Source organism: Trichechus manatus, unplaced genomic scaffold (genome assembly GCF_000243295.1).
Source record: "Trichechus manatus latirostris isolate Lorelei unplaced genomic scaffold, TriManLat1.0 scaffold00027, whole genome shotgun sequence".
In the NCBI taxonomy this organism is placed as follows: domain Eukaryota; kingdom Metazoa; phylum Chordata; class Mammalia; order Sirenia; family Trichechidae; genus Trichechus; species Trichechus manatus.
In genome coordinates, this window is record NW_004443963.1 from 14,913,604 (window position 1) to 14,980,434 (window position 66,831).

The window sequence follows — 66,831 nt, forward strand, 5'->3', positions numbered from 1 at the left end:
GCTAAACAAAAGGTCAGCAGTTCAAACCCACCAGCCACTCCATGGGAAGAAGATGTGGCAGTCTGCTTCCATAAAGATTTATAGCCTTGGAAACCCTATGGGGCAGTTCTACCCTGTCCTATAGGATCACTCTGAGTCGGAATCAACTCCATAGCAATGGGTTGGGTTTGGTATCTTTGTTGAGTTTCTTTCTAGTTGTTTTGTCCATCATTGAAAGTAGTGTGTTAAAGTCTCCTACTATTATTATGGAACTGTCTATTTCTCTTTTCAATTCTGCTAGAGCTTGGTTTATGTATTTTGGAGCTCTGTCATTGTGTGCATAAATATTTACTATGGTTATGTCCTCTTGGTGGATTGATACTTTAATCATTATATAATGCCCTTCCTTGTCTCTAATAATGGATTTTGACTTAAAGTCTATTTTATCAGAAATTATTATTGCTACTCCTGCTGTCTTTCGATTACTGTTTGTGTGATATATTGTTTTCTATCCTTTGATTTTTAACCTATTTTTGTCTTTGTGTCTAAGGTGTGTCTCTTGCAGGCAACATATTTATGGGTCATTTTTAAAAATTCATTCTGCCACTCTGTGTCTCTTGACTGCTGCATTTAAACCATTTACATTCAGTGTGATTAACAATAGGTATGAATTTACCGCTGCCATTTCGTTATGCTTTTTATTGTGGTGTTAACAGTTTCATTGTTCCACTTAATTTTCTATGCTGAGTTCTTTTTGTTTATGAATTTTCTTTTGTTTCCTTCATTGTTGTTGATTGTATGTTTGCTGAGTTTTTTTGATTTGTTTCTTCTTTATTTTGGTCAGTAGATTTATTCATTTTCTTTCTGGTTACTTTGAAATCTTTCTCTTTCTAAGTTTAAAACAGTCTGCTATATCTTGATATAGCCTTGACTTCCTCTCCATATGGAAGTTCTATAACTACACCACTTGTTTCCCTTTTGGTTTTGAAGTTGTCATTGTTTCCAGATTGACATCTTATTGTCCCTGTTTTCAGTTTTGCAGCATTATTTTGCTTTTGCGAATTCTTTATCTGGGTTGGTATCTGGGTGATGCTGTTATGTGTCTTCATCTCAGGTTGTTGTCTGATGTCACTGGTTCTCCGTCTGAAGGACTCCCTTTAATATTCCTTGTAAGATTGGTCTGGTTTTTACAAATTCCCTTAATTTCTGTTTATCTTGGAATGTCTTAGTTTTGCCATCATATCTGAAAGACAGTTTTGCTGTATATATGATTCTTGGCTGGCAATTCTTTTCTTTCAGGGATTTATATAGGTCATCCCATTGCCTTCTTGCCTGCATGGTTTCTGCCAAGACATCAGAGCTTAGTCTTATTGGTGCCCCTTCATAGGTGATATTTCATTTTTCATGAGCTGTTCTCAGAATACTTTGTCTTTGGAAAGTTTGAGTATGATATATCTTGGTGACTTTCTTTTGGGGGTCTATCCTGTATGGGGTTCATTGAGCTTCTTGGACGGAAACCTTTTTGTCTTTCATGATATTAGGGCAATTTTCTGTCAATAAATATTCAACAATTCTCTCCATAGTTTTTCCCCCTCCTCCTGTTCCAATTATGTGTAAATTATTCCTCTCGATACTGTCCCACGTAACTCCTAGGCTTTCTTCATTTTTCTTCATTCTTTTCTCTGATTGTTCCTCAAACAAATTAGTATCAAGGGATTTGTCCTCTATTTTGCTGAGTCTTTCTTCCATTGACTCAGTTCTACTTCTGTATTCTTCTGCTGAGTTATCTATTTCTGCTATTTTATTGTTAATCTTCTGGATTTCTAGTTGTTGTTTTTGTGTGGTTTTGTTTATTTTGTCATTTTGTTCTTGTATTGTTTTCCAGAATTCTTCTAGGATTTTGTCTGTGTTTTCCTTGATCTCTTTGAGGATTTTATATATAACTCTTTTGAATTGCTTGTCAAGTAGTTCTATTACCATTTCTTCCTTAGGAAAGTTTTATGCCACTTTATTTTGCTCACTTGTTTGAGCCATAGTATCTTATTTCTTCATGTTGTTGTTAGGTTCCTTCAAGTCGGTTCCAACTCATAGTGACCATGGGTACAACAGAACAAAACACTGCCCGGTCCTGTGCCATCCTCACAATCATTGTTGTGCTTGAGCCCATTGTTACAGCCACTGTGTCAATCCATTTCATTGAGGGTCTTCCTCTTTTTCCCAAGCATGATTTCCTTCTCCAGGGACTGATTCCTCCTGATAACATATCCAAAGTGTGTGAGACATAGTCTCACCATGCTTGCTTCTAAGGAGCATTCTGGCTGTACTTCTTCCAAGACAGATTTGTTTGTTCTTTTGGCAGTCCATGGTATATTCAATATTCTTTGCCAACACCATAATTCAAAAGCATCAATTCTTCTTCTGTCTTCCTTATTCATTGTCCAGCTTTCACGTGCATATGAGGCAATTGAAAACACTATGGCTTGGGTCAGGTGAACCTTAGTCCTCAAGGTGACATCTTTGCTTTTTAACGCTTTAAAGAGATCTTTTGCAAAGATTTGCCCAATGCAATGTGTCATTTGATTTCTCAACTGGTGCTTCCATGGGTGTTAATTGTGGATCCAAGTAAAATGAAATCCTTGACAACTTCAGTCTTTTCTCAGTTTATCATGATGTTGCTTATTAAGGATTTTTGTTTTCTTTATGTTGAGGTATAACCCATACTGAAGGCTGTGTTTCTTCATATGATTTGCTAAATAGTCTGCCGTCTCTGAGGCATTAAGTTTGATTATAGCAGTTAGTGTGTTATCTGAAAGTCAGGGCAGGATGTCTCTGTATCTGCTGTGAGGGAGTGCTACCCAAATGGACAGGGTATGCCTACTGTGTATGCACGAATTGGTGGCTCAGTAGGTGGTGAGGTTTCAATGCAAGTGCAGGTGGCCTGTGGGAATTGATTGGGGTGGGATGTGTGCTGTTGCAGCCAGGTGGACGTTTATATGGGACACTAAGATCTCCTGCTAGTTGTCTGGCAGAGGTGTAGCTGGCACCTGTCAGGATGTGATTGGCTTTGCTAGTAAGATGATGTGTCTGTCCAGCCAGTCACCTGGGTGTGGGTGCGGGGAGCATTCTTGCTGGTCCCTGGGTTGGGTGCCATGTGTGCACACTGTTGGTTGCTGGGTGATCAGGGTGAGGGTGCACAGGTCACTGATCACTGGATGGGTGGCACGGGAACTTGAACCACTGGTTGTTGGATGGGCAGAGTGGCACAGGAATGGTCAGAGTGAATGAGCATTAGCCTCTGATTGCAGGTCCGACAGCATGTGAGCACATGCTGCAGATTGCCCGTGGACGTGGCTATGCAGGGATGGGCAGGGGTGGTCCTGGGCCTCTGGTTGCAGGTCTGCCAACCCAGGAGTGCACACACCACGAATCACTGGGTGGGGGAGAGGGGGACTAACTGCTGGTAACCAGGAGGAGGGGAGCATGTTCCCTTAGTCTCTGGTGTGAGAGCCAGCTATCAGGACCCAGCCCCAATCAAATGCAAGGAGGGAGGCTGTCCAGAGTCCAATCAAGTGAGGGATCTCTAGCCACTACTCCAAGGATCCTCCACTCCACCAGTGCCACCCACCCAAATGATCAGGGACTGCCACTGGTGAGTAGTTCTGTCCCTATTTTCTGGCTCACTCCATGTTCTATGGTCACCTGGATTTCCAGGACTCTAGCCCACTTTCCTGCATTTTCCCTCCTTAGATCCAGTTCATATTCTGCTCACCTTGCTTCACTCTGGGTTTGTCTACACAGTACCTATGTCTCCTAGTGGGGCCTCCATGAAGTTGTCTTACTGTACTCCTCACCTGGGAACACTGCTTGCTTGTCTCAAGATGGCCATGCTGTGCTGGTTCAACTCATAGGGCACCTAGATTCCATAAGTCTCCTCGTTTGCTGTTTTCATTCAGTTTCTGCTTCCCTTTGGTGTTCGATATAATTCTTCATCTTTCTGTTTGCTGTTCTGGGTGTCCAGATTGTCATCTGTATCTGTTTCACTTGGTTTCTTAGTTCTTTGCTGCAGGAGTCTTAGTCATCTAGTGCTGCTATAACAGAAATACCACAAGTGGGTGGCTTTAAAAAACAGAAGTTTATTCCCTCACAGTCTAGTAGGCTAGAAGTTCAAATTCAGGGCATCAGCTCCAGGGGAAGGTTTTCTCTATTAGCTCTGAAGGACGGTCCTTGTCATCAATCTTCCCCTGGACTAGGAGCTTCTCTGCCAGGAATCCTGGGTCCAAAGGATGTGCTCTGCTCCCAGTGCTGCTTTCTTGGTGGTATGAGGTCCCCATGTCTCTCTGCTTGCTTCTCTCTTTTATATTCCAAAAGAGATTGGCTCAAGACACGGTCCAATCTTCTAGATTGAATCCTGCCTCATTAACATAACTTCTGCCTCTCCCACCTCATTAACATCATAGGGGTAGGATTTACAACACATAGGAAAATCACATCAGATGCCAAAATCGTAGACAATCACACAATACTGGGAATCATGGCCTTGCCAAATTGATATACATATTTTTGGGGGACACAATTCAATCCATGACAAGAGGGATGGCGAGGTAAGTGTGACTAAGCTGCCATCTTGGGCCATCTCTTCCTCCCTTCCCTTTTGACCTTATTCTCTTATTCATCGCAGGTGTATTGGTTATCTACGCTGTGTTACAAACCACTCCAAACTTAATGAGGGTAAAACAACAACAATTATTATTATTATAGTTATCTCTCATAGTTCTGGGGTTGATAGCTCAGTTTTGTAGTTCTCACCCAGGGTCTCTCCTGCGATTGCAGTTAGATGGTAGCTGGGGCTGGAGTCATTTTTGGAGCTTTCTCACTTACTTGTCAGGTGGCTGGGACCTTCGCTGCAGCTGACAACAGAAACACCTACACTTGGCCTCCCCATGTGGTTGGGGCTTCCTTACAGCATGGTGATGGGTTCCAAGAAGGTGTTTCACCTTTTATGAATGAGTTTCAGAAGTTACGTGTCACTTCTGCTATACTCTATTGGTCAGGGCAGTCACACAATTCCAACCAGATTAAGGAGAGGAGACATAGTCTCCGCCTCTTTATGAGGGAGTGGCAAGGTCACACTGTACAAAAAAAGGATCTGGGAGCATCTTTTTGAAGTACAATCTGCCACCGTTTGTCCTCTGGCCACAGTGCTTCATGATTCACATCCCCTACACATGCAGAATATGTTCATTCTCCTCTCCCAAGGCCTTTCTTTACGGCATCAGCTCAAAGTCTAGGATCTTGCTATCTAAATCAGTTGCAGGCATGGGTTATATCCCTTAGGTGGAGTTCCTTGAATACAGCTTCTTGAGTGCTGTTCCTCTCAATAGGAAGATCTGTGAACTAAAGAAATAAGTTATCTGCCCCTCCCCCATAACACTGTAGTAGGATAGGCATAGGATAACCACCATAGACACTCCCATACTAAAAGGGAGGAAATGGCAGTCACTGTTCCATAGCAGTTCTGAAATACATCTTGGTACGTGTTGCCAGTTTCTTGATTGGTACTTACTCCTACTGCTCAAGAGTGATTGTCCATGGCTCTTGGCTCTCCCCTCTGAGTCATTCTTGTATTTCCCTAAGAAATAACCGGTATTTGAAGCTGAGTAGTTTTTCTTAGCCAGCTTCTTGCCAGTAGTGATTTGAAGGTCCAAAGGCCTCTCTTTTCATTTGGTGCTTTCTGTGTTTCTTTCATTCAAAGTGAAACTTCCTTTAAAAATTTTGTGGGTTTATTATGAATAAATTTATAATCCATTTCATTAGACAAAAGTCACACCCACTGTGATCATTAAGGTTGTGTGTCAACTTGGCTGGGCCATGATTATCAGTGGTTTGGCAGTTATGATGTAGTTTGGCAGTCATATGATGATGTGATCACTTCCATGATAAAATTCGATATAATGTGATCACCTCCATGATGGGATCTGCTGTGAGGAGCCAATCAGTTGAAAGGGAGTTTCCTTGGGGGTGTGTTGTTGTTGTTGTTGTTAGGTGCCATCGAGTGAGTTCCAACTCATAGCGACCCTGTGTACCACAGAATGAAACACTGCCTGGTCCTGTGCCATGCTCACAATCCTTGTTATGCTTGAGCCCATTGTTGCAGCCACTGTGTCAATCCATCTCATTGAGGGTCTTCCTTTTTTTCGCTGACCCTGTACTTTACCAAGCATTATGTCCTTCTCCAGGGACTAATCCCTCCTGACAACATGTCCAAAGTATGTAAGACGGAGTCTCGCCTTCCTCGCTTCTAAGGAACATTCTGGTCATACTTCTTCCAAGACAGATTTGTTAGTTCTTTTCACAGTCCATGTATATTCAATATTCTTCACCAACTCCATAATTCAAAGGTGTCAGTTTTTCTTCTGTCTTCCTTGTTCATTGTCCAGCTTTCACATGTATATGAGGCGATAGAAAATACAATGGCTTGGGTCAGGTGCACATTAGTCTTCAGGGTGACATCTTTGCTTTTCAAAACTTTACAGAGGTCTTTTGTAACAAATTTGCCCAATGCAATGCGTCTTTTGATTTCTTGACTGCTGCTTCCATGGCTGTTGATTGTGGATCCAAGTAAAATGAAATCGTTGACAACTTCAATCTTTTCTCCGTTTATCGTGATGTTGTTTGTTGGTCCAGTTGTGAGAATTTTTGTTTTCTTTATGTTGAGGTATAATCTGTACTGAAGGCTGTGGTCTTTGATCATCATTAGTGAGTACTTCAAGTCCTCTTCACTTTCAGCAAGCAAGGTTGTGTCATCTGCATAATGCAGATTGTTAATGCATCTTCCTCCAATCCTGATGCTGTGTGCTTCTTCATGTAGTCCAGCTTCTTGGATTACTTTCTCAGCACACAGATTGAATAAGTGTGGTGAAAAGATACAACCTTGACACACACCTTTCCTGACTTTAAACCACACAGTATCCCCTTGTTTTCCCCAAATGACTGCCTCTTGCTCTATGTACAGGTTCCTAATGAGCACAATTAAGTGTGCTGGAATTCCCATTTTTTGCAATGTTATCCATAATTTGTTATGATCCACACAGTCAAATGCCTTTGCATAGTCAATAAAAAACACAGGTAAACATCTTTCTGGTATTCTCCACTTTCAGCCAGGATCCATCTGACATCAGCAATGATATCCCTGGTTCCATGTCCTCTTCTGAATCTGGCCTGAATTTCTGGCAGTTCCCTGTCAATATATTGCTGCAGCCACTTTTGAATGATCGTCAGCAAAATTTTACTTGCGTGTGATATTAATGATATTGTTCGATAATTTCCTCATTCGACTGGATTACCTTTATTGTGAATAGGCATAAATATGGATCTCTTTCAGTTGGTTTGCCAGGAAGCTGTCCTCCAAATTTCCTGGCATAGACTAGTGAGCACTTCTAGTGCTGCATCTGTTCATTGAAATATCTCAATTGATATTCTGTTAATTCCTGGAGCCTTGTTTTTCGCCAATGCCTTCAGTGCAGTTTGGACTTCTTCTGTCAGTACCATACGTTCCTGATCATATGCTACCTCTTGAAATGGCTGAAGGTTGACCAATTCTTTTTGGTATAATGACTTCTTGTATTCCTTCCATCTTCTTTTGATGCTTCCTGTGTCGTTTAATATTTTCCCCATTGAATCCTTCACTATTGCAACTCAAGGCTTGGATTTTTTCTTCAGTTCTTTCAGCTTGAGAAATGCCGAACGCGTTCTTCCCTTTTGGTTTTCTATCTCCAGCTCTTTGCAAATGTCCTTATAATACTTTCCTTTGTCTTCTTGAGCTGCCCTTTGAAATCTTCTGTTCGGTTCTTTTACTTCATCGTTTCTTCCTTTTGCTTTAGCTACTCTATATTCAAGAATGAGTTTCAGAGTCTCTTCTGACATCATTTTGGTCTTTCTTTCCTGTCTTTTTAATGACATCTTGCTTTCTTCGTGTATGATGCCCTTGATGTCATTCCATAACTCATCTGGTCATTAGTGTTCAATGAGTCAGATCTATTCTTGAGATGGTCTCTAAATTCAGGTGGGGCATACTCAAGGTTATACTTTGGCTCTCGTCGACTTGTTCTAATTTTCTTCAGTTTCAACTTGAACTTGCATATGAGCAATTGATGGTCTGTTCCACAGTCGGCCCCTGGCCTTGTTCTGACTGATTATATTGAGCTTTTCCATTGTCTCTTTCCACAGATGTAGTCAATTTGATTCCTGTGTATTCCATCTGGTGAGGTCTGTGTGTAGAGCCGCCATTTATGTTGGTGAAAAAATGTATTTGCAATGAAGTAGTCATTGATCTTGCAAAATTCTATCATGTGACTTCCAGCATAGTTTCTACCACCACGGCCCTATTTTCCAACTACTGATCCTTCTTTGTTTCCAACTTCCACATTCCAATCACCAGTAATTATCAATGCAACCTGATTGCATGTTCGATCAATTTCAGACTGCAGAAGCTGGTAAAAAATCTTCAATTTCTTCATCTTTGGCCTTAGGGTTGGTGTGTAAATTTGAATAATAATTGTATTAACTTGTCTTCCTTGTAGGCATATGGATGTTATTCTATCACTGACAGTATTGTACTTCAGGATAGATCTTGAAACGTTCTTTTTGACAATGAATGCAACGCCCTTCCTCTTTAAGTTGTCATTCCTGGCATAGTAGACCATATGATTGTCCGATTCAAAATGGCCAATGCCAGTCCATTTCAGTTCACTAACACCTAGGATATCGACGTTCATGCACTCCATTTCATTTTTGATGATTTCCAATTTTCCTAGATTCATACTTCCTACATTCCACATTCTGATTATTAATGGATGTTTGCAGCTGTTTCTTCTCATTTTGAGCTATTCCACATCAGCAGATGAAGGTCCTGAAAGCTTGACTCCATCCACATCATTAAGGTCGACTCTACTTTGAGGAGGCAGCTGTCTTCCAGTTGTCTTTTGAGTGCCTTCCAACTTGGGGAGCCCATCTTCCGGCACTATATCAGACAATGTTCCTCTGCTATTCATAAGGTTTTCACTGGCTAATTCTTTTCAGAAGTAGACTGCCGGGTCCTTCTTCCTAGTCTGTCTTAGTCTGGAAGCTTAGCTGAAACCTGTCTGCCATGGGTGACCCTGCTGGTATCTGAATACCGGTGGCATGGCTTCCAGCATCACAGCAACACGCAAGCCCCCACAGTACGACAAACCGACAGACACATGGGGGTTGGGGGTGTGGCCTGCCTCGAATATAAGTGGACTCTCTAGCAAGGCTCACAGGCTTTTGCTTGCTCTGGATCCTGCAGCTGGCTCCCGTTTATCTGACCTCCGGTTCTTGGGACTTGAGCTAGCAACTTACCTGTGGCTTTGCCTGTTGATCTTGGGATTCCTCGATCTTTGCAGCCTGTGAGCAAGGGCCCTACTGTCTGACCTGCCAATCTTGGGTTCCCTTGTGGCAACGTGAATCAGAAGAAGCCTCCAGCCTGACCTACAGATTTAGGACATTCCAGCCTCTATAACCTCATGAGCCGTTTCCTTGAAAGAAATCTGTTTATATAGATATTTGTATAATTTACTGGTTTTGCTTCTCTGCAGAACCCAGCCTAAGTCACCCACACATCTCTTTTTTACCTTGGGCTCTTGGTAAGGCTGCTGTGGAACAATGTCCTTACAATTCTTAGATGCTCTATTGTTTAACAGAAAGCGTCTTCAAGATAGGCTGTTAATATCCTTAGAAGGCCGTTGTCTGTTTGAGAGGTCTACAAGGCACCACCTTAAATCTTTCTGAAGTCTTAATAAAAAGCTTAACAGTCACACCATTGTATTAATCTATAAACCACTTTCCTGGTAGCACCCCTGGCTTTGATCTTTACTTGGAAGTCATTTCTTAATTTGAGGATTATCTGTCATGTGGATAGACTGGAATATGAAAAGTTTTCAAACCCAGCAAGTCGTGGCTCCTTTTTATTCAATACTTTTTTCTTTAGCTCCTTTTATTAACAGAGGTAGGATTTGAATCCAGGACTATTTATCCTCAAAGTCTGCACTCTTTCTGATAGACCCTATTGCTTCTCTGCACAGTGGAGCAATCCCACCTGAAGAAAGGGTGGGATTTAAGCAGGTGGGAGGATTTAAGCAAGGGAGGCATGCCAGGCAGGGGGCACCACATGGATGAAGGTACAGAAATGGAGGAAAATACAAGGTGTGTTTAGAGGACAGTAAAGCAACTAAGAGCACAGAATATTTCTATTTCTTTCTTCCCTGCTTTATTCTTCATACATCCAGTTCCTACTTTCCAATCCCTTGTGACCTATCCTTATGTCTCTTTTGCAGCACAAGCTCTATTACATCTTCCATGCTAGATTCCACTCTTCAGTTGGTTGGCTCACATAGGTCCCGTCTTCCCTAAAAATGCCCTTCCTCATATTGCCCACCTGGAGAGTGCCTTCCTTATCCGTCAAGGCCAAGACAAATGTCACCTCCTCTGTGAAGCCCTCTGTATGAGTTAAGGAATCCAAACTTCAGTGGATTGACACAACAAGAGCATTTCTCAGAGCACAATCAAATGAAAGTTATCTGGGGGAGGTAGGTGGTCTCTGTTCCACACAGTGGTACAGGGGCTCAGGCCCCTTCTTTCCAGTGGCTCCACCATCCTTTAGAACAAGGATTGGCAAACTATGACCTGCTTTTGTAAATAAAGTTTATTAGAACACAGCCATGCCCATTCAGTTACATATGGTCTATAACTGCTTTAGCGCTCCAAGGGCAGAGTTGGGGAGTTGTGACAAAGACCATATGGCCTGCAAAGCATAAAATATTTACTCTCTGGCCTTCATAGAAAAAGCTTGCTGACCCCAGCTCTCGGGCTCTGTAGACCTAAGAAGAAAGAGTGGAGGACTCATGGGAGGTTTCTATGGGCCAGGCCTGGAAGTGGTGTCTATCACTTCCTCTCACATCCCATTGGTGACAGCTAGTCACATAACCCTGCTGACCTCGAGGAGTCTGGGAAATGTAGTCTCCCTAGTGCTCAGGAGGAAATGAAGCAGTTTGGCCTACACAGAGCCTTGCTTCTCCACACCTTTTGTCCTTGACTTTATTTTTCTTTTCCTAGGTCCTCTTCTCCACCATGCTCCTTCACTAATGCCCCTATGGGATGGAAAGTTCTGTAAAGGCAGAGACTGCTCCCATTTTGTTTATCCTTGCCTGCCCATGCACAGCACAGAATAGGTATTGCAAAAATATTTGCTGAAGAAAGGAATGAATCAGTCTTTCATCTATGCTCCTGGAGTACTTCATAAATACCTCTTACCTGGAATTTTCCTCATTGCGTTACACTCATTTTGTGCCTGCTTCACTCACTAATCCTCAGATTCTTCTCTTTACTCCACCATTTTCTTTTCACGCACCTTCCATGCTCTAACACCATGTTAGGTCTGAAGAACAAAACAGCCTATCCTGTGTCCTCAGGAAGTTTGCAGTCCAGCGAGAGAGACAGGCAATAAGCAGAGAATCACAAACAATAATGCAAATAAATTTAAAGTGACAATGGTGATTAAATGCTCTGAAAGTAAGGGGCAGAGTAGGTGCCATAAGCGTGTATAAGGGAGAGGCCTGATCTAATCCAGTGGTTCAGGGAAGGCTTCCCTGAGAAGGTGTTATTTGGGCTGGGAGCTGAAGCATGAACAGACATTAAGCCCGTGGAGGGAGAATGGGCAGAGAGAGTGTGTCAGGCGTTGGGAACAGCCTTGGTAAAGGCCCTGGGGTGGGAGGGAGCATAAAAAAAAAAAATTCAAAACCAATCCATTGCTGTTGAGTCAATTCCAACTCATGGCTACCTGGTGTGTTGTAGAATAGAACTGCCCCACAGGGTTTTATTGGCTATAATCTTTACAGAAGCTGATCATCAGGCCTTTCTTCCACAGCACCGCTAGGTAGGTTTGAACTGCCAACATTTAGGTTAGTAGTTGAGTGCAAACTCTTTGCGCCACCCAGGGACCTTCAGGAGGAAGCATAACTTCAATCATAATGATGATGATGATGATAAATAAATAAATAATGAAACAACCAAGGCTTACTGAGTACTTACTATGTGCCATAGGCTGTGTTAAGCGCTTTATATGTATTATGCCATTTAATTTGCCCGACACCGTAGGGTCAGTATGAGTTGGAATCAACTTGACAGCACCCAACAATAATGAGAGAGAGACTAACTGTAGCAGAGGCCATCAATGTCCAGCCCATATTCCTTCAGCCCACCCCAGAGGTCACCTGAAGACAATCCTCATCCTTGCTGGCAGCTTCCTGTGTCACCCCGCCGTGCTGGGGAGTTAACCCTCCCAGGAGTGCCCTCGCCAATGACTGATGAGAATTAGAGGATAAATACCCCAGCTCTCTTGCCCCTTGGTGGGCAATTCCAGAGCAAGCCCGCCACTGCCTCTCAGACGACCCTGTGGGATGAGCCCTGTTGCACATAGGGGGTCCTCCCCATCAATGTACACTTCACTAGCTTTTCTCCCTTCCTTGTCTCACTCCCCCACCCCTACGGTGCTTCTGGGGAGCACCTCCAAAGTAAACTAATTGTCCCTGAATGCTCATCTCAGGGTTGGCTTTTGGAGGAATCCAAACTAAGACATTACTAAGTATTTCTATTCAACAGGTGAGGAAACTGAGGCACAAAGAAGTTAAGTAAACACAGAACTGAACAGAGGTCTTTGAAACTGAAGCACCAGAAGTCTGTGTGAGGAGTGGGGTGGGGCAATGGACAAGATGGGCTGGTGAGGTGGGTGCTACAGGCCAGGGCAAGGATTGAGCTAGGGGCGCACGGGGCCTTCAAAGGGCTGCAAGGAGACAGGGGTGATGTGTTCTGACTGATGTTGGAATAGGGTCACTCTGGTGCCCAAGGGAACCTGGATTAAAAGGGCCAGAGCAGATACAAGGGAGTGGTTAGAGGACTTTTGTGGTCATTGGGCACTCTGGGGACCCCCAGGACAGGGGCCACTGAGCTCACACACTGATCTCTGGGGCTCTGGGCGGGCAGCATGGGGCCAGGGAGTGTTCATGGGCATCTCAGAGGCTCAGTTCCCACAGTGTTCCCCTCTCTCAAGAGGACATACACACACCACACATACACACAGACCACACACACCCACCACACACACATACTGCACGCACACACCTCACAAACACCACATGCACACACCACACACACACAAACACGTGTGTGGTACATACACACACACGCCATACATACACACACATCACCCACACACCACACACCACGCACACACACACCACACACTACACACACACCACACAAACTCCACACACACCCAAACATGTGCATGCACACACACACCATACACACACACCACACCCCTCAACACCCCCCCATATACACACCACACATGCCCATACAAACACACACATGCACACACCACACACAAACATGTGCATGCACACACATACACATACTATACACACAAACACATATGCGTATGCACATCACACAAACATACATACACATACATACATATATCACACACACCCCACACATACATACCACACACAAACACCACCTCCCACCCCCACATATATACACCACACACCACACACACATACACATATGCACACACACATACCACACACACAAACATACATACACATACAGACACATACACACACACAGCCTGCCTCTGCTCCTCCCTCCCCACAACCTCTCTCCTGCCCTCCTTGAACACAAAATCCGCCCCTGGACCTCTATCTGGCAGGGGCTTCAGGGCCAGCAGCTGCAGTGGGAAGGCCAGCCGGGCCACCTGAGCTGCGCAGGCCTGGGGGGCAAGCACATGGCCAGCCGGGTGCTGGCTATTTCTGCCCCAGTGCCCCGCGCCCGCCAGCCTTCCTGCTGGAGCAGATGGCCTTGTAAGTGAGTGCCACCGAATGGGGTCAGGAGGGTCTGCTTGGCCCCACCTTCTTCTCCTCTGCCTCGCTGGCCTCCACTACCCTTACCCGCTGGCCTGGAGAGGCCGGTGAGCTCTGCTGATCATGGCACTGCGTGGTGTGGTGTGGTGTGACATGGCACAGGGCTCTGGCAGTGCAGGGCATGGCTGGGACACGGACAGGGGTCTGGCACTGCCAAGGAGGGCCTGGAGGTGGGAGTGTAGCAGGTGAGGGGGAGGGGTACGGTCACCATGCTGTGCCTCTGTTAGCCCCTGATTATGTACAGTGAGCCCCTCCATTGGTGACTCGTGGTGGTGGTGGTGGTGGGGCCTTCAAAGGGTCCTCACAGGAGGAGGGGGAAGGGACTCACACGTGCTGAGGGCCTACCATGTGCCTAGCACTCTGTGTTACCTTGTGTTCTTACCTGCCCCTCCTCACCACATTGTAACCCCTATCTCTACCCCTTGGGGGGTCTTCCTCAGTCCCCCAGCCTGAGGCTCTAGCTCCCCAAAGTCACTATGTTTACTATGCTGTTTTTATTTCATCTCTGAGAAAGGTCTTCCAGGACAGCTGCCTCCCAGCAGGTCTGTCCCCAAATGTCTCCAGGGTCCTTCCTGGGTACCTGCTTGCCTCTCTAGGCTGCTTTTTTGTAACTCAATAAGCATAGGTGCCAGGCAGGTTCTACTCCCTGCATGAACTGGAGTAAACAGCTTCACTCTCTGAGCCTCAGTTTCCTCGTCTGTCAAATGGGCAAAATCAAGCCCACCTGGAAGGGTGTCTTGAGGGTTAAGAGAGATGAAGGGTGTACGATGCCTGGCAGAGGAGCTGATGGAGCTCAACCACGTTCCCTCAGTTAGCTGTATGGCTGGGAAGTCTTTCCACCTTTCTGAGCTTCAGCTCCCTCAGCCCTGCAATGGAGATGGTAAGAACAGTTGCCTGTCACAGGGAGGGGATGGCCAGGGGAGAAGGGAAGGCGATGTGGTGTGTGAGCTGAAGGGCTGTGCATGGGACATGTCGGCCTGGATCTTGTCACCCACACCAGGAGAGGTTTGGGAGATGAAGGCACTGTCCCACCCACTGGCTCTGACAGCCCAGGTCCCTGAGCCACCCCTGCCTGTGTGGTTCTCACCCTCAGTCTCTGCCCTCTGAGGCTGGGGGGAGGCCTCCTTCAGGCCTTTGCTCTGGTTTTGCAGCCCGTGGGCAGGTCTGGGGCTGGGTCAGTTCTGCATGGGGCCCTGGGGTTGCCCAGTCTGGGCGGGCGAGAGCTGGGAACCCCTCCGTAGCTCGAGGCTTAGCCGTGGGGAGCTCCCCACATCGTGGTGTCTGCTACTCTGAGAGGAGTGTGTCCCAATGCCTCCAGGAGAAGGGGTGTGTGCAAACCCAGGAGAGTCAGGGCAGGGGAAGGGGGTCCGCAGAGGTCTCCTGCAGACGCACTAGGGCTTCTGCAGAGCACCGGAATCACAGCCAGAGCCGCCGCACTGGCAGGGTCCCTACTGTGTGCCCACACACTCCACGGCAGCTCTCACCCTCACTCCAGTCCAGCAAGGAGGAACAATCATCTCTTTTATAGGTGAGGAAACTGAGGTTCAGACAGCCTTGGCCAAGGAAACCCCCAAGTGTGTCTGGCTCCTTCCTCCATTCCAGGGGCTGCCTTTGTCCTAGAATCAGTGGTCTTTTCCAGCCCCCCATTTTCCAGAGGAAGTAAACTGAGGCCCGGGCCGGGTGGTGCAGGTGGCAGTGGTGGAGCTGGGCTCAAAGCAGTTTCCTTCCTCCCCTCGCCCCTGCCCCCTTTTTGCCTACAGATGTTTGTGGACCTCTTTGTGCCAGCTCCGACCCCGAGGGTTCTCATGAAGGTCGAGTGAGCGGAAAACACACTTGAGGGACTTGCAAAGAACTGGGCACAAGGTGGGGCTTACGGGGTTCAGTCCCCCTACCACGCCCTCCACTCAACTCCTGGACCCCCAACGCTCTGAGGGAAGAAGCTACTGCTGCAATGTGCAATGAGGTCAAGGGTGGGGACAAAAAGGGCTCCGAGATGCTGAGAGAGCAGCCTGAGGTCACCGAAAGGGCCTGAGTCAGAGGGAACCCGAGTTCAAGTCCGGATTCCTACCAGCTGTGTGACTCACTTCACCTGTGTGGGGGTCAGTTTGCCCTTCTGTGAAATTGGATGCAAAACATCCATTTCAAGGAGATGCAATTCAAAATAGAATTGAGATAAGATGTGTGAGCTGCTGATATGTGCGTGAGTGTGTCTGTGTGTGTATATATGTTGTTAGGTTCTGTTGAGTCAATTCCAACTCATAGCAATCCAGTGTGACAGAATAGAACTGCCTCATAGGGTTTTCTAGGCTGTAATCTTTAAGGGAGCAGATTGCCAGGTCTTTTCTCCCGAAGAGCCACTGGTAGGTTCGAACTGCCAACCCTTCGGTTAGCAGCCAAGCGCTGAACGACTGCACCACCAGGGCTCCTATATATCTATATCTGTATCTATATATCTATACTGTGACCCTATAGGATAGAGTAGAACTGCCCCATAGGGTTTACAAGGAGCAGCTGGTGGATTCAAACTGCTGACCTCTTGGTTAGCAGCGGAGCTCTTAACCATTGCACCACCAGGGCTCCATATATGTATGCATATGTATACACACATATATACGTATTTATTTTATAGTAGGATACAAGGAACAGTTTGTGAAACTGTTTCTTGATCTTTGCTTGAAAACTTCCTATTACACCAGCAAGAATCCACCATGACCTGGGTTCTGCGGGCTCTTAATTAAATATCATCTTACGGGATCTGCACCATGGACTCAGCATGGTCCTCCTGCTAGGATATCGGATGTTCACTGTCGGAACGGCTTTGTCCATGGAAGAGTGGATAACTGTTGTCCTTGGACTTGCTCTTCTTTGGGGACTTGTACTCAAGTGCAGCTGTGACTGTGATAGAACTCTGGAGATGACGAGTCAAAGCCGAGCAAAGCATGTGGTGTCCCAGAACCAGCCTCCCACCTCCCCACGCTGCGTGGCTGAGGGGTGTGTGTGCATAGCTGGGCCTGAAATGTACCTTCGTTTCATTTACTGTTCTCAAACCTGAAATAAATGTTAGTTTTTAAGCCGTAGCAAAAAATAAACAGACAAATAATAGATGTTGTTGTTGTTAGGTGCTGCTGAACCAATTCCAACTCATAGCGACCCTATGTACAACAGAACAAAACACTGCCCAGTCCTGTGCCATAATAAATGTAAACAGTATATAATAAATGTAATATATTATTATATATGACATAATTACATATAATAATCATATATATTATTACATATAATTATTATTAATATGTTGCTATTATTTACCCTGGTGGTGCAACAGTCAATCGCTTGGCTGCTAATCTAAAGCAGTTCTGTGGGAAAAGAGACCTTGTGATCTGTGTCCATAAAGATTACAGCTTGGAAAACCCTATAGGGCAGTGCTACTCTGTCACATGAGGTCGCTATGAGTTGGAATTGACTCAAGGGCACACAACAACAATAATAATCAACAAGGTAGGTTCCTACCATGAGTTGTCCTCCTTCCCTGCCTGCCTCTCACTGTCCTCACTTAACAAGACTCAAGAACATAGAACACCTGGTCTTGGTGGTGGAGATCCAGACCTCAAGTCCAATCCTATAACCCTCAGAACTGGGTCTGCTGGATTGTGGGTGCAGTGGACGGAGCTCTTCCCTGGGATTTTAGAAAAACAAACCTAGCACAGCTGGGCTGCAGCATTTCTTTCCTTTTTTGCCTTCAGCCGTGGCCACCTGCTCCTAATTTCTCTGGAAAGGCAGCTCCTAATTAGAATGGATCGAAGAGTCTCTGCTCCAGCTTTGTTCTTGGTCTCGACTGAATCATTGCTTTAGGACTTAAGTGGGTTGCGGTCATGGGGGGCTGGAGCTCTTGGGGGCTCAGCTCAGGCAGCTGGCACCCTGGGGCATCATTAAGGGCTCCACTGTGCCACCCCGCACCCTCTCACTCCAGGCCTCTCTTCCTGGTCTCTTATTCTCCCCACCTGCTATCTCTCCCTTTAATTTTCTTTCGTTAACAGCCCAAGGCCGTCCCGGGTGCCAGTCCGCTCAGTCCCTGCTGGTGGGAGTGTAAATTGGTACAATTTCTCGGGAGCACAATTTGTCACATGCTATTAAAATCCTTTAAAAACTACATAGGCTTTGACCTGGAAAGTCCCCGTCTAGGAATTTGTCCTCTAGAAATAATGGGACAGGGGTCCACAAATCTGTGCCAAAGACTGCCCTCAGAGCTTTATAAGAGCAACAATCCGAGAACAACCTGGTGTCTATCAACAGGGGATCATTAAAAATGATCATGTACCAAACCAAACAAGAAGGAGCCCTGGTGACGCACTGGTTAAAGTGCTCAGCTGCTAACTGAAAGCTCAGCGGTTTGAACCTACTAGCCTCTCTGTGGGAGAAAGATGTGGCAGTCTTCTTCCATAAAGATTTACAGCCTTGGAAACCCCACCGGGCAGTTCTACTCTGTCCTGTGGGGTCACTATGAGTAGGAATTAACTGGATGGCAGTGGGTTTTCTGGAAGGGGGGTACCAAGACAACCAAAAAAGAACCTTTCAGCCTTAACTGGGGAAATTGGAATGCGGACTGGTATTGCTGTTGTTAGTTGCCGTCAAGTTGATTCTGACTCATGGTGACCCCATGTGTGCAGAGTAGAACTGCTTCCTCGGGTTTTCAAGGCTGTGACCCTTAGGAAGCAGATCACAAAGTCTGTATTCCCAGGTGCCTCTGGGTGGGTTTGAACTACCAACCTTTAGGGTAGTTGTTGAGCACTTAAACGTTTGCGCCACCCAGGGTGCTACTTTATGTATAACTGAACAAAATGTTGCCTGGTCCTGTGCCATCTTCATGATTGTTGGTAAGACTGGACATTAGATACACATAAGGAATTACTGTCAGTTTTATTAGTTATATAATAGTCTTGTGATTACTTTAGAGACATCTGATGTGAGGGTTGGTATTTCATTTACAATATTGCATCATTAGCAATAACAGAAAGGGGGAATCAGATGAAGCAAGTGGGGCAAAATCTTGAAAGTTCTGAATCTGGCTGACAGGTAAATCAGTGTTCATTTTGCTATTCAAATTTTGTGTATGTTTAAAAAAATTGTTTTTTAAATTTATTGTGCTTTAGATGAAAGTTTACAGCTCAAGTTAGTTTCTCATACAAAAATTTATACACACATTGTTATGTGACACTAGTTGCCATCCCTATAATGTGACAGCACACTCCCCCTTTCCACCCTGTGTTTCCTGCATCCATTCAGCCAGCTCTTGTCCCTCTCTGCCTTCTCATCCTGCCTCCGTACAGGAGCTGCCCATTTAGTCTCGTGTATCTACTTGAACTAAGGAGCACACTCTTCATGAGTATTATTTTATGTTTTATAGTCCAGTCTAATCTTTGTCTGAAGAGTTGGCTTGGGAATGGTTTTAGTTCTGGGTTAACAGAGACTAGGGGCCATGTCTTTGGGGGTTCCTCTAGTCTCAGTCAGACCATTATGTCTGGTCTTTTTAATAGAATTTGAGTTCTGCACCACTCTTTTCTCCTGCTCTGTCAGGGACTCTCTGTTGTGCTCCCTGTCAGGGCGGTCATTGGTGGTAGCTGGGCACCATCTATTTTTTCTGGTCTCAGGCTGATGGAGTCTCTGGTTTATGTGGCCCTTTGTCTCTGGGGCTAATATTTTCCTTGTGTCTTTGGTGTTTTTCATTCTCCTTTGCTCCAGGTAGGTTGGGACTGATTGATGCATCTTAGATGGGCTCTTGCAAGCTTTTAAGACCCCAGACGCCACTCACCAAAGTGTGATGCAGAACATTTTCTTAATAAACTTTGTTATGCCAGTTGACCTAGATGTCCCCCAAAACCATGGTCCCCAGACCCCTGCCCCTGCTACTCTGTCCCTTGAAGCATTTGGTTGTGTTCAGGAAACTTCTTAGCCTTTGGTTAAGTCCAGTTGTGCTGACTTCCCCTGTATTGTGTGTTGTCCTTCCTTTCACCTAAGATAATTCTTGTCTACTATCTAGTTAGTGAATTCCCCTCTCCCTCCCTCCCCACCCTTGTAACCATCAAAGAATGTTTTCTTCTGTGTTTAAACCTTTTCTTGAGTTCCTATAATAGTGGTCTCATACAATATTTTTCCTTTTGCAACTAATTTCACTGTTTTAAAATTTTAACAATTTAAAAAGAAATAAAACCATCATGCAGATCTGTATTTTTTTTCACATAATGATCACAAGATACTGTGAAGAGTAAAGTTCCAAAAGGTACATATGGCATGATCACATTTTTGCTTTCAAAATATTTTTATATGCAAAGGAAAAAAGTTGGAAGTACAGACGCCAGAATGTTAATGGTGTTTATCTCCGGGTGGAAGGACTTGTGTAATTTCCTTTTTCTTTCCTATACTTTTCAGTAGTTTCTGATTTATTTTTTTCAATAAGCATATATTACTTTTATGCTCATAAAAAAGCAATAAAGTTACTGCAGAGAAATTGTAAGTCACCTACTATGCATTGAACATTTATTATATACCATGAGGTTTCACATATCTTATTTAGTTCCCCCCCACCCTCAAAAAAAATTGGTAAGTTTGGTGGTATTATTTCCATTTGATAAATGGGGAAGCTGAGGATCCGAGAGGGTAAGTACCCCACCTAATGACACACAGAAGCAATTCTAATCCTGCTCTTCTGACATGAAGCCAGAGCTCTTTCCATTAAACTGCAGCTGCTTCTAGAAGACCTACGAGGAGTATAAGAAGTAGACCCTGCCCTCAAGAAGTCGATGCTGTCCTTGTCTTTGGGATCTCCTGCCACCCAGGGCGATACCTTGTATATACGTTGTTGTTGTGTGCTCTGGGGTCACTCCCCTCCCCTCTAGGACCAGTTACATAATGGCATTGGTGAAAAGGCATTTTCCCCTCATACCACAGCTGAATCTCTGAAACTGCCCATTCAATATTTTCTCCTAATGAGCCTTCTCAGCCTTCTTGCCTTTTTAGGATGGAAGCAAGCTCTCCACTGCCGTCCTGTTCATATTTATCAGCTTTGTTTACTGGCAGAGCGGAAGAGCGAACGGGCATCATATACATAAATATCATAAAATCCACAGAGAGCTGGCAAGCCTGAGTTCTTAATCCTGGCTCCATCACTGGCAATTTGCAGCCCAAAGAAGTCTCTCTTGCTCTGTTTTCTGTCTCTAAAGTAAATAAAGGATAACACATTTAAAAAAAAAAATCAATTGGTGTTCTGAGGAAAAAGCAGGAAGATGACAACCCTAAGTTGGGCTGAAAATACATTTCCCACATATTTTGCTCATGCTGGAGATGGATAAAGCTATAGCCTTGTCTCCACCTCACCCCCATCAGCTCTCAGCTGGAGTATTGCAATAGTCTCCTGCCTGGTCTCCCATCTCCAGGAACTTCCTCTCCACTCCATCCTCCAATTCCCCCAAGTCAGTGTTTCTAAAGCAGAAATCCAGACAAGTCACTTCTGTTAAAACCCACTAATGGCTTCCACTTGGAGAAAGTCCAACACCTCTGCTCTGTGTACCAAAAGCTCCATGTTCTGGCTTCATCCTCTCCAAGTTCTCACCTGCTCCAGCTTCTCTCCCCAAATCCTACACTACAAGTGCAGCTCCCCAAAAGGAACCCCACTTCATGCCTCAGGGCCTTTGCACATGCTGTTCCCATGGTCTGGAATACCCCTTGCCCTGCAAGGTCCCTGGAAGCTGTCCCTGCCCACCAGACAGGGAGCTCCTTGGACCACAGCCTCCATCATCTTCAATCCCCAGTATACAGCAGAGATGACCACAGGAATGGGAAGCAAAGGTGCAAAAAGCAAAGACTTCTCTCCACAGCTCCAGGATGAACAAACATCGTCCAACCGATTTGGGGGTAGTACAGTCTTCAGTTCCCACCCTGGGTTCGATGGAATCTGTGCTTACTGCCTCCCTGGTTTGGGCCAGCAAAATTTTAATTTAGCTCCATTTTTTAAAAACAAAACCTTTTAGCCCCCAAATGAATGCATTTGATTCACAGATGCTGCAGCAGGTTAACCCCGAGCTCCGGGTCTCCTTGTGGAAGATGATCTAGCAAACGCTGCTCTTCCAGATTTCTCTCAGCACAAACAATGTTACAGTGAACCCTCCCCCACCCCTGGTTCCAGAGAAACACCCCAGTGGGGGACTGTCCCCCATACCACCCTCATTTGAACTGGGGACCCTTCCTGTGGCCGAACTCCAACAAAGGACTCAGCAGGGCAAGTGCCTAGGTGCCACTAAGGCATTTTTTTTGAACGAGGGGAACTGTTTTATGTTTTTCAATCAACCAATAACCAGTTACTGTTGAGTAGACTGACTCATGGCAACCCCATGTGTGTCAGAGTAGAACTGTGCTCCATAGGGTTTTCAATGGCTGATTTTTCGTAAGTAGATAGCCAGGTCTTTTATTTGAGGCACCTTCTGGTTAGCAGATGAGTGTATTGACTGCTTGCACCACCCAGAGACTCCTGGGTTTCTGAAGGTCCACTCTAAAATGCAGCTGGCCTGCTGTGTGTTCCTGCCTCCCCCTCACCTGGCCTCCCTGTGCTCATGGTGGGTGAACCCAAGCAATGTCACCAGGGGCAAAGGATGCTGCAGAACTGTCAGCTTCACTGAGCCAGGGAGGAGGACACACACAGAGGCCAGCCCAGCCCCAGACCAGGCTTCACAGGAGGAAGGAAGCCATGGAGGAAATGAAGAGAACCTCCCTCACCACCCCAAAGGAGGCAGGGGGGAAGGGCTTGGTTCCCTGCCTGCCTGCAGCGTTTGGGGCTGGGGTGCTGTTTGGGTTCCGGTGGGTAGAGAAGTCAAGGGTTGGCTCATCTTTCTCCTCCATGGATAACAGGCGATTCGAGGGTCCAAGTCCTGTTCAATGCAGGATCCCCCAAGTGTTCATAGTGCTCCTTTGACTAAGGCTAGGCTCGGGGGAAGGAGAGTGGACAGTGGGCCACAGTCATCAAGCGCCATCTCTGAGGGGACCAATGAGCCATCCATGCCCGGAGGGCACCAGTCACCCCAACCTCTTTCAAACCTTGCTTGAATATCATCTTCTCAGTGAGGTCTTCCCTGACCTCCCTATTGAATATTGCAAATCTCCCCTACCTGCATGCCCTCCGCCCTTCCTTGATCTATTACCACCTGGCAAACTGTATACTTTACCTGTTAAATTGAACATCTCTTCTACCCAACTAGAACGTAAGCTCCCTGTGGACAGGGAGTTTTGTCTGTTTTAGATAGCTAGATGGATAGACAGACAGGCAGACAGATAGATAGCTGCCATTGAGTCAACCCCAATTTGTGGCGACCTTATGTACAACAGAACAAAATGTTGCCTGGTCCTGCGTTATCCTCATGATCGCCAGCAGGTTTGAGTCCATCATTGCAGCTGTTGCACCAATCCATCTTACTGAGTGTCTCCCACGCCCGTGTTGGCCCTCTTCTTCACCAAATTACCACGTCCTTCTCCAGCATTGATCCCTCCTGATGACAGGTCCAAAACAAGTGAGTCAGATATTGTTCTGTTGTAATCCATAAGGTTTTCGTTGCCTAATTTTCAGCAGTATCTTACCAGGCCTATTCTTCCTAGTCTTAGTCTGGAAGCTCCACTGAAACCTGCCCACCACAGGTGACCCTGCTGGTATTTGAAATACCAGTGGCATAGCTTCCAGCATCACAACACACAAGCCACCACAGTACTACAAACTGATGATGGGGTGTGGAGGGTTATCAACTGTTTTACTCACTGATAAATCCCTACTACCTAGAACAGGGACCGGCACATAGTAGGTGCTCAGTAAATGCTGTTGAAGGAATGAAATCTGCAGACGCAGTATGTTATTTTGTAAATGTTTCCCCCTTGAGAACAGGGTCTTAGGCAAGCAGAGTAATTAGTAACCACTTATTGTCATTGTTGTGTGCCTCAAGTTGATTTTCAACTCATTGCGACCCTATGTGACATAGTAGAACTGCCCCATAGGGGTTTCTAGGCTGTAATCTTTACAGAAGCAGATCACCGGGTCTTTCTACTATGGAGCCACTGGCTGGGTTTGAACTGCCAACCTTTGGGTTAGCAGCTGAGTGCTTAACCGTTGTGCTACCAGGGCTCCTAACCACTTATTAGCAGGGCTTCAAGCCCATTTGTTCTGGTTCAAACCCCTGCTGAGAATTTGCATTTCCACCCCAGATATACTGAATCAGAATCTACAGTTTAACAAGATCCCCAGGTGATTCTTATGTGTAACTTCTTGGGAACTTGTTAGAAATGCAAATTCTCAGCAGGAGTTCAAACTGGAATGGGGTTGGAAGCCCTGCTTACTAGGTTCCCAGACTAGTGCCAGGAACTATGAGGATATACAAGCTAGGATGCCTGTCCTCTACTGGCTTCCTGCTGCCTTTGGATAAAACCCAAATTCCTCCCAATGAGGCCCCTGCCTACCTCAACTCCTGCTGCTTTTCCTGGCATACACCCAACTACATCTTTACCAGCCCTAAGTTTCTCAGCATTCTAAGCTTGTTTGTACCTCAGGGCCTTTGCACTGGCTCGTCCCCCAGACGATCACATGACCAGCTCTTTCATAACCTTCAGATCTCAGCTCAAATGCCCCCTTTTCCTCAGAGTCCTTCCTTGCCCACCCTACCCAGTTAGCCCACAAATCACCACCTACCCCAGCTCTGTTTTATTGTCTGCACCGTATTAGCGCTGTCTGAAACAATCTTGATCATTAATTTACTGGTGGAGCCAGTTTACTGGGGAATCTCTACACAGTGGGCTACAAACCTGAACATTTTACTTTACTAATTGCTGCATTCTCTCACACTGTGCCAACTTCCCCTCCTGCTGGGCCTGCATGGCAGGTCCTTAAACAAACACCAGTCCAGCTCAGAACTCCAAATCTTGTTCAAATCTCCTTTCCATAGGGTGGGGAGGGGAGCAAGCCCTTTCTCTTCCTCCATCTGGGTGCCTTGGAATGGAGAGCCGAGGATGGGCCACTCCGTTTCCCCAACAGGCCCGGGCTTGGTCTGGCTCCACCAGATGCAGTGGTGATCTCTGCTGCTTGTTGGGGGCTGAGCCTCCTCTGATGCCCAGGGAGCCACATCTCCCTTCAGCAGCCCTGCCAGCGGGACAGGCCCGGTGCTTTTCCAGGTGGAGGAGGCAGCTGGCTTTGCCCAGTGTCTGGGCAGCCGACTGACCCCTCCCACGCGGAGTCACAGGAATCGGTCCTGAGACAAACCTTCTGAGGGTCACGCAGAACCAAGGTGGGGCACCTGCGTGACACGTTTCCCAGCACACTATGCCACTGCCTCTGCTCTCCCTGCTAGCAGTGCAGGCTCCTCCCCAAGCCTCTCCACCCTGAAGCTTCTGGGCCCTGTGAAGGGAGGCAGGCACCGCTCCAGGGGAGCAGACCAAGCTCCCCCAAGGGCACCCTGGCCACCCCATGCCTGCAGTTGGCACCAGGCTCCAGCAGTTGAGTGAGCATCCCACTGGGGAGTGCAGCCTCAGGAGGACTCTCTTGGGGTCTCCTTTGCTTGATCCTGGGGGATGGAGCCAGGTACGGAGGGGGCCCCCACTTCCCAACACTGCATCCCCTTCTGCCCTCCCCTCCTCTCTTTCCCGTTTTCTTGTATAAACGGAAGAGCGGAGGGGTTGGGCTGGGCAGTGGCAGCGGGCCAGTTCTGCCACCTCCTATTTAGCCCTGGGGAAAGTATCTGGCCCCAACTTTTTGTGATCTCTTTAGGAAGTGGGTTACTTAGCATCTCTTTTTGTCCACAGCTGTGGGCCCTAGTTACCAATTCTAGGGCAACCGGAAACGTCCCCTCCACGTCCGCTTGGCTGTCTAGTGCAAGTCTTCCCTTTGGAACATGTGACAGATCGTCAGCTTAGCAGTGCTGACTGCCACGTCCCCAGTGCCTAGAACAATGCCCACGGTGGGCCCTGGGTCAACATCTTCTGAAAGCATGACTCAGTAAGACAGCTGGGGCCACCGTGAGTTTGTGTTGAGAAGGAACAGGAAGAGGAAGGGGGAGTGCTGGCGCGATGGTGATGACACCATGTGCCAGGATGCTTCCACACACTATTTCCCTTCTCACAGTGCCATGAGAAGCAGCCTCGTCACGGCCCTTTGCAGATTATGGGATCTCCCCCTGCTCCTGGCCAGGCTCTCTTGAGGAGGCAGAAGAGGGTGGTGGCCGTGAGCTGAGCTCTGGAATCCATAATCCTGGCTCTGCCACCCCTGTGCAGGAACTCGGCAAGGTTACTTAACCCTCTGCCTCTGTTTCCTCATTTGTAGATGTGGGATCACAGACTCTATGTTTCGAGGATTAAATGAGTACATACATGTAACGTGGCTAGTACATGCCGACATGACAGGTCAGACACAGGATCCCGAGTGATCCCACTGCTATCACTGTCATGGGGACAAACCCAGGTGTCTGCCTCAAAGCTGGTGGTCTTTCCAGGACATCCCCACCCTCTGAGCAAGAAGCGCAGGGACTGACGGAGGGTGAGGACAACCTTGGGGACTTAGGGCTGGGAGAGCCGGACCCGTGGGTGAGGGTGACCGTAGAGAAGGCCTCAGCAGCCAGGCAGAGGCTGTAGCCCTGACGGCAAGGCGGCAAAGAGCCTCCGGGGGTCTTTAATCAGGGAGAGCAAGGAGGAGAGTGGTGTTTTAGGAAGATTAATCTGGCAGCAGTGGACGGGATGGAACGGCCAAGCTCAGTGTAGAGTGACGACTCCTGCCCAGCTCGCCAGAGGAGGGTCATTAGAGACAGTGGTTCTTGGCTCCCTGTGCACCCAGGGTTCCCGGCAGCTGGGAGAGGCTGGGCCCCTCATTAAGAGAGAGGCACCAGGGGCGGCCGGCAGAGGGCACTGTGTTGTCACCGACAGTGGCCACTGCAGGGGAACTCTGGCATCTGGACTGCCAGCAGAAAGAAATTTGTCAGTTAGCGACTGGGAAAGGAGAGGGACATGGGCCTCATCTCAACCATGCAGCAAGTTCCAAGCCAAGCATTTCAACTGCAGCAAACTAAGCAAAGGCTGCTCCAGGTGCTTGTAGACCAGCTGTGGGGTATGCTTTCTTGGTGGAAGGGCCCAGCCCACCCAGCCATCCAGAGTGGGTAGGACCACCCACTCTAACAAGGCAAAAGACTATAGCACTAGCCCAGGGATGATCCCTACAAGGGCCCGTCCATCACAGAATGTTCCAAGCCTGACTCTAGGGCTGTTCTGGAGCTGGCTGTCCTACAGCCGCCAAAGTGCAAAATGGAACCAGGGTTGCCCCAGCCAAGAACGGAAAGAGCTGCTGCGGCTACATTTCATCTAATTTTATTTAAAGCTGTCATATATATTGGAAGTGCAGAGGCAATTCCATCTCCTCTCATCTTTCAAGGAGACAGAGCCCCTGCCAGCTTCACAGCAGTCCCCGCTGCACCGTCATAAGGAACAAGCTGCCCAGACCTTCACACCAAGGCATGGAAAACTTCCACCTTCTCCCGGTACAGGTGGAGGAACTGCTTGGCCAAACAGTGGAAAGGGGCTTCATAGTTTTCCATCTCCTTCTGCAGAGAGAAGTTTAAGAAGTGGGTTATGTTATTTTTATCAGCATCAAAGAAAGTCAGCTTGGGCCCAATGCTTACCAGGCGCTATATACAATTTGCCTCATTTCATCTTCACAACATTTGGGGGTGTGACTATCATTATGCCAATTTTACAAGCAGGAAACTGAGGTAGGGGGAGATTAAGGTAACTTGCCAACAGCCACTGAACTTGGGTCTGTTTCTACAGTGCCTGTACTTCAACCACTCTCAGTAGATGGGTGGTGGGCTGTTAAAATGAGACTGTTTCTCGCTTAGTTTTAACTGAGGCCCCACAGGCCAAAGCAACATAACAGATGGCAAGGGCCCCCACATTGAAGAGGGAGGCCCAGACAAGAGTGAGCCCACCCCCATCCCCACAAGGGGCATAAAGGGCCATGGGTGAAGAGAGCAGAGAGAATTTCTTTGAGAAAATGGTTAGTGCTGTTCAGTGTGAGGGCATCTTCCCCAGGGGGGGGCATCTCTCCCTCACCTTGAGCTCAGTGGGAGGGTTCAAGAGAAAGCCTGAGGCCAAGCGGGAGTGCCAGCCTGGAGCTCCCTTAAAGGGACTTGACAGCCAGCCACCGAGAGGGCGATAGGTCCCCACAGGAAGGACTGCCAGGAACCCAGGCTGCAGGAGGGGTGAGCTGAGGCCCAAGGAGGGACCACCTGCATCAGGGAAATTGCAGGTGGGGGAGATCCACTGACAGGGGGCACCTCTGAAGACACCCCACAAGTCCAGAGAGGCCAAAGCTGATCCCGGCAAAAACACTGCAGCCCTCGCTCCACATCCCTCCCCTAGACCACAAGCTGGGGGAAGAAGGGCAGTGGGGAAACAGAAGCCAGCCTGGCCTCACTTTTCCACAGCCGCTGGGCTAGACAGGGAAGCAGCTCTGATTTCAAATCAAACTTGGAATTTTGACAATTACCCAGGACTGGGCATTTTAATAACTGAAATGATGCATTTTATGGCTAAAGGTGCCCAAAGGACTTCTCATCTGAGAGAGGTCAGGAAAGTTAGGGAACTTTCCCTGGGTTTTGTCTAAGGGGTGGGTGAGAAGGAGTCCCCCAAGGTAAGTGAGGACAGGCTCAGGGGAAAGAAAATCCAACTGCACTCAATCTAATAGCTATTGTTCTCGTGTTCTCTCTGTGTGTGTATTTAAATTTTGTTTTAAGAAATAAGTTGGCAGAAGAAAGAATGCACTGCTTTCAGACAGCAGCTCAAGCTCTGAATGTAAAAGAAGCTGTTTTGAAATCATCTGCGGCAACTGCAAAAGTGCAGCCTCGACAGGAGACAGAGAAATGTTCCCATCAAAAAGAAACACTTTCCCAGCTGAGGAAGGCGACAGAAGCCATCAAGTTCAGTGCGTTCATTTTGCAGATGAGTAACCTGGGGCCTGAGTCGCTGGGTGGCACAAATGGTTAAACGCTTGACTACTAGCTGAAAGGCTGGAGGTTCGAACTCACCTAGCAGCGTCTTGAAAGACAGGCCTGGCAATTGGCTTCAGAAAGGTCCCAGCCTTGAAAACCCTGTGGAGCAGTTCTACTCTGCACACATGGGGTCATATGAGTTGGAATTGACTTGACAGCAACTAACAACAACAACAAAAAAAACAACCCAGGGCCCAAGTGGCAAAGTGGCAGCACACCCAGCACAATGAGGGGAATCCAGATCCCCTCATTCGAGAAAAGCCACCTTCCACTCTGCCAGCCAGGAGGGCAGATCATGTGAAAGGACACCTGTTTCAGGGGAGAAAATTACCTAAACTTTCTAGCAAGGGAAACCCCAAGGCAAAGGAAACCAGTTGGCCAAGAGTAAAAACAGGTGTGGTAATCCGAACACTGTCTCAGGAGTGAGGGTCAGCTTATAGCTGAGATAAGTATCTGTACAAGCTCATGACTACAGAGGCCTGTGGGCATTACTCTCCAGCCAGACATAAGGGGAGTCACTATCCTATCTGCCAGGTACCTGGGTTTGCTAGAGCATAATGTCCTCAGCAACACCAATGCCCAATGGTAAAATGTTACATCAGTTTAAGTACAGTTAAATGTTGACTGAAAAGAGAACACAAAGATTTCTAATTGAATTCTAAAGCTCCTGAAAGCAAGAGCTTGGTAGAACACAACATGAAAAGAATGGAATTCAATGCAGGTGAGCCTCAGTATACCCCTAGGAGTGCTCCTGAAATAGCACATGTAAACTGGACCATTTTCCAGGTGCATTCAGAGGGCTTGTCCGTCACAGGAATCCTTTTCTTAAAGGACTAAACATAATCTCACTGGTATACTTTGGAAACCTCTAGAGTGGGCTTGCTTAGAGTGAGGTATCCCAAGAGCAGGTGCAGACGAGCGCTTGACCGGGCCTAGAATTCTGTCCCTGAGAGTCTCAAAGTAGCTCTGTGGGAGGCTACAGCTGCCCTCCCCCATGCCACCCAGAGCACCCTTCTAGAAGGCCCAGGAGCTGGGCAGGCCTGAGTTCCAGCCCTGGTTCTAACTCTCATTAGTTGAGCCACCAGGGAAGGCAACATAACCCCTTGGAGCCTGCTGGTCACCTGTAAAACAGGGCAGGAACAGCTGCGTGGTAGGGCTGTTAGGAAGATGAAATAGGTAATGCACGCAAAACACCTGGTGCACAGCTGGCACCCAACAAGCGTTCGTTCCCTTCCCCTCACCTCCCCGTGAGGTGAGTGATCCATGTGGATTTTCCTTAAACTTGTTTGTATTTATATTAGCTAGCTTCTTACAGGGATGAACACTGTTTTACTTTATTAATTTTAACTCTGTTTAAAGAAATGCTTCTTTTTTTTTGGCCTGAAATGTCCAAATAGCGAGGGGTTTGGAAGTCAGAGAAGCATGCAGGCATCTCCTCTGGGTCAGCAAGAGGACTGCCACTGCATTGAGTAAGAAAAGAGGAGATGGGCCTGGCACGGAGACTTGGCTGCGTCTCAAGCAGCATTTGGTTATATTTCCCTTTTAATTACAGCTTTCTTAACCGAGCTGCCAGTGGTGCTTCTGTTAGCATCAACTCAGCGGGGACTAGTTAACTTGCACAGTTAATACCAAGTACTTAACTGCAGCCTCCTCAAGCATAATTTATACCTACTCGTTTCAGTAGCGCAGCAACACCTGAACAGGGTTTAAACATGCAGCCCAGCGGCCTGTGGTTGACTGATGGTTTAGGCTGGGTTTTAATTTTTGAGTTTTATCAAGAGGGCCGGCAAATATGGGATACTGGGGTGAGGGGACAATTTCTCCAATGTGAATGGAGGAAGAGGGAATACTGAAACACTGCGGTGGGTAGGAGGGCTTACTGCTTTGCTCAAAGGCATGCTGTATAAAAGATGAGGAATCTTCTATACGGTAGAAGCTCACTAATTTGAACTTCATTAATTTAGCATTTGTGATAATTGGGCCAGAGGCAAGGTGACATTTATCTTTGTACATCTATGAATATAAGGATTTAATAATAATAGTACACACAAGATTACTTGGGGGGGGGCATTTATATTTAAAAGAAAGCTAACATTTATTGTTTCCTATGCCCCAGGCTTTTTACATTCACCAGCTAAATGTTTTTTCTATTCGCCATCTTATTTCTCATATTTATTACTTAGTGGGGGCTATATTTTATTATCCCCATTTTACAGATGAGGAGCCTGAGGCACCAAGAGGTTAACTAACATGGTGAGGTCACAAAGCTAGTCCTGCTACTCACCATTGGAGGTCACAGCACCTGCTTTTGAATCAGAATCTACATTTTAACAAGAATCCCAGGTGATTCTTATGTATACACAAGTCATCAAGATCCCCAGGTGATTCTTATATATACACACATAAGAATCACCTGGGGATCTTGTTAAACTGTAGATTCTGATTCAGTATATCTGAGGGTGGAAATGCATATTCTCAGCAAGGGTTCGAACTGGAATGAACCAGTATGAAGCTCTGGTTCAAACCATCAACCTTTTCGCTAGTCGTTGAGTGCTTGGCCGTTTGCACCACCCAGGGGACTCCTTCACATCCATATAAGCTACTGAACAGCAGCAACAGTCCAATTTCGTAGATGAAACCACTGCAGAAGCCACTATAGCCGAACGAGAGGTAAGGTCAAAAAGGCCCTCCAGGGTATTAGTTAGCCCATTAACTCTTTTGGAGGCCCAAGAACCAGGTCTGGAGGCCACAAAGCCAGGAGCAAGGGCCATGTTATAATCAGAGGAACAGGCCTAGCAGGTTGTCCCAGCAACCCGGGGAGGAGCACAGGAGCCAGCCCCTAACCCCCGCTGCTCCTGCAGGGGTGGAACCTTCACTTGGCTCCCTTCCATAGTGCAGACCCCCACGAGCACATCTGCTGGGTGGAGCCTCCATAAGGGTCTCAACAGTGCTGGGCAGCCAAACATCGTGACATATGTTTTCCTGGGTAGTGCAAACAGTTAAGCGCTTAGCTGCTAACTGAAAGGTTGGTGGTGTGAGTCCACCCAGAGGTGCCTTGGAAGAAAGGTCTGGTGACCTACTTCCAAAAAATCAGCCATTGCAAACCCTATGGAGCACAGTTCTATCTGACACATTTGGGGTTGTCATGAGTCAGAATCGACTCAACAGCAACAGGTTTGGTTTTGGTAACAAATTCCTCTGATTCTGTACTTCATTAGGTGTCCAGCTGACTCTACTGGAGGGCATTCAGTGGCCTGGGGTCACCTGGGGCAGCAGCAAGCTGGGGACAGGAGCCCTGGTGGAAATTAGAAAACATGGACTCTTGTCCTTGCCCCATCCTTCATTAGCCATGTGACTGTGGGCAAGTCACTTGACCATCTCAACACTGAAGTGGGGGTCATGGGGCCAACATCTGCATCCAGGGTTGATGTGGGGGTTCAATGAAACAATGTTCAAGCACACTGTAGCCTATAACATCTCACCCCAATGTCAAGGGCTACTATAACTGAACACATTACACTTGCATTTCTTACTGAGATAAGCTTTCTCCAGGGCTGGCTGAATAACGTGCTTCATTGTAATGCGTGCGTGGCTCTTGCTACGTTGGGAAAATATCCTGGGCTAAGGACGTAAACATCGGTTCCAAATGAAACGCTGCATATGGCGGAAGAGCAACTCGACGCATGCAAGGTTGTGTGAAAAGCTGCTTCCAGCAGAGGCCCACTCCAGACTTGGCGCCGAAGCAAGCGGAGGTACTTACCACGGATGTTTCAAAACATTCCAGGCCTTGGCCCAGCGCCCACGCCTGGGCCTGGGACGACTCCACCGCTCGTCTGCTGGCCAGGTCGGTTTTATTTCCCACTAAAACACCTACTCAAAAGAAACAACCAAAAGCATCACATTAACTGTGGCAGTCTGGGAGTGCAGCTGGAGAGATAAGAGCAGGCACACGGGTTGTGGGGGGCATAAAGCATCACATGATAGACACCTGCCTGATGCAAGATGGACTCCTGAGGGCCACAGAGAGGACTGGGGGGCTGTGCTCTTAACACACAACTTTTTTGCTCAGCCTTTTTTCCAGACTTCATGGGTGTTTGTCTGCCTTGTCTCCTTAAGGCTGCAAGCTAGTGATGGTGAGGGCCCGCTTTCCCTGAGCATTTGCGTTAATTCCTAGCACATGGGGCAAACTTCAAAACATGGCCATTAGTACTAATATGAGGCCTGGGCTGAGAGTCAGGGACTCTGAGGTAATTTTGCTCTGCTACCAGCTGCCTTGGCTGCAGCTAATTTTTCCGTCTGTCTCTGGAGATGGCGTTCCCTGGTCTGTAATGAGGAGAATTTGTTGATCTCACACAGGGATGAAAAATAAACTGATTTAAAGTATTCCAAAGTGACAACAGGACATGAATGTTTACTTGTGCCCTCCACACGAGAAAATGGCCAGTTTTCTGGAAATAACAACTCGGACGACAGCACCTTCCCCCTCATTATCTTGAGACTCCGCTCAACCCTGCAAGGTGGGTGGCATTACTCCCATTTTACAGACTCGGAGACGTGTGGTAACTCACTGAGGTTTGTGTGGCTGCTAAGGTGCTAAGCCAGTGTACAACCCAGGCCATCAAACTCCAAGCCTGGGGCGCCCCATTTCGTACCCACAGCGACCTCTGCAATGACCTCTTGCTCTGGAAGGGCAGAGGTGCTGCTGGGAAGCCCAGCCATCCACAATGCCCACCTGGGAGGGAGCTGCCTGGGGCCTGTGACCGCACCTTCTCCAGCCACTTGCTGCAGTTGTTGAAGGACTGCTCGTTGGTCACGTCATAGACGAGACACAAGACATTGGGACTCTCCCACTGTGCAGAGGGACAGGATGGGTGCATGTCAGTTACAGTGACAGTGAGTTCCCGGCAGAAAGACAATTTGGCCTTCCAGAGGAAGCGGTATGTGGGTGGAGGAAAATGAAAAACTGTAAAGGGGCCATGAGTCAGAGAACTGAACCACACCCGCAATTCACCCAAAGGAGTGAATGGGAGGCAGGCTCAGTGGTGGGAGGCTGGATGCAGCCACACCAGGGTGCGCACTCACGACTGCACCAGGCTTTCTCCTGGGGGTTTCCTGCAGGAGGTTGTGAAACCTCACAGCCTTGCAGCTGAAGATCTCTACTTCGGAGCTGAAGATCTCTACTTCGGAGCTGAAGAAACCCAGTGCAGAGAAGGTAACTAACTTGCATGTTTTAAACAAACAAACCAAACACAGACGGGGTAGGACCTAAGCTCTTCTCTGCCCAGACTGCTTGCCTCTGCCCTTGGTTTCATTAATTCACTCTTCCCTTCATTTTTGTGGAGGGCCTACGATGGTGCCGGGAGCTACGCTTTTCTGGTTTGCAGGCCTGAAAGACGATTTTGTCTTTCATTCTTCTGTCTCTGGGAGCTGCTTTGCTTGCATCTTCTTAATACCAAAACCAAACCCGTTGCTGTCGAGTTGATTCCAACTCACAGAAACCCTATAGGACAGAGTAGAGCTGCCCCACAGGGTTGAATCTTCCCAGTGCAAACAGCACTGTATGGCTCTCCTGCAGGGTCTGCACCACCCTAATCCAAACCAGATCAGACCAGACTGGACAGGGCTCACCCTCCCAATGACTCCAGGCTACGGTCTCAGGGGTTGTTCTGAGTCCCAGTACATCCTGGCTGTGGCTGCTCACCTGCTGTCTGGGACTCCTCCTGGCCACGCTCTGGTATCTGGGCAGCCCCATCCCGCACAATTAACACCTGGCTTATTTATGGGGCATCAGTAACCTCCCGGGCAGCCTTGTGATCAGCTGCTAACTAAAAGGTTGGTGGTTCAAGCCCACCCAGCTGCTCTGTGGAAGAAAGGCCTGGCGAACTGCTTCCATAAAAGATGACAGCCAAGAAAACCTTTGTAATACGTGGAGTTGCCATGAGTCAGAACTGACTCGAAGACAATGAGTTTTATTTTGTTTTGTTTTAGGTAGGGAAGAGTCCTTTTCCTTCCAGTTGTCCTTGGAAGGCCAGCCCAGGACTGGCTCTGGAGGGCTTGGTCCCCACCCACTAAAGTTACGCTGGCTCCCAGAGTTCAGGAAGAGAAGCTGGGATTCAACCCTACATGTCACGCCTTCCCGCCACAACCATGCTGAACCTTCCCACTGCACACAGGAGACGTCTCGGCATGGCCTAACGTCAACAAGCCTCCCTTCTCTCGCCCTGCTGAGAGAACCCAGGAAATGCCTGGGACCAAGCTGGAGCAGAAAAAGTCCTGAGACAGGCTGGCTAGGGGCAGGTGTGAGGTGACCGGCAGCGGGGCCCTTACTGCCCATCCTCCCCCTTCTGCCTGGCATGGCAGCACCTAGTGCCAGGCCATGCACACAGTAGGCACTTTGTAAGCATCATGAATCTATGCATGAGCCAGCCCTGTGTGAAATGACCATCATTAGAGCTACTTCTCTGAATGAGACAACAACAAAGAGCAGAAAACAGTTTCAATTAAAATAAAGCTCTTCTTGGAGAGGAGGGGAGGGCTCTGGAGAACCCAACCTTCTAATGAGCTCATAGGCCCGGATTAGCCAAACTGTTCCCTCAGAAGGGACAGCATGCTGGATCCTGAGAGGTGGCTGGGCGGGAGGGGCGAGGACAAGGGCACAATGTACCCTGGGCAGCACATGGGGCATTTCCCGGCGCAAGCCCCAGTGGGATGTCCCCAAGGAAGCCCTGGTGCCCCCAACCCAAGGGATAGGCCGAGAAGTGAACCTCATTATGGTGCCTCTAGAGCACTCCTAGGAGTCCCTGGGCGGTCCAAACAGACGCTCGGCAGCTAACCACAAGGCTGGAGGTTCGAGTCCACCCAGAGACGCCTTGGAAAAAAGACCTGGTGGTCTATTTCTAAAAATCAGCCACTGAAAACCCTATGGAGCACAGTTCTACACTGACACCCACGGGGGCACCAGGAGTCGGCTTGACAGCATTGGTTTGGTGTTTTGGTTTTGGGTGCTCCTGGGGCAAAGGGGACACTGGGGACTGTCCTAGAAGGCTGAGAAGGGTGCTGAAGGAGCACCATCGGAACAGGTACTTAGAAGGGCAGCTCCAGACTGGGAATGGGGTGCAAGGCCTGAGGCACACAGCTTCTGGCACATGTGGAACCTGGCCATTCCAGAGCTGGGGGGCAGGGAGACTCGTGCATGCTACCCCTGCTTGCCAAGTGGCCACCAGTCCCAAGGCTGGGAGGACTGCCCCTTCAAGAATTCTGCTGTGGTAGCTTCTCTCGACCACCACAGTGCAGGGACATTTCTGCGAGCGTAATAAAGGGCACACTTTTTTGGCAGGAGGTGGGGGTGGTGGTTAGGAAAAAGACTGCACACTACTTACCAATTTATCCAGCATTTCAGAAAACAGCTCCTTGCCGGCGGAGTCAAAAATGAAGAGTTCCTGGAACCAGAAAAGCATGTCCCAGGTGATGGAAAAACTTGGAAATGGACAGTGGTGATGGTTGCACAACATGACAAACGTAATTAACATAACTGAATTATACAGGTAAAAACCTCAACATGGCAAATGTTTTGTTATATATATACTTACTACAACAAGAAAAATAAAAAAGTAGTGCTACCAATACCATAAATCTTGATCACGACTTTAAAAAAAGAAAAGGAAGGCACGTCCCAAGACAATCTACACGTGTGGAAACCACCGGCTGTGTGTCATATCACTCTCGGCTCACTGCAGACACACACGTGTGCACGCACACGCATACACGCACATTTTCACAACACTCTCTCTCCCCATGGCATAAAAAAGATGATGGGAAAGGAATGAGCTCAAGAGTCTCTGAGGCAGCAATGGTCTCCTGCATAACCCAACACGTCTGAGACTTCTCACCTCTCCTAACACTGAGTGCAAAAATACCAGGAGCAGGTTGCCTTCCCACCTGGCAGAACAGAATGCTAAACAGGCTGACAAGTGCTCTGGTTTCCAAAAGGTCATTTTGCACTTTGTTAACCAAATTGATTTTCAAATCTTAAAACTATTCTTTTTAAGGAGGTCAGCACACAGGCCCGGGGAAGGCAGTTAAAGTAGGGCAGTCTGTCATCATTCCAGGATGGCAGAGGGGTGGTCTGACAGAGGGCACCAATGACCCTCTTTGTCCCATCCATGCCTTGCCAGCCCATGTGGAGGCCCCTCTGTGTCCTCCCTAATCTTACCCCTGAGCGCTCTCCCTGCCAGGATGCCCCCTGCTGGCTTCTGACCCTCAGACCCCCAGACACACTGTCTGAACATCAGCACCATGACCTGCTTGGCACATTGGTCATCTGTGCCCTCGCCTCTTCTCATGGTATCAGGGTGCTTAAATTTTCTTGATCATGGCCCTTTAAGAATCTCGCGAAAGCTGTAAACCCTCCCTCAAGGAAAGAACATACAAACATACATCTTGCAAATCAATTTCAAGAGTTCCTGTATTCCCAAGGAGGGACCCAGTTAAGAACTTTCATACCAGATAACAAGTTCCTTGCGGGCAAGGCCCCTATCCTGGTCTCGTCTTCGTTATGTCCCCCAGACACCTGGCCCCTCTCTAGGATGCTCCCTGCGCTCAGTGACTGTTTCCAAACGCTCAGACTCATCTCAGCAAGTCCTTGTACCGCCTCTCATAGGAGGATGATGGGGACCATGGGGACCCTGGGACCCAGCTGGAGAAGCATGGTGTTCCCACAGGTGATGGGCACCACTTACCACGCTGTCACCCGTGTCAGGAACTGGCACTGTCTTCACCACCAAATCCACCCCTGCTGTCTGCCGAGGAAAACCGGAGATTGGCTGTCAGAGGGCCCTGAGGGGGCATTATAGGAGGGTACAATGGACACCCCAGCTCTCGGGGGAGTAACCCCAGCCTAGGCTTTTGTCTTCTACACCCACTTCCAAGAAAAGTGGCCCAGACTGCAAAAGTCTCCCGCCCACGGGAGAGCGGCCCCACATGGTGATCATGTGTCGGGTACCAGTCAGTGCACCCTGCAGACAGCCCCCGCGCGGCTCGTGGGAGAATGACCTCCTCTTGGCCACTTCAGTGGCCTCCCAGCCTCCCATCATGTCTCTTAGGATTGTTCAAGGAATCCTGATCCCTTCTCTGTAAGCCGTGGCTCGGCCTACCGGCCCCACACCTCACCAGAGTGTAGTTCTTCTGGAAATGGGCTCCGTCACTGCGGAAGATCTGTGCCAGGGCCGTCTTGCCCACCGTCGGGTCTCCTGCGAGGTCAAGGGAGAAGAGAACACAACTTCAGTCCTGATTGGACCGGAGACCCTCCCACTACAGCACACTGGTCTAGAAACCAGCCACTTGGAGTTTCCAGAGGAAATGGACTTGGCTCCCATAGGAACATGCTCTGAGGTCACTGGCAGGGCAACACGTCTGTGAGGCCAACCACGACGGCCGGAGCCACATCTCTTCAAGGCTAATCCTTTCATCCAAACAAATTGACCCAGAAGGTAACCAGAGCTTAAGGTGGGCTTTAGAGAACTGGAAACAGAACTCACACACGTAGGCTGAAGCACACCCTATGGCCTGCTGCTTTTAAACTTGAATTTACTTTTAAGTCTTGAAGGTGAAGAGCTATGATCAGGCACAGGCAGCTGTAGACTCATTTGATCACTTGAGCCAATTTGAGTTCGGAGCTTCCACCAGAATACTTTTTTTGCGGGGGGTGGGGGGGAGGTGAGGGGAATGCTAGAGGGGTTGGGAGGGTTTCCAGTTCTGCATTTCTGGGAAGCAAGAAGTCAGATGCTATGTTCACCACCCAGAAATCCACTTCCAAGTGGTGTTCTCCAGCCCCACCTTGGCATGCCTGTCTGTGACACAGAGGATGCATCTTCCTAGTCCTCCTGGGGGCCTCTCCACCAACGTGAATTGCAACAGCAATTGTTTCCTCCAAGCTCATCTTACACCTCCTGGGTTTATCTTCTCAGCTTCCCTTTGTTCCTATAAAAAAACCCGTTGCAGTCGAGTCGATTCCGACGCAAAGCAACCCTAGAGGACAGAGTAGAACTCCCCACAGGGTTTCCAAGGAGTGGCTGCTGGATTTGAACTGCTGACCTTTTGGTTAGCAGTCATAGCTCTTAACCACTGTGCCACCAGCGCTACACTAACTGACACAGCCCCATAAATCAGTACCTCAGAACTAAAGGTTTAGGTCACTGTTTTCAGTCTGAGATCTGGACCTTCCAGAAGGCTGCTGGGAACTATTTTATCTGGGGATCCCCCAGGACCTCCTATCATAGACGGTGCTAGAAGCTCTCTAGGGCATCTTTAAACCCCTGTGCCCTCCTCACCTTGCCGCCGATGGCTCAGCCTTCTTTGGATGTAATCTCTTTTCCACCTTGAGAGTCTTACACTGATTTGTACTCCATCAGTCGGCCCCCTGACAGCACACCTGTTTTCTCTCCCACCCTCTTGGTCCTCAGCAGCCCCCCGGCACACTGCGTCTCTTCGCCTGGCATCACTGATACAAGCTCTTCACCTCACTCCCTATTTTAAAGTTAGCATCAACACTTCGCTTCCCTTGCCTTCTCGATAGTCTGCCACTCTGATCACTTTTCAGTTTTGACTTTTCCCACCTATAATTTTCTCTTGAAAACAATGATTTGACTGCTTGCGGATTTCATGGGATGTTAACTCCTCCAGGTCTGAGTAAGCCAGTTAGGTCTTGCTTTTCCATAGAAGGGAAGCTTCCTACCATCTCATTCATCCCTTCCCAAACCACCTGCCTAAGGTCAATATCATTAAACTTGTGTTACAGATGAGGAGACTGAGGTTCAGAGAAGCTGGGTGACCTGCCAAGGGTTCCAGTGTCATGCTCTCTCTCATCCTCTCCCAGAGCGCAGTGACCACTCCGACTCACTTCCATCACTGCAGCGTCCCTGACATCTGGGGCCACCACAGCCCTACTTGCACCAGATACCTACCCCTTGCAGGGCAAACAGAGCACAAGCTTTCCTTCCTGATGCTGTGACTACATCCGCCCTCCCAACTCCAATTTTGCTTCTGAATCCAGTTGGCAATTGGCTCTTCCCACTTGTGAAATCCCCTGCAGATTTGCTCTGGCTAATTTCATAAATCTTTCTCCGACTGTCAGTTAGAGTCAGCGACACTTATGGCAAACCTCCTGTGCTGGCTACAAGGAGTGAGCCGAGCACAGGGAGGCGAAATAACCGATAAACTCGTTTGCGGAACAAGACGACAAGTGCAAATTCAAATAGCAGAAGCTGAAAACCCAAGCATCACAGGGAGTGTTGAGGAAAGAAATGAGCTGACAGGAGGACCGGCGTGGCAGACATGTCCCCAGGGGTGGGGGCTGAGCCCTGGGTTGACAGCAGAGAGGGGCCATGCTTGGCACAGAGCAGGAATCACGTGCAGGAAGGTCACCCGCGACCTCAAAATTGCCAAGCCCGACGGTCTTTTCTCCGTTCTCATCCTCCCTGACTTTCTGAAGGCTGTGAGCCAGCCCTGAAGTGTCCTGCCTGCCTCAGCCCTCTGTCCTCATGGTGGCGGCAGCCCTGCACTCCTGGCCGTCCTCTTGCCACCATGGGTGGTAGGTACCTCGTCCTCCTCTGCCTCTCAAAGGTGGGCATTGCTGAGGGTCTGGCTTGGTGCCTTGTCCCCAGTCCTTGTTGTTAGGTGCGGTCGAGTCGATTATGACTCACAGCAAACCCATGTGACAGAGTAGAACTGCCCCATGGGTTTCTTAGGCTGTAATCTTTACGGGAGCAGATTGCCAGGTCTTTTCTCCTGCAGAACTGCTGGTGGGTTTGAACTGCCGACCTTTTGGTTAGCAGCCAAGCGCTTAACCGTTGCGCCACCAGGGCTCCTTGTTCCCACTCCACTCCATCCCATTTTCCCTCGTTACCTGAGCTGTCACTTCTTGAACCAGGCTTCTCTCCCAAGCTTTTCCTGTATTTCCCTCAACTGGTGGACATTCCCACTGGAACGATGGCCTTCACCCAAACTCAGTCTACAGCAGGCTCCTGCTGTGCCTGGTCCTAAGAGGTGCCGGTGACCTATCTCACCTTTTCAGTTCCTGATTCTGCCCTCATCCTCCCTGATTCCAGACTTCAGAGATATGCTGTAGTCACCTCCAACCCTCTGACTGCTCCTTCCTGCCTATATCCACTGGTCTCCTTCCCATTCTTCACACCTTTGCTGGATCTCAAGCACACATCTCCTTTGTCCTTGTGGCCAACACTGCCCTGGCTACCTCAGATCCGGGGCTCTCTTTCTCAGCCCCAAACCCACTTCCTCTCTGCTCTGCTTCATGATGCCAGGGCCAGGGTTTGCAAACCCAGCTTCTCCCTTGCTGGGGCTTCCTGTTAGGCTCTGCCCATGGGGGTTCTAGAGAAAGACCAGAAGGCTGGGAGGGGCAGGGGTACTTCCTTCTTCCCATTCCTCTTCCTGTTATCCTCGCAAAGGCCTTCACCTCACAGCAGCAATTGGTTCCTGGCTCTAGTTTTTTTTTTTCCCTTTGCACTCCCCAGCTAGACTTAAGGAGCCCTGGTGGTGCAATTGGTTAATCACTCGCCTGCTAACTGAAAAGTTGGAGGTTCTGAGGGAGAAAGACCTGTCGCTCTGCTTCCATAAAGATTATAGCCAAGAAAACCTTATGGGTGGTTTACTCTGTCACATGGGGTTGCCATGAGTCAGAATTGACTCAGTGGTACCCAACAAGACCATCCTTATTGTGCTGTTCAAAGGACCCAGCACTAGGTAGGCAGTGTCCCCCTCTCAAAAATCTGTTTCTCAGCCCCGCAGGGCCCCTCCTCTGAGCTTCTAGTTCTGATAACCCCACCTCTTCCCTCAGTGCCCTCAGGCAAGGGGTGATGCTCCTTCCTGCAGTTACTAACTGTGCTGTCTTAATGTCCCGTTTTGTCTCTTCAGTCCTCTAATACCTGTTTAATTAATACCCTGTATTCAATTCTCACTGTTGAGATACCTAGCATAGCTTCTGTTTTTTGCCTGGACCCTGATATATGCAGTACTTGGTCCCAGAAGTGGTCTCAAAATGCCGACCCTCGAAGATGGTGCGGACTTGCTTTGGTTGTGTTTTGCCCTGAACACAGGGCTGAGCTTCTTGCCAGTGGGAAATGGGTCCCAGTGATCTGGAGCACGTGGTGACATCACGTGCCAGGTTACAGCTCCTGAGGTTCCAGCAGCAGCTGGCAGTGCCCCTCCTCAGAGGTATAGACCCTGGCTCTGTAGGCTCTTCTCCAAGTTTCTGACAACCCCGACCGCCATCTACCACTTCCGTGTCCTCTCAATGTCTCCTTCTTGCTTTTCCAGTTCTCTGACACCTATTTGACCAATTCCATACACCAGACTTTCTCTGCTGAAATGACTAATGCATTTTCTGTCTTCTTCACTGAGAAGACTTCCCTCTCCCTGTTCTAACACCAGATGGGCCATCATAAAACAGTGCTTTCCCCCGCCAGGCTCTCTCACAAAACCCATCAACGATCCCTTCCACTGCCTGCCCCTCTCCACAGTCAACTTCAGCCCATCTTCCAACTCTCTCTCCAACTACCCCTTATTCAAAATCTGGGTGCTCCACTCCTATTCTCTTGGTCCCTGAAGATTCCTCAAGGCCACCTCCTTCCAAGTCCAAATCCTGCTCATTTTCTGCCAGGCAAAGCTCAAATAGTGTCTGTCCTGCACAGCCTCTGAAGGTCATCTCTTTACTTCATCTTTGCCTTCACCTGTATGGCTAATGGGACTCACTGCAGGTAGCGTGACATTTGATGTCGGAGCTGTCTTACGGAGAGAGACTATTGTTATCCCCACATATATTGAGAAACCATATTATCATAGTACTTAAGGGCACAAACTCTGGAGCCAGACTCCAGCTCTACCACTTACTAGCTGTGTGACTTAGCTAAGTTACTTAATCTCTCTGTGCCTCAGTTGCTACATCTGTAAAATGGGGATAATAGCTGCACAGATTTTGTGGATTATGAAGAGTTAATGAGTTAATTTGTATACCACTGCCATTGAGTTGATTCTGATTGATAGCAACCCTATAGTACAGAGTACAGCTGCCCCATAGGGTTTCCAAGGCTATAAATCTTTACAGAAGCAGACTGCTACATCTTTCTCCCGCAGAGTGGCTGGTCGGTTCAAACCGCTGACCTTTCAGTTAGTAGCCAAGCGCTTAACCACTGTGCCTGGCATACAGTAAGTAGTATTTAGGTGTTTAAGGAGCCCTGGTGGCACAGCAGTTAAAGCAATCGACTGCTAACCAAAAGGACAGTGGTTTGAAACTACCAGTGGCTCTGCAGGAGAAAGATATGGCAGTCTGCTTCTATAGAGATTTACAGCCTTGGAAACTCTATGGGGTGGCTATGAGTCAGAACTGACTTGATGGCAGTGGGTTTGGTTTTGGTATTTAGATGTTTATTAAGTAAATAAAATATAGACAAATGTCAATTGTTGTTTTCTCTGTTCAGCTGAACAATTAGCAGCTGTGCCTTGAGGTACTTCTCTGGTATCTGGCACACTGAGAACATTCAATTCATGTTTGCCGTATTGTAACTTATAACACACATCTTAGAGCTTCCTTGGTTTGGGCCTGGGCTCATTCATCCTTGTATTCCCACTGTACCTTGCATGGTGATGCACACATAGTAGGTGCTAAATAAATGTCTGTTGAATGTGTCCACACTTGAACATCAGATTCTTCAATAACCAGTTATGTGAGATGCACGACAGACTAAACTTAATTTAAGCACAGGCCTGTGAGGGGTGAAAGGAAAAACACAGTGAGGGGGGTGTATGGTGAGGATAGAGTGAAGAACAAGAATTTGGACATGGGAGATGAAAGATGGTAGTGGCTGATCCACTAGGCTGAGGTCTTTTGATCCCCAGAAACTTCCAAGAGGAGATGTCCTTGAGGCCTTGGAAAGAGGGTATAGACTGATTAGCAGGCTGGCGTTCAGGAATTACCTACTCAGGCAGTAGCTGAAATCAGATGAAACAAGTATCTGAGGGAGTGGATGTAAAGAAGGGTAGGCTTGAGGCCAGTATAGCATAGGGCTAAGAACAAAGCCCTGGAAATCAGATCAGCTAGCTCTACATTCCAGCTCTGCTGTTTCTGGCTGTGTGACCCAGGGCAAGTGTCCTAACCTCTCTGGGCCTTAGACACCTCACCTGTAAACCCACAGGGCTGCTGGGAGAATTCAGTGAGGCGATCTGTGTCCAGGGTTTAACTGTTCAGTAAGTTAGCTCCACAATGGACAGGTGAATTAAACAGAGAGACAAAGAGAAGCCCTTTTTTTTTAAAAAAAAAAAATCTAACTTCAGAAATGAAAAACTTTCCCACCTTATCTGTGAAGAAACTGAGGCTCAGAGAAGTGCTTTATCCAAGATGACACAGCCAAGAAGAGGAACAGCTAGCATTATTTCCGTTAACACAATACTGCCTCCCCTGGCACTCTGGAAACTACAGATCTCCCCTGAGGAGTATTTATTTCTTCTGCTCCAATATGATTTGAGCTACTGCTGTCCGTCATCTTTCTGTGTGACCCTTTTATTTCGAATTAGAAAAGTCATTAAAAATATTAGCATCTATTTTCAATCTGGAAGAGAGGACAATGCCAAAAAGGAGTTTATTTTTCTCGTCATGACCTCTGGCTGCTTCTTTTCCTGAGCTGGTCAGGGAACCCTTGCAAGGTCACAGGCTTCAATATTAACTCAGGTGAAGAGTTTTGGAGTCAGGTAGATCTAGGGGTTGAAATCCTGACTCTGACCTTCACTAGTGGGTGACCTTGAGCAGGAGATTTCACCTCTCAGTGCACCTACCCCAGCATGCTACGGTGAAAGGGTTAAATGACATACATGTGTCTGGCATGTATATGTCCATGTTCTGTGGTCATAAGTCTATAATCCAGGCAGCTGTTTTTCTAACTGTGCAGAATGACAAAGGGGGGGGGGGCACTACAAATGTGAATGCCATAGTCATTCATTCTACGAATATTTATTGAGCACCTACTCTGTTCCAGGCATTGTTCTAGGGGCTTGGAATGTGTCAGTCAACAAAAGAGATACCTGCCTTTGGGAGATTGATTTCTGTCCCCCGAGAGTGGGACAGCACTGCATCTTTAGGTCTTAAAGACAACGTATGTCAGTCTTTACCAAACTCTGGTCACCTCTACATTTCTGTCTCCTAACCCTGCTATCAGGAGTCCCTGGGTAGCGCAAATGGTTAAGTGCTCAACTACAACCAAAAGGTTGGCAGTTTGAACCCACCTAAAGGCACCTTGGAAGACAGGCCTGGCAATCTGCTTCCAAAAGGTCAAAGCCTTGAAAATCCTATGGAGCAGTTCTACTTGGCACATATGGGGTTGCCATGAGTCAAAATCGACTGGACAGCAACTAATAAGAACCACAATCCCGGCTATCAGAGGGGGTGGGGTTAGGGAAAATCCCATAAGTAAAGACTACCGAAGTCATTGGTGCCTAACTGTGGGTACAATAAGTCTCTGGGTGGCAGAAACGGTTGGTTAACGGCTCAACTATTAACCGTAGGGTTGGAGGTTAGAACCCACCCAGAGGCACCTCAGAAGAAAGGCCTGGCAATCTGTTCCAAAAGGTCAGAGTACAGTTCTACTCTGCACACACGGGGTCTCCCTGAGAAGCAATCCACTCCACCCGCAACTGGTGTTTTTGGTGAGGTACAGCAAATGATTTAGTTGAAACATGCTTATGGTTCGCTTAGCTTGATTTCTTAACGAGTCTGCTCCTTCTGAGTACAGCCCGAACTGGTGAAGGCGGTCTCCGAGTATGACGGGGAGCAGGTGGAGCTACTGGAGCGACACATGTGCGCTGGAAGAGAATTCTTTCACGCCTAATGAAATCGACTCCATCAACAATTGCATTAACTCACGTTTGGGAACGAGAAAGGGAACTGGGTACACAATCACGTGAACAAAAGCTCTCGCTACATGACGCAGCATGTAGACTCCGGAGACCACAGTGTTCACCGCAAGTTTTCGGACTCACCTGCCAGGATGCATTTGGCTGCTAGCTTCACCATGGTAACCAACCACCACCACCAACCAGACAAGGGAAGCGCGGCTGCTGCAAGGGTTGGTGGGGTGGCTTCGGGGGCCTCGGGCCGGCCAAAGAAAGGGCAGGGGATAAGGCTGACTCTTAAGGGGCCTGTGACTGCGGTGGGGTGGGGATAGATGGGGCCTGTACTTCTGGACTGGGCAGGGGGCGGATATCGGGAGCTACGGTCCCGTGGGTGGTTTGGGGAAGAGGGTTAGAGATCCAGATGGGACCCGGTTCAGTGCCTCTGAAGGCAGCGTGAAAGGTGCAAGCGAGGCGACGCCGTTCTGGCAGGGCGGACGGGTAAAAGCCACCAGCCACCACAGCCGTCCGAAGCACCGAGCCTAACGCGCTAGCACTACAAGCATCGCCCACCTGCCCCGCCCCCCGACCCTTGATTGGCTGCCACCAAAAGCTCCTACCCCCGAAGGCCTCTGGGAGACCCAGTGGGAGGAGGAGGGCGGGGCGTACAGCCCTTTTTTGTGAGACAATTCGTTGTGGCATCTGCTCTTCAAGCTCATACTGCTTGGCAAATGGTTACAGGAGAAATGTCAATCATTGTTCTCTCCCGCCCCCGCCCTGCTGGAAACTCTCGGGAAAAGAAGCTCCAACAGCTTGTAGCCAGAAGCGGTGATAGAAGAAGCTTTCTGATTGGCCGGAGGCTGGCCTGCACCATCTTCGGGAGGAATGGGATTTGCCGCACCCCACTGGCCTACTGGAAGTGGGTTCGCCTACGAGGGTGCGGGCGAGGCAAGCGAGGCTCAGGAACGGCGCCTGCGCAGTAGACGAGGCCGGAGTTGGTGAAGCCGGGTCCTAGAGCTCCTTTGACTTCGCGGAGAGTTGTGTCGCTGCCTCACTTCCCAAGTCCCAGGGATCGCGGCTATGAGGTGCCTCAAGAAATCCAGTCCTTGTCCCACATCTCGCAGCGAAATCTAATTTTAAAATTTAAGGATGATCAATGAGCTCTTAAATCTAAAATATGAGAGCCTTTAAAGTGGTGTTTGTTAACAAAGGGGAAAACTAAATAAACGTGGATGAAGGTGAGCTATTGGACTCGGATTTGAAGTTTTTCCTCTGAAGTAAAATGGAGACTGGATCACATACCACGTACTGAGTGAAAGCACGTGATTGAGCCTGTCCCACAGAGAGGTCCAGTAAATACTCGTTAACTTTGCTAGAGGCCTCTCCTCCTGACCTAGCCAGTCACCTCACTCCTGAGCCCATTTCCTCGTCTTTAAAGATGAACCTAACAGAACCCACTTCATGGGTTGTTGTGAGGATTGAACGAATGAAAGAATCTAGAATCTAAATGCATGGGATAGAGTAGGTGTTCAATAAATGACTGGTGAGTGGATGAATGAGAAGAAATTTATCTGGACAGACTTCTGGCTTATCATCATGGTGTAGGTTGGCCAAACACACCCCCTTTTCTCACTCTGGAGTCCCTGAGTGCTGCAAACTGTTAGTGTGCTCGGCTGCTAACCTAAAGGTTAGAAGTTCGAGTCTACACAGAGGCACTTTGGAAGACAGCCCTGGTGATCTACTTCTGAAAGATCAGCCATTGAAAAGCATATGATTCCCAGTTCTACTCTGACACACATCGGGTTGCCCTGAGTCAGAATCTACTTGAGGTCAAGTGGTTTTGTTGGTTTCCCACTCTGCTGGGGCCGCTGAGATCTTTGCTGGCTGGTGCTGAGAGGGAAGAACAGCCTCTCAACCAAGATGCCTGTGCTGGGGACTCGCCCTCACATACTCCTCAGTACCTGGAACAGTCTCCCAGTGCTCCATGTCCTAGGGTGGCTACCAGCCTTGTGCAGGGGAACGTGCGTGTGCACGCACACACGCACTATGCTAATGGGTGTGAAGTTTGCAGCCCTTAATCCCGCCCGAGTAAAACTCAGTTCAGGTCTAGAATTTTCTTTCCTCAGGGTTCATTCCCAGTATTATGGTTAAGACCTGCCTCTCCTTTATTCCCCTTGCCTAGTTGACTTCTTTGGAGACGTTGAGTGATAACCCAGTGGTGTCTGCACCCAAGGTCCGCCGCGTAGATAAGAGACCAAAGAAAGACTCCGGAACCAGCGATAGAGACGTGTGGTTTACGTGGGGAACTTACGTACGGGACAGTCAAAGGCGGCGGCGGACTCTGTTCAACGCTCCGCTTACCGCCTAGCAAAGGACACAAGCTTATCTACAGTTCCAGCTGGGGCTAGGGTTTATAGTTTTTCTTCCCAGCCCTTGGGCGGCCAGCGCTTCCAGGGACTACACATCCAGGCTCAGATGTTTTTCTCTTAGTTGATAAGGCGTTCCTCAGCCTTGGCCACCGACCCAGTCACACCACTCCTGGCCTTGTACCTTAGCCCGAGTTTGTCCCGAGTTCATCCCCAGCATGCTTCGGGGGGCAAAACTGCCTCCATGAGGAGGGGGATGCATATAGACGAATAGTATTAACCTACAGGAGACATCATTCAAGTCTGTCTCAGACACCTCAGGCCTGGGTGAGTCAGAAAACCTCCGCCTGGTCTCTCTGCCTCCCTCCCTGCCACCCATCCTCCTCAGGCCATTCTGTTCACTGTGACCCCATTAATCCCTTCAGAGACCTTTATGAGTGAGTCACCCTCCCAAGGCAGCTCCATGTAGCTGAGCTGCATCTGGAGGTGGCCTCAAGCCTCAGTTTTCTCATCTGCAAGTGGGGTAATAATTGCACCTCCCTCTCAGACTGTTGGGAGGGAATCTGGGCACCGTATCCACTCTCTGCCTTTCCTTGCTGCCACACTGAGCGATTTTCGTCCGCAACATTGTAAGAGTGATTTGGAGATAGTGAATTCTGTCCCCATGCTCCTTCATACATTCTTGATGACAAAATGACAGTGGCATGACCAATAATCACTGGGTTTAAGGTGGCCAGAGAATTTTGGAGCCACGAGGGCCCTTGAAAAACCCCAGCCTTTTTGAGCAGCTATAACCATAAGAGAAACCCTAGTGACGCAGTGGTTAAAACACTTGGCTGCTACCCAAAAGGTCGGTGATTAGAACTCGCCAGCCGCGCTGTGGGAGAAAGATGTGACAGTCTGCTTCCGTAAACATTACAGCCTTGGAAACCCTACGGGGCAGTTCTACTCTGCCCTATAGGGTAGCTATGAGTCAGAATTGACTCAATGGCAATGGCTTTGTTTTTTTTTTGTTGTTGTTGTTTGGTACAGTAAGAGCTGGCTTGTGTTGAATGCATACTGTATACTGTCTTGTTTTAAGTGCTTTAAAGGTTTAATTTAATATTTGTGCTCATATTTGATATTCACATTTTGGGTAGGGAGACCAGCACAGGCAAAGACATGGAGTTGTAGGGGTGCACTGTGCATCTGGCATGTGGAAGGTGCCACTCTTTGCTTAGTTGTGAATGAGAGAGGTAAGAGATGGGTCTGGAAAAGTAACTTTTGACCTAAACATCTGGTTGGAGTGAAATATACAGCAGAAAAGCAAGAGAAAGGAAGACAAGGCCCAGAATAGAATCCTTCTTTGAGAAATTAATTTATTCATTCAACAGATATTTTATTTAGTGTTTACATTGTTTTGTTGCTAGCTGTCATCAAGTTGGCTCCAACTCATCGTGACCTTGTGTACAATAGAACAAACGTTGCCCAGTCCTGCGTTATCTTCATGATCATTGATGTGTTTGAGTCCATTGTTGTGGGTACTGTGTCAATCCATCTCATTGAAGGTTTCCTTCATTTTCACTGACCTTCTACTTTACCAAACATGATGTCCTTTTCTAGAGATTGGTCTTTCCTGATGATGTGTCCAAAGTGAGTCGAAGTCTTGCCATCCTTGCTTCTAAGGAACATTCTGGTTGTATTTCTTCTAAGACTGATTTGGTCATTCTTTTGGCAGTCCCTGGTATATAGGTGCTGTTCTCATGGAGCTTCTAGTCCAGTGGAGGGGGTGGATAGTAAGCAAGCAATGATTATCTACGATGGCGGGTATTACTAAGTAGGAAAGGATTTGATGCCATAAGAACAAATACCCTACGCTGTGGTCTTTGGACCAGTGGCATCAGCATCACCCAGGAACTTGTTAGAAATACATCTTCTCAGACCCTACCCCCACCCGACTGAATCAGAAACACTGGGGGTAGGTCCCCAATCTTTCATAGGCCCTCCCGGTGATTTGGATTCATGCTCATGTTTGAGTATCATCGCTCTAAGGTAATGCCAGGACCCTCCTTCATCCACTTTATCTGGTTGTTTTACTGCTTCTTGAACTCCCCAAGGCCACTCCTACCTCAGGGACTTTGTACTTACTGTTCCTAAATGGAGTGAACATGGCTGCATGGCTCATTCTCTGGCAACTTCATCACCTTCGCATCTCGGCTCAAATGTCATCTTGTCTGAGAGGCCTTCCCAAGCACCCAGTTGAAAGAATCACCTCAATTGATCACTCTCAATCTCCTTGCCTTTACTTCCTTCCTAGCACTCACCACTGTGCGACATTGTATTCCATCTCTAGTTTGTATAGTGTTTGTCTCTCTCTGCTAGAAGGTAAGCGTCATGTGAACAGGGCCTTGGTTTCTTTTGTTCTCCTGTCATTAGGGTAGTGCCTAGCCTGGTGAGACACTCAGTAAATATTTTTAAATGAATGAATGAATCTTGTAGGATTTACCTTTCTGATCATTATTCATTCTTTCATTCAACAAGCAATTCTTGAACACCTACTATGTGCCAGCACAGGCTTATTGCTGGGAGGGGTGCAGTGACCATTCAGATGGGGGCAGCCTAATGCCTGTGTCCCCCACTCACCCTTGCCCCTAAAAAACAACAAACCAAACCCATTGCAGTCTAGTCGATTCTGACTCAGAGCGACCCTATAAGACAGAGCAGAACTGCCCCATAGGGTTTCCAAGGAGCGGCTGGTGGATTCGAACTGCCAACCTTTTGGTTAGCAGCTGAGCTCTTAACCACTGTGCCACCAGGGTTCCCCCTTGCCCTGAGCTGGACCTAAATGCTTGGTGGAGGAGAAGGGGTTAACAGCCATGCTCCCCAAAGCCAGAAACTGGGCTTTTTGGGCTTATCAAGAAGCAAGGGCTTGGGTGAGGAGCAGAGGGGCAGCTGCTGACAAGTGGTTTCCAGGGACTGTTCAGTCACCTGGGATTGAATGCCTCCTGACAGCCCTGACAAGCAGCATGCATACCAGCTGCGGCTTAGTGCCAGGGACAGCCGCAGTATTCCATTCACAGCACCAGGGCTGATGGTGCCCACTGCAGGGTGCTAGCCCCTCTTCCATCACAATATGACAGCTGGGGGGCGGGTGTGTGTGTCTCCCTCTGCCGGGGCCTCTCCTTAGAGCTCCATCGCTAGTAGGGTATATAAGCAGGATTGCTGGACGCAAAATTGCCCCTTTGGGTAAAGAAGAGGTTTTAGGGGAATGTAGTGGGGAAAGACCTCTTGAGAGTTACTCTGCTTGAGCCTTGAGAAAAAAACCTTTGCACATTAAAGCGGATTTGCACTGATGTCCTCATGTCAGAAGGTAATGCAACAAAGAGAAGACTAGGAGATTGGTAATCATTTTATGTATTTCTATCTCGGTTCCTCCACCTTGCCACTACTGGCCTTTTGGACCAGGTAATTCTTCGTTGTGGGGGGCTGTTCTGTGCATTGTAGGATGTTTAGCAGCACCCCTGGCCTCTACCCACCAGATGCCCTTCTCCAGACATTGTCTCCAGGCCATCACCAGCGGTGCCCTGGAGGGCAGAATCACCCGTGGGTGAGAAGTGCTGATTTAGATGTATGAACTTAATGAGTAAGGAATATTGAATTTAAAATTGAAATCTGCAAGCGCTTGGGACTCAGACTCCTGGGTTTGAATTTGGACTTTTCCACTTAACCTCTCTGTGTCTCGAGTGGGTCCTGCGAAGATCAAACTAGTTAATGCCTGTAAAGGGTCTGGAACAGCGCCTGGCAAGTAAGAAGTAGGGCTTAGTAAACGCAGCTCTTATTAACAGCCATTGGGAGGACCTCGAATGCCCTGAGGATGATTTACAGCCCAGTGGTGGTGTTCTGTTTTATAATTTCCTACAATGCCGTGTCGAATTGGGTACACTGCCTTCTCTGAGTCCAGGCACCTGGTAATGACCTTTGCGGTTTGGTTTTTCACTGTTCACATGGCCCTGGTTGTTATGTCTCCACTGATGCAGTGCTTGGTGATGGCCATCTCCGTAAAGGGCAGAGGCAATGTGACTGACTCACCTTCTGTGTGCCCAGAATACAAAGCGGAGCCCTGAGCCCTGAACATAGGCCTCCGTATTGCACAGAGGTTGTAATGTGCAGTCTAGGTCACCAGGGGGCAGTAGCCGCCAGGAAAATGCACGCTACAGGAAGGAGCCAAGGGCTGTGGCCCTTTTGATTTACTTGCTGCTGCCTTTATTTAAAGTTGGGCAAATCATTGCTCCAGAGCCATGGAGGCCTCCTTTAACAGCTGGTGATAGCTCATCTTTGGGAGTTAAGAGCTGCTTTTCCAGAACAGTCCATGTTTAGCATATCTCTGCTCATTTGCTCAGCTGATGGAGTGGGCAGGGGAGGCTAATAATCTACCTGGATATCTCTCTCCAGCGGAGGCACAGTGCTTTGATTCACATCCCAGAACTTGCAGCTCCTACCTTGGGACCTCCAGTTTCATCTCACTGTTCCCTTTCTGGGCCCTAGGCATGAAGCTTGTGTCACTGTATTTTAAGGAGGGGACAAGTAATTCCAAATATCTCAGTCTGAACCTAGGTCAAACTCCACTAGAGGCAAAGTTAATCTGGTTCCTGTGGCTCAATTTCTTTTTCCCCCTTCTCCTACCCCTACCCTGAATGATACTGCTGGAGCCTTTGTCCTGCACCTCTGCAGGCCATCCTGCCCCAAGCAGGCTGCACCTCCTGCTCAGGCCCCATCTTAGCTTGTTCCCCATAACCCCCTCCTACAACAGCTTCATAAAAACATCCAGGGTATCTGTTCTCTCATTATTTCCCTGAATCTGCTCTTGACCCCCTCCAGTCCATTTTCCACTTGGCAGCCAGTGTCCTCTTTTTAAAATTTTAATTTGGAATAAGCAATCTCTTCCCTAGGTTTGAGATTTAAAAAGTAGAAAAGAATATACAGAGAAACAGCTCTTCCCACCCCTGACTCAGGCATGCAGTTCCCGTCCCCAGGGGCCGCCACTCAGCATGCCCTTCCACAGATATTATATGTACATTCAGCAAATTAATTGTGTGTGTGTGTGTGTGTGTGTAGAGAGAGCAAAAGACCCTGAGTGGTGCAAATGGTTAACATGCTTGGCTGCTAACCAAAAGGTTAGAGGTTTGAGTCTACCCAGAGGCACCTTGGAAGAAAGGCCTGGTGATCTACTGCCAAAAAAATCAGCCATTGAAAACCTTATGGAGCATGGTTCTACTCTGACACACATGGGGTCCCCATATGTCAGAGTTGGCTCAACAGTAACTGGTTATATGTGGTGGGGTTCCATGTCAGTGCCAAAAGTGCCCCTCATTCTTTTATTTATGGCTGTGTTGTGTTTGCTTGTAAAGAGTGATCTTTCTAAGTCTTGTCATATTTCCATTGAAAAGCCCCCCAAGACTTCCTGCTGTCCTTGGGGTAGAGTCCACCTTCTCCCCCACCCACCCCAGAGCTGTCCAGCCTGGTGGGTGGGCCCTGCCTTGTCTCCAGCTTCCTCTCACTTTCTAGGCCCCAGGCAAGCTGGCTTCCAGGTCCCCAAGTGTGACCTGCCCTGTCCTGCTTCAGGGCTTGTGGCCTACTGTCTCCTCTACCTAGAAGTCCCTACCCTCTGAACTTAATTAGCGCCTGGTGCACTGTTCCCAGCTAAAACATCACCAGCCCCAGTGGCCTGCACATAACCACGGTGAGCACCGTTTGTAATTACTGGCAGTGTACACAGTTTTTAAGTCATAGGCTCGAGAGCCAGATTCCCAGCGTTCAAATCCCATCTCTGCCATTTCCTAGCTTTGTGACTTTGGGCAGCTTACCATACCTTTCTGTCTCAACTTCCTCCCACGTGGAGTGGGAGCAATCATAGAACCTTCAACATTTTTTTAAAAAATTACTTTAATTGCAGTAAAATATATATAACATAAAGTTAGCCATTTTGATCATTTTTAAGTGTACAGTTCAGTGGCATTAATTATATTCACAATGTTGTGCAACCATCACCACCATCGATTTCCAAAACTTTTCATCACCCCAAACAAATGCTGTAACCATGAATCAAGAACTCTCCCTCCTTACTTTCTCCTAGCCTGTTAGGGGTTGAATTGTGTCCCCCAAAATATGTGTTGGAATTCTAACCCTTACACCCCTGGATGTAATCCACTTGGGAATTAGGTTTCTTGGTTATGTTAATTTAGCAAGGTCCTATCAGGGTAGGGTGTTTCTTAAACCTAATCACTTCTGAGTTATAAAGAGAATGGACACAGGAGCAAATGCAAAGGTGGAAAGATAGAGGCCACCTGAAGATCACCAAGGAACTCAGGTATGCTGAAAGATACAAGGATCTTACCCCAGAGCTCAGGGAGAGAGCGCATGAGCACTTGAGCCTTCCTCTAGAGCTGGCCCCCTGAATTTGGACTTCTAGCCTCCTGAGCTGTGAGAAAATAAATGTCTGTTCTACAGAGCCACGCACTTGTGGTATTTCTGTTACAGCAGCACTATGAAGCTAAGACACAGCCCCTGTTGTTTTTAGATGCTGTCGAGTCAGTTTGGACTCATAGCAACCCTGTGTACAACAGAACGAAATGCTACCCAGTCCTGCACCATCCTCACAATCGTTGCTATGTTTGAGCCCATTGTTGCAGCCACTGTGTCATCCATCTCGTTGAGGGTCTTACTCTTTTTTGCTCACCCTCTGCTTTACCAAGCATGATGTCCTTCTCCAGGAACTGGTCCCTCCTGATAACATGTCCAAAGTATGTGAGACGATGTCTCGTCATCCTCACTTCTAAGGAGCGTTCTGGATGTACTTCTTCCAAGACAGATTTGTTTTTCTTTGCCAACACCGTAACTCAAAGGTGTCAATTCTTCTTAAGTCTTCCTTTTTCATCATCCAGCTTTCACATGCATATAAGGTGACTGAAAACACCACGGCTTGGGTCAGGTATACCTTAGTTCTCAAAGTGACTTGTTTGCTTTTTAACACTTTAAGGAGGTCTTTTGCAGCAGAGTTGCCCAATGCAATACATCATTTGATTTCTTGACTGCTGCTTCCATGGGTATTGATTGTGGATCCAAGTAAAATGAAATCCTTGACCACTTCAATATTTTCTCTGTTTATCATGATATTGCTTAGTGGCCCAGTTATGAGGATTTTTATTTTCTTTATTTACAATACTTGTACTTTTGTGATTAGCTTGTTTCACTTAGTATAATGTTTTCCACATTTATCCATGTTGTAGCATGTATTAGAATCTTAATCCTTTTTATGGCTAAATAATATTCTATTGTCTGTATATACCACATTTTGTTTATCCGTTCATTTGTTGAGAAACACTAGGGTTGTTTCTGCCTTTTGGCTATTATAGATAGCGCTGCAGTGGACTCTGGTGTACGAGAATCTGTTCGTGTCCCTTTTTTCAGTTCTTCTGGGCGTATACCTAGGAGTAGAATTGGTGAGTTATATGGTACTTGTGAGGCATTGATGGTTCAGTGGTAGAATTCCCACTTCCCATGTGAGAGACCCAGGTTTGACTCCTGGCCAGTGCACCTCACGCACAGCCACCACCTGTCCATCAGTGGAGGCTTGCGTATTGCTATGATGCTGAAGAGGTTTCAGTGGAGCTTCCAGACTAAGACAGGCTAAAAAGAAAGGCCTGGAGATCAACTTCCGAAAATCAGCCGATGAAAACCCTATGGATCACAATGGTCCAATTCACAACCTATCATGGGCATGACACAGGGCTGGGCAGCGTTTTGTTCCATTGTGCATGGGGTCGCCATGAGCTGGGGGCTGCTTGAGGGAGTCAACAGCAACATTATTACTCTAGGGTATGCTGTTGTTAAACGCATGAATAAATGAATGAATAAATAACTTCAATCTACTTCTCCCCTATACCGGAGACAGGAAGCTTTCCTTGCAAGAAACCCAAGAAGTGAAGTCAATTTTCTGTAGATGGAAATAAAGTGCTGACTGAAGCAGTTTATCATGGCAGAAGAATTGGGTCTCACTTCCTCTGAGTTATTCCCATTCCGGAAGAATCTTTCTAAAAGCAGAGAAAGGGCTGGCCCCAGAGAAGCCCATCCACGATGACCTCTCTGCAATGCTGACAAGGTGGCGTTTTGTGATGATTGCATAAGAAACCATCCAATAACTGACCCTCCACTCCAGCAAAAAATGCTTTGGATTTTGTAAAACTGCGGCGTAGCAGTTTCTCATCTGGCGCTGGCTGGCCCAGCAGGTTTCACAGCCATTCCAGAATCATCTCAGAAGCACTCTGCCGAATTGATTGCCCTCTGCACGTTGCTTTAGAGTTAACAGATGTAAGCATTAGAGGAGAGGGTGACAAGTGGCCTGAGACCTGGAGAAGCTGGAGAGGTAAGAGAGGAGCAGGCTTCTGGCTGGAGCACGGCCAACTCGGCACCATGGGCGCTGCAAGGAATATAGATGTGTCAGGCCTTTCTCTGTCTCTGCAGCGTGACATTCAAGAGCCTCCATAATCAGGTGGCTTCCATGCTGGTCTCTCTCGGCTGATACTTCCCCACTGAGTCCTGCCCTCAGATGCAGATAACGAAACAAAACAACACCCAAATCTGCCGCCGTCAAGTTGATTCTGACTCATGGCGACCCCGTGTATTACCAGTAGAACTGCTCTGTAGGGTTTTTCTTGGCTCTAATCTTTACGGAAGTGGTTTGCCAGGACTTTCTTCCGTAGTGCTGCTGGGTGGGTTCGAACACCCAGCCTTTGGATTAATTTACAAGCGCAAACCATTTGCACCACCCAGGGATGTTTGGTTGCAGATAACAAGCTACTTTCTAGCTTGTGTCCCTAATATGGGATGTGCACTGGGGTTGTTACACACATAACCCCACAGGGCAGAGGAGTTTAATGGGCAGCAGCATGGGCTCTGGGGTCAAATAAACTTTGGGATTAATTCTGACCCCAACACTGTTTTGGTGTGGGGTTTCCCCAGAAGCAGACCCAGGCAAGGCTTTGGGTACAAGTGGTTTATTTGTGAAGTGATTCCAGGAAGCACCACTGGGGGAGCGGGGAAGTAAGACAGGGAGGGGAGAGAAGTCAGGAGGGTGCACTGTTAAGCCAACTACCACGTGGGCTGCAGGAGCTCAGCCCTGCTGGAGAATGCCAGGAGACTGTGTGGAACACGCCTCAGAGTCATCCCGGTGGAGGGGCGAGGAAGCTGGCGTGTTTTTTCGTATCCAACTCTCACCCAGCACTGGTTGAGGGCTGCCCCAGGGCATTTACAGCCAAGTCTCATTGTTCTCCAGAGTGCTCACAGACACTGGATTAGCAAATACAGGAACCAGCCTGGTTCACCCTCAGCTGCGGAATTTCTTGCTGTTCTGTGCATGCAAACGTTTGCAAATGACCGTGAAAGGGCCACAAGTATTTTTAGCAAATCAACAAATTTGCGAACACAGAACCCACAGATAATGAGGATCAACTCTAGGGTACTTCTGTCTTGCCCTGTGCAGGGGCTAAGTGGGCACCCACGGCCAAGAAATAAAAGCCCTTGGACAGCGAGTTGGGGGTCTTCATGGTGAATGAAGTGAAATGTGAAGAGGTGAATGTTGAGAGGGTGGGGGGAGCATGTCTTTGCCCCCTCTCCACCCCCCACCCCCCACTCCTGCCCAGGATCTGTTGCAACCACTCCTCCAGCACAGTCATTCAACTTCTCTCTGCCTCATTCTCCTGATCTGCTCAAATAGTGAGTGATAGCCATCGCACGGGCTTGGCATAGGGGTTAGAGGAGGGCTATGTAAAGCACTCAGTAGAGTGCCTGAGGTAGAGGAGATGTTCAATAAAGGAGTCCTGGGTGGCACGAACAATTAAGATCTCAGCTACTAACCTAAAGATTGGCAGTTTGCATCCACCCACAGGTGCCTTGGAAGAAAGGCCTGGCAATCTGCTTCCAAAAGATCACAGCCATTGAAAACCCCATGGAGCACAGTTTTCTACTCTGAAACACCTGGGGTCTCCATGAGTCAGAATCGACTCCACAACCACTGGTTTTGTTTTTGTTTTATTACTATTATAGTTTGCTATCCTCCTGCTTGAAAGGCCCTTCCATTTTTCACCCAAGAACTCCTATCTATCCTTGAAATGCCCACCTTAAGTCTTCTATGACACCTACTTTCCTGCATATATTAGTCTCCTAGAGCTGCTGTAACAAATAACCACAAACCAGGCGGCTTAAAACAACAGACATTTATTCTTCCACCATTCTGGAGGCCAGAAGTCTGAAATCCAGGTGTCAGCAGGGCCATGCTCCCTCCAGAGGCTCTAGGGGAGGATCCTTCCTCATCTCTTTGTTTCTGGTGCGCCCTGGCATCCCTTGGCTTGTAGGCGCATCACTCTAGTCTCTGCCTCTGCCTTCATTGGCCTCCTTCCCTGGGTGTCTGTGTGTCTCTTCTTTTCAGTCCCTTACAAGGACACCCGTCATTGGATCTAGGGCTCACCCTAGCTCAGGATGATTTCTTCTCAAGATCTTTAGTTACATCTGCAAAGACCCTTATTCCAAATAAGGTCACATTCTGAGGCTACGGTGGACATACCTTCTGGGCGAGCCTATTTAACCCACTACTGCATTTTGTAAAGTTTCTTAAATTGCTATGGTATTGGTTAGAATTGCTTCATGCGCTGACCAGAGCGACTTAACCAAAGAGGGATTTGCTTCCCCACCATCAAAAGCACTCCCAAAGTTGGCAGCTCCTGGGCTGGAATGACAGCTTCAAGGAATCATCAGGGACCCAGGCTCTTCCCAAGCTTTCTAGTAGGGCCTTCATTAGCCTGTGTCTTATTCCCATGGTTGCAAGATGGCAGCTCCATCTTTAGGTCCCGAGGCTGCATCCTAGAGTGAAGCCTTCTCCTAGGGTGAAGGGGGAAGGCAGAGGCCAATGCTAAGGGGGTCGCTCCCTCAGAAGTTTTCCTGGAAGCCCCATCCAGGGTTGTATGTTTATATCTCCCAGACCAAAACTGGGGCCCCTGGTCAGGTGAGTATTTTTCACAGGGGGCATTGCTGCCCAGTCCCTAAGTGGGGTTGTGATAGAAAGAGGTAAAGATGGATGATGAGTAGGCTTGAGATGTACTAACCAAAGATATGTGCTGTAAATCCTATGGATGCAATCCCATTTGGGAACAAGACTTTCTTTGTTATGTTAATGAGACCATATCAATGTAGGTATATCTTAAACCAGTCACTTTTGAGATATAAAAGGAGCAGACTAGGCACAGAAGCAAAAAAAAAACCCCCAAACGCATTGCCATCAAGTCAATTCCGACTCACAGTGACCCTATAGGACAGAGTAGAACTGCCCCATGAGGTTTCCAAGGCTGTAATCTTTACGGAAGCAGATTGCCAGGTCTTTTCTCCCATGGAGCAGCTGGTGGGTTTGAACCTCCAACTTTTTGGTTAGCATCCAAGCGCTTAACCACTGCACCACCAGGGCTTTTTGGCACAGGAGCAAGCAGGGAAGCACAAATGAGGACAGATTGATGCCCCATGAAGATCATCAAGGAATGGAGGAAGAGAAGCTAAAAGAGATAAGAATTTTCCCCAGAATGGACAGAAAGAGAAAGGCTTCCCCTCGAGCCGGAGCCCTGAATTCAGATTCTAGCTTCCTAAACTGTAAGAAAATATATTTCTGTTTGTTAAAGCCATCCACCTGTGGTATTTCTGTTACAGCAGCCTAAAGAAACTAAGACAAGGAACTATAAAAAATGTCACCTATAAAAAAATTTCACCACTTGTCAGTTTGTCATACTGTGGTGGCTTTCACGTTTCTAGGATACCAGAAGCTATGCCACTGGTATTTCAAAGACCAGCAAGGTCATCTGTGGTAGACATGTTTCACTAGTGCTTCCAGACTAAGACTAGAAAGAAAGGCCTGGCAATCTACTTCCAAAAATCAGCCAATGGAAATTCTATGGATCACAACAGAATATTATCCAATATAGTGCTGCCAGATGAGCCCCCTAGGTTGGAAGGCACTAGAGAATAGCCGTAACAATGGACTCAAACATACCAACAATGATACAGATGGCTCAGGACCAGGCAACGTTTCACGCTGTCGTACATGGGGTCTCCATGAGCTGGAGCCAACTCAAAGGCAACTAAGAGCAACATTAAAAAATTCAGATTCCCATCATATATATTTCCCTATATTGCTATAGAATATCCACAATGACTATTTTAAGGGACACACAATCGTTTGTTTGTGGATGTCCCATAACGTTTCTCAATCTCATCCCTTCCTGAGTTGCAGCAGCCTCCATTCTGAGAGAGAGCAGGGTGGCAATATAGGAATTAAAGGTGAACCCAGTGAAGCAAAGTAGGCGCAGCAGGAACAGCAGCTGGTGGTGATGCTGGAATAGGAGTCAGGGCAGAGCCAGGCAGTGGTGAACACTCCGCAGGGACAGCCGAGGAGGCAGAGTGCAGCAGGAGGGAAATTAAACGCAAAGTAATCTCCTCTGAACCGGGGTGACATCAGTACAGCAGAGCCTTCCAGGCACTGGAGCTCTGGACACTGGTTCAGGTCTGGAAGGAGAAAATAAGACCAATCTGGAAACTTCTCTACCTTGTTAGGACAGGGCACCATCTTTATAGCCATCTGTGTGACACCTGTGCTCAATAAATATCTGGTGAGTGATTGATTTAACAAGGTAGCAGGGAGCCAGCAGGGGTGCAAATGGAATTTTAATGGCCTGTAAATTGGCTCAGATCACAGATCTCAGAGTTGAAGGGAAATTGCTGTCTAGGGGAACTCGCCTGCTGATGCATGGATTCCCTTGATGAGTTCCCTGGTCTCCATTTGCATGCCCCTTGTGACAGGAGGCTCACTGTCTCACAGGACAGCCCATCTAACTGCTCTAAGGGTAGACAGGACTTCCCTAAGTTAGGTCCAGAGCAGCTGCTTTGTAAATCTCCCTGGTGGTCCTAATTTTGTGTCCGCATAATCACACAAAATAAACCTACTTCCTCTTTAGGCTACAGCCCATGCCTTTAATTATGGAAAAGCTGAACATCCTCCTGATGTTGATGCATTGCTTTTTTTTTCTTCCCTGTGAATGTGCTTTTCTTTGTTTAATGCATTTATTTCTCAGCAAGGATGTACCAAGAGCCTCCTTTTGTGCCCGGGGCTGTGTTAGGTGCTGGGGTTACAATGGTGAGCGAGAGAGCCAGCCTTTCACAGCCAAATGGGGAAGACAGATTATTCCAGAAGCAGTCAGCATAAAGTGGAGTGAGTGCTGAAGAGAGCACAAAGCAGGAGTCCAGTAGAACAGAAGCGCTGGGAGAGCAGAACCCCCACTGTGCCTGGCATGTAGTAGGTGCTCAGTAAAGATTTGTCGAAAGTACAAATGAGCAACTATATTTGGGGGTTCAGTGGGAGTGGAGAGGCAGCATCATTTAGGCTGAGGCATGAGATTTTCCTAGGAATTAGGCTGGGAGGGAATAGTGTTCCAGGCAGAAGGAACAGCCCATGCAAAGACCCAGAGATGAGAGAGGATCTGGCAGTTTTGAGGATTGGCACATTCTTTCTAGCTGGAACAGAGAATTCTGGGAATGTAAGGTTGGGGGATTAAGTGGGAGTGGGGAAGGAGGAGCACGCAGGCAGAACGGTGAGAATGGAAAATGTGGAAGCTGGAAGGGGCCAAACACAAAGGTCCTTAAAGGCTGTTAAGGAGTTTGGGGCCTTCTTAGAATGCAAGAGAAGGCACAAAGAATTGAAGAGTTAGTGAATGAGCATCTGCAGAAGATGTAGGGAAAGCAGAAGGAGATAACTGTGGGCTTAGGACCCAGGCTCCTCGCGGTGTCAATCCTGGCTCCGTTCTCTACCAGGGAGAAGGGTGGGGTCAGACAAATGGGCTCTGGAGTCTCAGCCAAGCTACTTAAGCTCCATTTCCTAATCTGCAAAATGGGAATAATGAGAGTCTTCTGGCTTGAGTGCCACAATGCATGGGACAGCCTGCACTGTGCCCATATGGGTCCCCAAATCTGACCTTCATAAGGTCCCAAATGCAGACACATTTCCCTCTACCACATCCCAGTAATGACTCCCCTGAGAAGGTACTGGAAGAGTAGAAATGGAGGTAAGTCAGGTGAGGGCCTTCTGTGACATGGCTCGGGGTCCAGGCTGGCTGCCCAGGCCCTTCTCTGGCTGGGTGGATGGAGGAAGACACAGGGTGGCCAGGGAGCACCAACCTTTCATCCTATGTGGCTGAACGTTCCCTTGTAAACAGCCTCAAGATTTCTAAATAAACCCCAATGTCAGGTTCACCCAATTCGAATCTTCTCAGAGTAGTTGTCTCTGTGGGGTGGCAGCAGGGGCTCAGGGGTCTTTGCTGTGGGAGGCAGGGTCAGTAGCGGACTGAAGCTTTGGATGGGTTCTGCGGTTCCTATGACTATTCAACAAGGTAACACCTCTGAAGTGCTTGGTGTTGTTGTTAGATGCCATCGAGTCGGTTCTGACTCATAGCGACCCTGTGTACCACAGAACGAAACACTGCTCGGTCCTGCACCGTCTTCACAATCGTTGTTACGCTTGAGCCCATTGTTGCAGCCACTGTGTCAATCCATCTTGTTGAAGGTCTTCCTCTTTTTTGCTGACCCCTGTACTTTACCAAGCATGATGTCCTTCTCCCGGGACTGATCCCTCCTGATAACATGTTCAAAGTATGTAAGACGTAGTCTCGCCATCCTTGCTTCTAAGGAGCATTCTGGTTGTACTTTTTCCAAGACAGATTAGTTCATTCTTTTGGCAGTCCATGATATAGTCAGTATTCTTCACCAACACCACAATTCAAAGGCGTCAGTTCTTCTTTGGTCTTCCTTATTCATTGTCCAGCTTTCGCGTGCATATGATGCAATTGAAAATACCATAGCTTAGGTCAGGTGCACCTTAGTCTTCGAGGTGACATCTTTGCTTTTCAACACTTTAAAGATGTCTTTTGCAGCAGATTTGCCCAATGCAATGTGTTTTTGATTTCTTGACTGCTGCTTCCATGGGTGTTGATTGTGGATCCAAGTAAAATGAAAACTGACAACTTCAAGGATTCTCCATTTATCATGATGTTCTTATTGGCTCAGTTGTGAGGATTTTTGTTTTATGTGGAGGTGTAATCCATACTGAAGGCTGTGGTCTTTGATCTTCATCAGTAAGTGCTTCAAGTTCTCTTCACTTGCAGCAAGCAAGGTTGTGTCATCTGCATAACACAGGTTAATGAGTCTTCCTCCAATCCTGATGACACATTCTTCTTCATATAGTCCAGCTTCTCAAATTATTTGCTTAGCATACAGATTGAATAGGTATGGGGAAAGGATACAACCCTGACACACATCTTTCCTGACTTTAAACCACGCAGTATCCCCTTGTTCTGTCTGAACAACTGCCTCTTGATCTATGTACAGGTTCCTAATGAGCACAGTTAAGTGTCTGGAATTTCCATTCTTCACAGTGTTATCCATAATTTGTTATGATCCATACCGTGGAATGCCTTTGCATAGGCAATAAAACACAGGTAAACATTTTTCTGGTATTCTCTGCTTTCAGCCAGGATCCATCTGACATCAGCAATGATATCCCTGGTTCCATGTCCTCTTCTAAATCCGGCTTGAATTTCTGGCAGTTCCCTGTCGATATACTGCTACGGCTGCTTTTGAATGATCTTCAGCAAAATTTTGCTTGCGTGTGATATTAATGATATTGTTCAATAATTTCCACATTCGGTTGGATCCCCTTTCTTGGGAATAGGGATAAATATGGATCTCTTCCAGTCAGTTGGCTAGGTAGCTGTCATCCAAATTTCTTGACTTAGACCATTGAGCACTTCCAGTGCTGCGTCTGTTTGTTGAAATATCTTAGTTGATATTCCATCAATTCCTGGAGGCTTGTTTTTTGCCAATGCCTTCAGTGCGGCTTGGACTTCTTCCTTCAGTACCATTGGTTCCTGATCAGATGCTACCTCTTGAAATGGTTGAACGTTGACCAATTCTTTTTGGTATAATGACTGTGTATTCCTTCTATCTTCTTTTGATTCTTCCTGTGTCATTTAATATTTTCCCTGTAGAATCCTTCACTATTGCAGCTTGAGGCATGAATTTTTTCTTCAGTTCTTTCATGAGAAATGCCGAGCGTGTTCTTCCCTTTTGGTTTTCTATCTCTAGCTCTTTGCACATGTCATTATAATACTTTACTTTGTCTTCTCAAGCTTCCCTTTGAAATCTTCTGTTCAGCTTTTACTTCATCATTTCTTCCTTTTGCTTTAGCTGCTCGACATTCAACAGCATGTTTCAGAGTGTCTTCTGACATCCATTTTGGTCTTTTTTTCCTCCTGTCTTTTTAGTGACCTCTTGCTTTCTTCATGTATGATGTCCTTGATGTCATTCCACAACTCATCTAGTCTTCGGTCATTAGTGTTCAATGCATCAATCTATTCTTGAGATGGTCTCTAAATTCAGGTGAGATATACTCAAGGTCGTACTTTGGCTATCGTCAACTTGTTCTAATTTTGTTCAGTTTCAAGAAAATTGTGCTTAGCACCACTCAAAAATGGTTGGCAGAATGAATAAATATTTGCTGTTTTCATTCTTGTTAGCTGTGTGGTTTGGACAAGTTAACCTAATCTCTCTGAATCTTAGGGTTTTTTTTTTTTTTAACCTGTAAAATAGACTATTCTCTTCCTTGGAGGGCTGTGGTAAAGATAGAGAGATGCTATAGTGGCACAGTGATTAAGAGCTACGGTGAGCTACCAGAAGGTAGCTTACCAAAAGGTCAGCAGTTCGAATCCGCCAGATGCTCCTTAGAAACCCTAAGAGGCAGTTCTACTCTGTCCTATATGGTTGCTATGAGTTGGAATCGACTTGACCGCAGTGGGTCTTTTTGGGTTATAAGGTGGTTATGAGTCAGAATTGACAACTCACAATGGCAACAACATGTACAAAGGAGCCCTGGTGACACAGTGCTTAAGCACTCAGCTGCTAACCAAAAGTTTGGTGGTTTGAACCCACCCAGCGGCTCCTGGGCAGAAAGACCTGGTGATCTGCTTCCATAAAGATTATAAGCCAAGAAAACTCTATGGCGCAGCTCTGCTCTGTCATATGGGGTCACTATGAGTCAGAATCGACTCAATGGAGCCCAACAACAAAGACAACAATGCACAAAGTGCTTAGCACATAGTAGACGCTCGAACGAGGAAGAAGCAGAATTGAATCCAGGCTCATCTGGCCCCAAAGCTGGAGGCTGAATAGTCATCTTCTCCGAGTCCATAGCTGAGAGCGGATCAAGTCCCCAGTCCCAACTTTCCCATTTAGCCAGCTCAGCTCTGATCCTCTGTCCTGACTGCCCTTGTTTCTCCTGCCTCCTTCTCTATGTCCCCCCTCTGCTCCTGGACACTCAGTCCACCTGAGGTGCCAGCAATCGATCATTCATCACCTGGCTGCCATGCTGCCACCTCACTGCTTATCAAAAGCCACTCAGGGACCGATTTGCCTGCTCCTCCTCCCAGGCTTGCGTTCCCCCTTCTGCGCCCAGCCTCTCCCATACAGAAAGGGGAAGGAGATAATGAGAGAGGCTCCTCTGAGCATAACAGTGAGGAAGGTGAAGGGAAGGAGTTGTGTTCAGCTGATGAGAAAACCAAGAGGGGGAGCGCGGAGGGTGGTGGTGACAAGGCATTAGGGGATGGATGGCTGGGGCCATTGGATGTAGCAGGCAGTGATAGGGCCTGCAGAGGACACTGGGCAGGAAAGGCTCCCCTCCTCCTGCACCTACCCCTGCCTGTGCCCTGCATTTCTTGCGCCGTTAGGTCTCTCTGGAGGAGGCACCGTGGCAAGGGTAGGGAAACAGGAGAGTGGGCTCAAATTTCCCATCTGCTCTGAGCTGTCTGTGTGGCCATGAGTGGTCACTGGCCATGTTGGGACCCAGTGGTCACATCTCTGTCATGATGGGTGGGCTCACCTCTCCCTGTCCTCTCTGCATCTTGGTCTGCTTTCATTGATTCAGCATCGTTTTGTGTGCCAGGCCCTGGGGATCCAGCAGGAACTGGCAGACATTATCTTGCTTTCAGGCATCGTACGATCTGGAGAGAGGTGGACGTGATCAGGTCGTCACAAAAAATCTTAAAACAAATTTTATTTTATTATTTCAACTGTGATCAACACTGGCAGGGAGTGTTCAGGGGCTCTGACCTGGCTGGGGGTGTCCACCAGGTGGCTTTGCTGTGGAGGGGTAGGATTCAACGAGGAGGAGGGGTCTGGGGAGAGCAGGAGAGAAGAAAGGTCCAGGCCAAGGGACAGTGTGGGGGAAGCCTGGAGGGAGCACTGAGGGGCTAAGGGAGAGGGCCAAGGTAGAGGGGGATGGGGGGGCCAAGGTGGAGGGGGATGGGAGCGGGCCAAGGTGGAGGTGGATCGGGGAGGGCCAACGTGGAGGTGGATCGGGGAGGGCCAACGTGGAGGTGGATTGGGGAGGGCCAAAGTGGAGGTGGATGGGGCAGGGCCAAGGTGGAAGGG

At 47.8% G+C, this 66,831-nt stretch overlaps 1 protein-coding gene across 1 annotated transcript; it reads right to left on the reverse strand.

The window, feature by feature from the left end:
• Positions 1 to 27,352: 27,352 nt before the first annotated feature.
• Positions 27,353 to 46,182, reverse strand: IFT27 (intraflagellar transport 27). The gene is made up of 7 exons (XM_023728934.1): positions 46,070 to 46,182; positions 38,198 to 38,277; positions 37,768 to 37,827; positions 36,409 to 36,468; positions 33,762 to 33,879; positions 32,790 to 32,899; positions 27,353 to 27,583 (listed from the first exon to the last, which is right to left on the reverse strand). The coding sequence occupies exons 1-7, from the start codon at positions 46,101 to 46,103 to the stop codon at positions 27,485 to 27,487; spliced, it is 561 nt and encodes a 186-aa protein (XP_023584702.1). The 5' UTR covers positions 46,104 to 46,182; the 3' UTR covers positions 27,353 to 27,484.
• Positions 46,183 to 66,831: the final 20,649 nt, after the last annotated feature.

Coding starts and splice junctions, on each gene's coding strand:
- IFT27 (XM_023728934.1), bottom strand. CDS start 46,103: ATGGTGAAGCTAGCAGCCAAATGCATCCTGGCAG. Junction 37,828..38,197: donor TCCAGAAGAACTACACTCTG/GTGAGGTGTGGG, acceptor TTTCCTCGGCAG/ACAGCAGGGGTGGATTTGGT. Junction 33,880..36,408: donor CTGAAATGCTGGATAAATTG/GTAAGTAGTGTG, acceptor CCCTCTGCACAG/TGGGAGAGTCCCAATGTCTT.